Source organism: Macrobrachium rosenbergii, chromosome 25 (genome assembly GCF_040412425.1).
Source record: "Macrobrachium rosenbergii isolate ZJJX-2024 chromosome 25, ASM4041242v1, whole genome shotgun sequence".
Lineage (NCBI taxonomy): Eukaryota > Metazoa > Arthropoda > Malacostraca > Decapoda > Palaemonidae > Macrobrachium > Macrobrachium rosenbergii.
The window spans coordinates 9664865-9736953 of NC_089765.1; the positions used below are offsets into that span (position 1 = coordinate 9664865).

Genomic DNA, 72089 nt, shown 5'->3' on the forward strand with positions numbered 1-72089 from the left:
AGTCAAGGTAGATGCAGGTAAACAAAAATGAAAATCAAACAGACAAGAGACCTGAAAAGCAGAATCAAACAGACAAAACCGAGAATGATCAGAAAAGACAAAAGACAAGATTAAGCAGAAGTCAAGGTAGATGCAGGTAAACAAAAGAATGACAGTAAACAAACAGACAAGAATGACTAAAGCAGAATCAAACAGGTAAACAAAGAATGATCAAATCAAACAGAAAGAAGACCAGAAAAGACTAAAGCAGAAGTCAAGGTAAGATGCAGGTAAACAAAGAATGATCCAAATCAAACAGACAAGAGACAGAAAAAGACTAAAGCAGAAGTCAAGGGAAGATGCAAGTAAACAAAGAATGTCAAATCAAACAGACAAGAACTGAGATTAAGCAGAAAGGTACTAAACAAAAGAATGATCAAGAAATCAAACAGACAAAAGAGAATGCAAGTAAACAGAAGTCAAGGAAAGATGCCGAATGATCAAACAAACACACAAGAGACAGAAAAGACTAAAGCAGAAGTCAAAGGTAAGATGCAGGTAAACAAACAGACAAGAGACACAGACAAGATTAAGCAAATCAAACAGAAACAAAGAAGAGAAATCAAACAGACAGAGAAGAAAAGACTAAAGCAGAAGTCAAGGTAAAGATGCAAGTAAACAAAGAATGATCAAATCAAACACACAAGAGACAGAAAAGACTAAAGCAAGTCAAGGTAAGATACCGGAGTAAACAAAAGAATGATCAAATCAAACAGACAGAGACACAGGAAAAGCTAAAGCAGAAGTCAAGGTAAGATGCAGAGTAAACAAAGAATGATCAAATCAAACAGACAGAGACAGAAAAAGACTAAAGAAGAAGTCAAAGGTAAGATGCAGGTAAACAAAAGAATGATAAAATCAAACAGACAAAAGAAAGGCTAAAGAAAGTCAAGGTAAGATGCAGGTAAAGCAAATCAAACAGACCAAGTTAAAGCAGAAGTCAGGTGATGCAGGTAAACAAAGAATGATCCAAATCAAACAGACAAAGAGACAGAAAAGACTAAAGCAGAAGTCAGGTAGATGAGTAAACAAGCAAATCAAAACAGATAGAGACAGAAAGACTAAAGCGAAGTCAAGGTAAGATACCGTAAACAAGAATGATAAAATCAAACAGGCAAGAGACAGACAAGACAGGTAAGATGCAGAAACAAGATAGTCCAAACCAAGACCAAGTGGGCAAAGACTAAAGCAAGATCAAGGCGGGCAAACTGCTGACTAGATCCTCATACCAATCCTTGAAAGTGGGTGACTCTTCAGAAAAACAATTTCCTCCCTGCCTTTGCTTCATTACCTTTAACTGAGGAAGAAGGCGTATGGGAATCTGCTGAGCTGAACTACAAGAAGAATCATCACCAGAACAAAGACCAGGTTTTAAATCACGATGCTCCTCACCTGTAATTTCGAAACACCACTCACAGGTGTACTACAATTAAGACCTGTACCGTAGCCGCTTTAGCCTATTCCACCTGTATTCACATCTACCGAGAGTTATTTCACCAAAATGAATTAACGTTCACACATCTCCATATAGCCTGCTTCACACTGCACCTGAACCTCTCCCTCTCTCTCTCTCTCTCTCTCTCTCTCTCTCTCTCTCTCTCTCTCTCTCTCTCTCTGTCCGTGCGTAAAATAAAACTGTCTTGACAACACGATGAGATGTGTCAGCTAGTTTTTTTGTTATATTACAACCAACAAAATTAAATGTAATTATTAATAAAAAAAAATATCATCTGAAAACCAAGTATCCTCACACATACTGTAGAGCTGGACATTCTAATGAAGTGTATACTTCTCTGAAGTCATTTCATTCTATTCTCAGTGTTCTGCATATTATTTCAACTATACATATACATATATATATATATATATATATATATATATATATATATATATATATATATATATATATATATGTCGATAAAATGGTTAAATGACCGAAATAATATATAATATTCAGAACTCTGAAAATAGACTAATGTGAACTGATTTCAGTAAAGCCTTCAGTTCTTCAGAATGTCCAGCTTTATTTAGTGTTGGAGAACTTGGTTTCAGGTATATGTTTTTTATTTCATTATATATATATATATATATGATATTATATATATTTGACTGTAATGCAACAAAAAATATATATATGTGTGTGTGTGTGTGTATGTGTAATTGTAATAGCCATAACGCCCTCTTAACTTTCTCAGATTCTTCGCGCTATTTTGGATACGCTTGTCACTACAAAGCCTTAAGATCAAGTGCGAAATATGAAGAGTCTGATGTGGCAGGGAAACGAACTCGTTCTGATTAGGGGACCCGGGTTCGTTTCACACTCCCAGAATATCAGAGTTTCTTCATATTTCTTGCGCGGATCTTAATGCTGTAGTGTTAACATCAAAAAGCGCAAAAGAATTCGAAAGACAAAGAGCATTATGCTATTACAATTACATATGTATCTGGTAAAGAGTGACCAGTAAGACTCTGTACACACACACACACACACACACACACACACATATATATATATATATATATATATATATATATATATATATATATATATATATATATATATATATATATATATATATACACATCCATAGGCTAGATTATCAAGGTCTTGAACTTTGAATTTGTGGCGTGAGAATAAATTTCTCCTTGTGGTATCACATGGATGTTTTTTGGAACGAATTTACGGCACAGTTTTGGAACACAGCCAGAGGGAGGCCCTCAGATCTGATATCAGAAAGCCTCTCTCGAAGATTTGGCAGTGTAACAGCATTAGTTTTAGACAGCGATAAAAGTCACCCAGCGCCCGAGGGCCGCATTCTGTGGCGAAGACTCATTCCTGATGCTCAATTACAATTCTGTCACTTCGAAAATGATGGGAACCGACGGCCATGAGACTTCGTCAGGCAGTTGCCATGAAGTCCCAAGAGTGTTGCTGAGTTCTCGAAGGCAAGTTTTTGCAGTTCAAAACCCCTGTGAAAAATGCCTTCGCGAACGCAGAATCACCCGTTACCGAGCTCGGGCGTACCGACTTCGAACTCTCTCTCTCTGTTCCTCCGACAAAAAGCAATATCCATCTCCCGCTTAATTACTGACATTAAAGCATTTACACTGCTTCTACAATCAATATATATTTCGTTATAAGTTGGGAATCCCGCTTCTGAGCAATAATCTTAGACCTGTATCTCACTGTAGGCGAGTTTTATTCATGCTGGAAACATCACCACTAGCTTCTGTGCCATTAATCTGGGCGATCCATTCGAGCATACGTACAAGTGAGAAGAATTCAGCATAAACTATTCACTCAATAGCTAACCTCTCAAGGCTGCAAATGGCTATCCAAGAACCTGCTCTCCGAGGCCGGTCTGCGCCCACAGACCAGGCACATCACCAGTAGTACAACGCGAATTTGAAAAGCTTTTTACCACCAGGTAAACTAAAAATTACATTTAATTTGAATTAAACATTCTGGATATGGATGAGGGGCCCATTTAATTCAGTGTTGTGTGTGTGTGTGTGTGTATGTGAGCTTCTGTTTCAAAGTTTCCTCCTGTCAGTAATAAAGAGGTCATTTCAAACTTTCCAAGGGTGCTGACATGTAATTTTTTCCACACCTTCGCAGGCCTAAGGCCTAAATAAAATAAAGGATAAATTACAGCAATCCATGCAGTTTCTGATGATGTCATATCTTAAGTATAGTCAACTTCATAAATCTCCAATTACTCTTTAATCCTTTGATAACAGATGTCAAAGGTTCGGTTTAACAGAGTGAAACTTTCTCAAACTGTCTACTGAAGAGAAAGTAGTTTGCGGTGGAGTCAAACTAGGAAACGGAATAAGGACAGTTTTTCTTTGAAAACTCGCTTTCTGCTCGGTTAAGAAGTTCGAAAAGCCTTGTGTTTTATCTGTGAATGAAGAATTATTTTAGCAGGTAAAGTTGAGCAATCCTGTCCTAAGAATATCAGTGTAAAATGTAAAAGCAGTTGTTTCCCGAACTGTAGGACATCGTCATGTTGTAAAAATATATTTCCTGTTTCTTCAATTCCAAAATTGTATATTTTTCTTAATAAAATAGAACATGCAAATTCTTACCTCTCTCTCTCTCTCTCTCTCTCTCTCTCTCATGCATGAACCAAATGAAATGCTCATGTGTGAGTAAGAAGGTTAAAGGACAATACACGATACAAATTCAGCTCTTTTTTGCTCATACGCTCTCGTTTTAGTTTGGAAAAATCCCACAGAAAGCACCTTCAGCACTAGATACATAACCCAAAGCATTCGATCTGTGAAATGGCGGACTTTCAGGCAGTGACATTCACAGCGTTCAGAACGAATGCGTGAGATAAAGCGACGAAGAGGCCAATCGGAAAACGACTCGCTAATACTATCGTTTTCCCGTGCAGACGTGGCTTCGGCGGACGCGGACATACGGAAGAAGAAAAGAAGAAGAAGAAGAAGAAGAAGAGGAAGAAACGCATCTTGTTGGTTTCTTTCTCATTTCCATATAGGCAAACCTCTTACGGCCGAACATCGGCGCCCAAGGCAAGGTCTCATAACGATGTAAATTGAGTCTTTAGAACCTATACACTGAGTTCCAGGGGTTGCTTTTGCCTTTTACAGGTTTTACATAACCGCGACCTCATCGTCAATTGAGGAACTCTCGGTGTTCTCCAAATGATTAAGGTACAGTCAACTGCACGAAGTTCATTGTGATACACGAAGATGGTGGCGGCGGAATCTGCATTACAATGGATTTTGATCGCGCGCGCTGTCCAGTACTGTTTGCATGCTTCACGGTGCCTATAAGATCTTAGGCAAGCTGTATCGCCTGCCCGTCGGAATTTCGATAAGCAAGATAGAAACACCATGCTTTCTCTACAAAAGCATTTCCCGACCAATTTTAAAAGGTGCTCACCATCCGAGATAAAATGATCTCTTGTTGTAAGTATTTTCTTAACACCTGGTTTTCTCAGGCTAAATATCTTCTAATGGCCAATAACCAAACTCCATTCACGAAGAATTTCTGCCGGGTAAAAACTGAATGGGTCTTTAAAACTATATACTTTCAGGTGATTTTCCGTTTAATCTGGAGAATGATTCATGGTGAACTGAAAAAAAAATTGCCGAGTAAAAATTGATTGTCTTTAAAATCATATATTTTCGGGTGATTTTCCATTCAGTCTGGAGAATATTTCATCTTGAACTAAAAAAAAAAAATTGTCATCAGATTTTCAGCTCAAGATGAAATATTCCCCATCCCAAAAAAGCACCAAAAATCATCGGGTCCTGAATATCAGTGGCCTTTTTCCGTGATAGTGGTTATATCAACGCTCTCTCAATCGTATCAAATATCGCTATACAAATAACGATTCAGCGACGGAGCAAATGCTAGGCAATTTGCAATGCGCGTGTTTACGTAATGGTGTTTTTATAAAGAGATTTAATGAAAGGGTAGATACGAGCTAGACTTGAAGATTTCATATTTCCAATTCTTTTAAAACATAAGTAAATATTAAAATATACACACACACACACATATACATATATACATATATATATATATATATATATATATATATATATATATATATATATATATATATATATATATATAAAACTGAATCACGAAAATATGGAACGTGGTGAATATATAAATAAAGACAAAATCCTTCGTGGATTTTGTCTTTATTTATATATATAATATATATATGCACATATATATGCATATATATACGATAAATATATGTAGCCTATACATGTGTGTGTGCATAGAGTTGAAATCTGTTTCTCTGCATAGCGGCGAGATCGTCAAGACTAAATTTGCACTGAATCAGATATGTAATCTTCAAACAATGTCTCCGTATGTATTATGTGATGGAGACGTTTTTGTGTAGTTTCCCTAAGCACTTTTCCTATATTGCACTTTCGAGAATGGATGGTGACCATTATCTGCAGCATCCTGAAATTTCAGGCAAATAAACTAGCATCCAGACGATTGTTTTGAAAAATTATTTGTTAGTGAAATTTAATGTGTTCAAAAGCATGTCAATACAATTTTCTTAGAAGTATTACATAATCTGTTTGTTCGATATATTTCCAGTCGAGTTGACCGAGATTACGTAATGCTTATTCTCCGGGGGCGGGGGGAGGGTGTGTGGGCGCACGGGTATATGCCAGAACTGTCTGGAGTTGGAGGCGATTACATTATGCAGTAGCTCGTGGTTTGTGTAGCTAGACAAGACCAAAGGAGCAAGACACGACAACAGCAAACCAAGTCTCAAGTCTCCAGTCACCTCATGTAGAGAGAAAGAAAAATACAGTGCTTTCATTTCATCTTAAACATTTTGGTGCTAGCTTCAAGAGAGGAGCCATTCAAAGAGCCATCCCTGAAGGAAAGACCTTCATCTCACATCCTCAGCCCAAGATATATGCCAAATTCACTGATGACATCTCCCTCACCCTTTACACCAATGGAGAACCTGTTCTACAGAGAACCATGACGAGGAGCTTCACCATCCAGTGTACAAAGGACTGCCTCCACTCTCGGGGCATAAAGAACCAAGACTACTATAAAACGGTAGTCTACCAGAAAGCAACAAATGTGGTATGTTGACTAAACACCCCTGGTAAGTGCCCTAGTACCCAAAAAAGCCTTGTCAAAGTTGCTTGCATTCAGTGTGCAAAAAAAGACAGACTTCGCTCTTCCTTCCTCAAGACTACAGGATGCTTAATCAACACCTTTAGCAACCAGGTGGAAGTCTTGCAGCTTGGGAGAGGCACAAAGAACCTGATGTAACCTCAGATATCAACATAACTCGAGACTGAGAGTATGGACCATGGGCATCACACCATGGCCACCAAGAGGTGGCTACAAAACAAACACAAAGGACACAAAGCTTGCTGTTCTCACCGCCAACCTGGGACAGAGATACACCAGCCAACAGAAATTTGTCTTTCCAATGACATTACCGTTTCATAGTTTCAAGGCTACATTTTTCCTAAATTGTATGCAAATTGTAATGTGTACTTGACTCAATGTAAATTTAGTCTTGAAGACATCACTGATGGGTAAAGAACCACCGTTTCCTGTGCTTATTGATACAAGGCGGAAGAAAACAAATAAAATCTTTCCTTATTTCTGTGACCTCTTCCCCTTGCAGAAACTTTGGTTAGGAACTGGGAAACGTTAACAACAGTCCACACATTACCTAGCAAATTATTTCTCAGGGGTCTCCATAGAAGACTCCAAATTTTCAACGCTACGTACTTACAACCTACAATGGTCTGGGGGAAGGTGTCAGCTATCTTGTAATATTGGCAAATGGAATCTTGCTCCCTCTGGAGGGCAATCTGGTGACCTCATAACAGGGTAGGACCAGTCAGGAAATCCCTAGACGTAAGAACATCCCCCTTGAAGCTGCAAGGGCAAACACTTCCTGAATTCTTCACTGAAAATCAGAGCAGGGGAGAATACACTGATGTCAGGAAAGTTTAACTCCAAGGTGACATTTCAAAATACAAGCACCCTTCACACTGATGTTTCATTAAGATCGAACAGGAACAGAATAGAATATAGAATTTAGGCCAAGCGCTGGGACCTATGAGGTCATTCGGCGCTGAAAGGGAAATTGACAGTAAGGAGGTTTGAAAGGTGTAACAGGAGGAAAACCTCACAGCTGTACAATGATCAGACAAGGGCTTGGCAAATCAGCGTGACTGCCCTTACCAAGGAGAAAGATGGTAACAATCACTCAGACTTCTTGAGACTCTGACACCTTATCTAAAGCTGAATAACTAACATACAGGAAACAGCTGTTCAGGTGAAATAGCTTAGTAGATACACTTCTACGCCATTTCCATTCCAGTTCTTAGTTTTCAATATAAGTTAAGTTAAGTACACCTTAGTTTTACCAGACCACTGAGCTGATTAACAGCTCTCCTAGGGCTGGCCCGAAGAATTAGACTTATTATTTTACGTGGCTAAGAACCAACTGGTTACTTAGCAACGGGACCTACAACACAGCTTATTGTGGAATCCGAACCACATTATAGCGAGAAATGAATTTCTATCACTAGAAATAAATTCCTCTAATTCTTCATTAGCCGGCCGGAGACTCGAAATTTTCAATATAAACTGTCATGAAATGCCTTATATAGTGGATAATGCTACGTAAACTTTAACCTGAGTTTTTCAAGTCTTCGACAGTTCACATTTTCACCGTATTTTGGGCCAAAATAGAGAGAACTGTTTTCTCACTTTTCGGTGGCCTTGATTGTACGCTGTAGCGGCTGTACAGAAAACTCGATTGCGCCGAAGAAACTTCGGCCCGTTTTTTACTTGTTTACTAGTGTACTGATCTAAGCAACTTGTCTAACTCAATTCTTTTACTAGCTGCAACCCCTTTCATTCCTTTTTACTGTACTTCCATTCATATTCTCTGTCTATCATCTTGTTCTCCATCCTCTCCTAACAATTGTTATATAGTGCAACTGCGAGGTTTTCCTCCTGTTACACCTTTAAAGGTCAGCCCTATGAGAGCTGAAAGTCAGCTCAGTGGTCTGGTTAAACTACTTTAATAATAATAATAATAATAATAATAATAATAATACACCTTTAAAGCCTTTTTACTCTCAATTTCCCTTCCAGCGCTGAATGACCTCATAGGTGACAGCGCTTAGCCTTTTGGCCTAAATCCTACACTCCAATTCCACAATAAACCATTGCAACCCTCACTCCATTTGAAAGGGAAGGGAGGGGGGTAGGTGGTGACGTCATATTGTAGGTAGTTGCAGGCTAAACTTCAGGGTGTGGGTATGAAAACGGGAGCAGTGAAGAACGCAAATGGTAAAGATGCGCTGGACACTTAGAGAATATCAGGTTTCACTTTCGTGGGAATGTCTGTTCTCATCAATTTTCGATAAGATAGTTCAGGGAAAATTTTCCAGATTTGCCGCCTTAAAGTTACCATTACAGGAAGTCTAGTTAAAAGAAAAAATACTTGTCGTCTCGTCGATTAGCAACTAAACAACTAAACTAATTAAACAGTCATGCCATAAATCTGCCCGTTTTTGTTTGATGTAATATCCGTTTTCTTTGACGATGAAACGTTCTGCAGTTTTCATGAATCAGCCAGACGTCATGGAACCACTCCATTGAAGTCACAAGCCAGCGTCCTTGTCCAAACAAAACAAAAATCCAGGGCAGTTCGACATGAATAGACAACTGCTTTGTTGCGGCAGGTTCTTACAAAGTTTAAACAAAAAATCTTTGAGAAAACTAAAGTATTATCATTTTCAAGTACGAATATCCTGAACAAAACATGAGGAAACAGAACCGGAGTTGAGCTGTCCATTGATGTGCAGGTGAACAAGGACAGGTTGATCAGGAATGCCCTGAAAGTTTGTTAGCTGCATGTCAGTTCGTCTATCAAGCTTATTCTTCCACACACCCGATAGTTAACCAGCGGGTAAGGTCGCCCTGGGAACAGACCATCTCGCTTTTCAGGCATTGCGTAAATGAACCTTGTGAAGGTGGAAGAGCACTAGCAAATAAATAAAAGGGGCTTTAAAAGTGAATACTCGGTGAGTAGAGTGGCACACGTGAAAGTCCCAAAGATTTCATAACGAGAACTTGTGACAAATATTTACTTACGGTGAGAATTTCCATTTTTATTTAGAGAACGTGTTATTTCTTGGGTTCCTTTCTGATTCCATTTATTGGTCTGGATGTGACGATCTCTTCCAGATGAAGATCGCTCTTGTATAAGGCATTTGCAATGCATTATTTTACCAGTGTGGGGTGTTGTAGTGTCAAGCCAAAACTCTACAACACAGAATTATCAAACATAACCATATTTTACCCACACGTGACTGTTTTCCTATGGGTGAACTGTTTTCAAGTTACCGTTAAATAAAGCAAAATTATCTGGAATGAAATTACTGCCAGATATTTCTAACTTGCAAACCTTTCGTTTTACCGTAAGAGAAAATGAGTTTGAAACATTTTCACTCTCCTCAAGCTCGACTAATGTGACTGTCATCTGGGCAAATGGTTATGTTTCACCCGTTAGTTTAGATCCCTAGTCTTACGTCATGAAACAGTGGTCTAGATGGACCTGCTAGGCCTATATGGCTTCTGATTCGGATGCGTGAGTACTATCCGTACTAAGTATTTAGTAGAATACCATCAAATACAAAATTCTTTACAGAATGCATAAAATGCTGAAGAGGAATGTTATGGATAGTTTACTCCCGGTGGCTTGCTTGCACCTGTAACCGGCCTTGCGTGCACGATGCCTTTTTTGTGGCAAATTTATTCACTTGCTCAGCTTTTATTGTAAAGCGTAAGACTGGACTAGGTGAGAGGCGCTCACTGAAGTCGGGATGAAAAAAAAAAAGTGTACTGAAAGAGTGACTAGCTGTTTTTAAGAAATATCTGAGCAACCAGATTTCAAAAGTTTATAATCACGAGATAAGCTGCTTCCTCTGGGAAATTCTGAAGGTAAATACCCTTCCTTTTAGCTTTGTTTTGGAAAGTAAAAGTACAGTGGAAGTCCAACTTCCTGAGAACCGGTAGTTCATATGAAAATACAAGTTTACTCATATGGAATTGTCTCTCTCTCTCTCTCTCTCTCTCTCTCTCTCTCTCTCTCTCTCTCTTGCATACAGCAGATGATAATACTAAAACGGCCGTGAAATAACTTACTGAAACCTCACTGATCTAATTTTCAATTTATAGTTTCCCAGAGTCGCAGACCAATGGGTGACTGAACTAATGATCCTTGGAAGGTTCATGAGACAGGTAATTGAACCCTTAACTCCATCCAGACAACCATGGGACCACCTAAAACCATACACAATGGTACAGATGGACCATATTTCTGAGACGGAGGCAGGCAATTACAGTGTAGGAAGATAGCTGAGTACAGACCACAGTCTTGAGAGGCCGGGGGAGGAGGGGGTAATAGGGGAAAATGGGGAAAGGGGAAGGTTGGGGGTTGCTGAATGATAAGAGAAGCATCAACAACAACTGGAGCTTCATTCCGTCTTCAGGCGGGTGAAGCAAGAGGCATCATCGTCTGCCTCGCTTCAAATGGGAATGCACCTTATTGAAAAACGATCCGAAGCTAATGATGACTGGCTTAGCTATAATCAATATATAAATTCGGTCCTGAGACATATATAAGGCCTCTCACGGCTTAAGGGTATGCATGAAAAATTTTATTATAGAAAATAGCAGTTATCCGAGAGACCAATTTATGTTCCCCGATAACTCAAGCGGAGGGGTCTCGGTCGGCCCTCCTGACCGCTACTACTCCGCCCTGCGCGGGATGCATGTACGTACAAATGTATGCATACGAGCGTGCGCGTTCGCGCGGTGATGTATAAATGCATGTGATCTTCTTTCTACCTGGTTACGCCTGTTTACTTACTTATCTGGCATAGTGCCAGAATGTACTTAGACCGTCTGGTAAAACCATTTTAATGCGCCAGACGTTATTATCATTATTATTATACTGACTGCCTGATCTGATTCCGGTCTGTGCTTCAGAGCTTTCGATTTTTTTTTTTTTTTTTTTTCTAAGACTCTCTGAGGCTGATCTCACATCCATCATAAAAACTAGAAGCCTTCAGACGTTAGAATTTTATAGGACTCCTCATAATTGCGAAAGTAGTTCTGATTACATTTTACAGCAAATGAGCACACGTCTATACAGAACGGAGGACACTGACAGGAGTCTTCGTCGGAAAAATAACAGAGGACATAAAGGATGCGTTCCACCTTTATGTGAGAACGTCTGTAGCGATAAAGCATTCGATGCTTGGTCTCATTAAAATATACACACACACACACACACACACACATATATATATATATATATATATATATATATATATATATATATATATATATATATATATATATATATATATACAGTATATATATATATATATACAGTATATATATATATATATATATATATATATATATACATATAAAGCTCGTAGTTGTATACTGTATATAAAACTGGATTGTGTAGTTTGCATGTCTGCTCCCCAACACTCCCATTTGAAGTGCACACACACACATATATAGATTATATATATATATATATATATATATATATATATATATATATATATATATATATATATATATATATATATATATATACATGAGGACAAACATGCATGAACTACACATTCCCGTTTTATGAGCTGAATGAACTCATTAAATCACAAGGGAAGAATGATCGTGCTTATGGGAATACAAACCACCGCTATATATGTTTTCAAGACTCCCGCCACCAGCCATACACGGGCGTCAGTCATTAGAATCAAGTTGTGGTTCCTCTGTCCTGAATATTTGGATAGCAGAGAGGTTACTGCTTCAACCAAGTTCAACAGCAATCTTCCCTGCGCGTTTGGGCTGACGTAAATTTATAGATTAATTATTAGGTAAAGAGGTAATGTTGCTCGATCTCGCCGAGAACCTCAAGTAAGTAAATTTAGCTCCGAAGACATGAACCAACGCAGTCATCTGACATTCTTCTTGAAAAGCACAGCGCAAGATGAAAGCCACGACAGAACTGGCCAAGTATTCTAATGCCTCTGTTATTTGTATTTTCATTTTGCTTTGAACTATAGTAATGTGATTCAAAACAAGTCCCATAGATAAGACATCACTATACCCTTTATTCTAAGGAGATTTGACCATGCATTTCTTCCCTATACTTGGACCTGGATAACACCTCAGGTTACCTGTCTTCTTGTTAGAGTAGAATATAGAATTTAGGCCAGAGGCCAAGCGATGGGACCTATGAGTCATTCAGCGTTGAAAGGGAAATTGAGAGTAAAAAGGTTTGAAAGGTGTAACAGGAGGAAAACCTGGCAATTCGCTATGAAACAATTGTTAGAAGAGGGTGGAAAGTAAGATGGAAGAAAGAGAATATGAACGGAGGTACAGTAAAATGAATGAAAGGGGCTGCAGCTAGGCGCCGAAGGGACGCTGCAAAGAACCTTCCTTAAGTAATGCCTACAGTGCACCGTAACATGACAATCAGTCTCCACGAAGTTGTGCAGAGAATTCATGAAAATGACCCCGTCAGGGGGTAGTGCCGTCAGTGCACCTCACGTGGTGCACTGTGGGCATTACTCGAGGTTCTTTGCAGTGTCCCTTCGACCTCTAGCTGCAGCCCTCTCATTCCTTTTACTGTACCTCTGTTCACATTTTCCTTCTTCCACATGGCTTTCCACCCTCTTCTAACTTTGAGGTTTTCCTCCTGTTACACCTTTCAGACCTTCTTACTGTCAATTTCCCTTTCAACGCTGAATGACCTCATAGGTCCCAGCGCTTGGCCATTGGCCTAAATTCTATATTTCAATTTTCATTCCCATTCATGAAAATGATTCCGTCCAAAGATTATTTCTCCGGAAGACCTCATTTCAATAACACCCCATCCCGAGGGGGACGAACAGAAAGCCCTAAACTAGGCAAGGCTTTGGAAACCTTTGTTCAAGATTTACGGTAAGGAGACAGAGAGCCCAAAGGCCTGTGCAGACATTAGCGGATCCAGGGGGCGGGAGGGGGGGGGCACCTGGGCACGTGGCCCCCCCAACCCTCATGAAAAATAATGACAAAATAATAACATTGAAGATTTAGATGATAATAATAACATAAATGAGAAAAATAAAAATGGGTGAAAAATAAAAAATCTATGTATATATACGTGTATGTATATATATACACACATATATAGCTCAAATAATATACTCACACACACACACACACACACACACACACATATATATATATATATATATATATATATATATATATATATATATATATATATATATATATAATATATAATAATAAGTGAAAATTGAAGGCCCCTTGAAATTTTTTTTTTTTCCGACTAGTGTGTGCAGAAACCGAAGATTAGAGAGATTGAACCGGATTAACACTTTCTCTATCTTAAAAAATAAAATAAAATAAAAAGAAACAGCCTTATTTACACGAGACTTTGTGTCGTCAAGGTTAATTGGAGAAAGTTCTTCGCTTCACGTTGTATTTATTCTCCATTCTTCACTGGCGACGCCAGACAACTACGTCGGTTGCTCAATCATTCCTCATCCCTCGGGAACACATTCTGAGACGCGGGAAGAACGAGCGAAGATGCAATGCATTATTACCTTAATACAATTCTCCTTCTATTTTAATAATTTACTTACATTTTCATTTTTTTGTCTGTTTATTTGTTAATTTATCTGTTTTTCTAAAAACTGATCTCCTATTTCTGTATTTCCCATTACCTTCCGTTACTTCTTTCGAATGAACACCATAATATTCTTTGGAAGCTTGAATTTCAAGTCAGTGGCCCCTGTGGTGGGCTTGTTCCACATGAATAGGGTTTGTCTCCTGAATAATAATAATAATAATAATAATAATAATAATAATAATAATAATAATAATAATAATAATAATAATAATAATAATAATAATAATAATAATCTTTGGAGGCTTGAATTTCAAGTCAGTGGCTCCTGTGGTGAGCCTGTTCCATATGAATAGGGTTCATCTTCTGGATAATAATAATAATAATAATAATAATAATAATAATAATAATAATAATAATAATAATACTCTCATTAATGCAACTCAGGCAAATGACCAATCTAAAATTCTCAAGAATATCTCAAACCTTTTCAGAAAGATATTCCTCTTTCTTATTTGTAAATTCGTTTCATGCCTTTATTTTTGCATCGACATTCCTGTAAATCTGCTAATTAATATCCATAGCCTTTAATCTTTCACACAATGGTTTCATTTAAACAAACACGTTCATATATATCATATATATATTCAGAATATATATATATATATATATATATATATATATATATATATATATATATATATATATATATATATATATATATATTCTGCTTGCCCGCGTAATTTAATGCGTCCACTGTAGTCCTGGAGTTCTTGTCCTTCGCTGGTTCGAGCCCACGGGACGACGAACTTATTATCAACTAAAAAATTCCCCTTCGGTAACATATATGAAAATATATTATTTCGGAGGTAGAGCAAATGGATATTAAAGGACGTTTGTAGCTTACTGATTGTATTTGAATCACGGTGATGTGATAAAGTCATATATATATATATATATATATATATATATATATATATATATATATATATATGTATATATATATATATATATATATATATATATATATATATATTCAAAACTGTCTTGATTGACCATGCTGAGCATCAAGGGTAGGCACAACTGGAATTGGAATATAGAATTTAGGCTAAAGGCCAAGCCCTGGGACTTATAAGGCCATTCGGCACTGACACGGAAATTGAGAGTAAAAAGGTTAGAAAGGTGTAACAGGAGGAAAACCTCGCAGTTGCACTAGGAAACAACTGTTAGAAGAAGGTGGAAAGTAAAGATAATATAAACGGAGGTTGAGTAAAAAGAAAGAAAGTGGTTGCAGCTAGGGGCAGAGTGGATGATGCAAAGAACCTAAGGTATTGCCTACAGTGTACAGCGTGAGGTGCACTGAGGGAAGTACACCCCCTCCTACGGGAAAGGGTAAGCACAATGTCAGTAGGGTACTTAGCATGACTCAGATTATTGTGCCACAAGAAATTTACATCAATCATCTAAATATATTTTGTAATGTTTGACTGATTTTAAGATACTGAGGCTGTCAAGCCAAGTACTGGGGCAATAAAGGCCATTCAGCGCCTAAGGACAGTGAAAAGAGGGAGTTGGAGTGGCTGGACAGCAAGGTAAAGAGACCCAGAAAGTGAAGGAGAGGTGGAACTGGGAAAATCCCCTACAGTTGCACTAAGAGGTAAAACTTAGAGAGGCTGAATCGTAAGACTGAAGAAAGGAAGGTAATGGACTGAAGAAATGGAGGTACAGTAAAAGGCTAAAAAAAATGGGTGCAACTAGGGGCCGAAGGGACGCTGCAAAAACCCTTTAGTAATGCCTACAGTGCACCACGTGAGGTACACTGATGGCACTAGCCTCCTACGGGGCATTTTGAATTGTTCACTCTGATTTTATTTGCATTTTTGCAAGAAGTATTCTGCCACCTGCTAAATAACTCATACTAGCGCCATTTCACAGCGCCGTATCACTTCGTGATTCTAAATAAATATAAAAATAAATAAAAACAGCCAGTAACAAGGCTTAGAATGAACTAGACACGAAATCATACTCAAGATATGTTGAAAACTTAGTGAACCCATTCCTGACTTACTGACCTGGCTAGGTTTCAAAGACCAGGAAGTTTGCCTGAGCAAAATCTTTATTATTTAAAGACAGTGATTGCAAAAAAACTGTCTTTGAATATGTGTATCATTCAATTTTTTTCCATCGTTTATGAAATGAACTTTACTTTTCAAGCAACACTTCATACAGTCTACGATAACGGAACTATCATATCTTTATTAGTAATCTCTGATGTTCAAACATTGGCCAGTTAAGAGCAACTCAGTCGGATCTTTATACATCTTTATGGACTATTTCTTGTATTCTCCAACTTTATAAAGTAGAATACAGAATGTAGAATTTAGACCAAAGGCCAAGCGCTGGAACCTATGAGGTCGTTCAGCGCTGAAGGGGACATTGACAGTAAAAAGGTCTGAAAGGTTTAACAGGAGGAAAACTTCGCGGATGCATCATGAAACAATTGTTAGGAGAGGGTGAGAAAATCAGATGGAAGAAAGACAATATGAACGGAGGTACAGTTAAAGGAATGAAAGAGGTTGAGCAATTCAGCGCTTAAGACAGTGAAGAGGGGGAGTTGGAGTGGTTGGAAAGCAAAATAAAGGGGTCCAGAAAATGAAGGTATGAAGTACAAGGATCAATAGAAGGAACTGGGAGAAAACCTCACAGATCCACTACCAAGTAAGTTAGAGGTGATGGACAGCTAGGCTGAAGAAGGGAGGTAGAGTTAAAGGTTAAAAAGTGGATGCAGCTAAGGGCCGAAGGGGCGCTGCATACACCATTTATTAATGCCTACAGTGCACTGACGGCACTAGCCCCAAAAGTTGGTTTAAATTAACGTGTTGCAGAATTCTTTCCTTCTTACCCGATCAATTCTGAGTATATTTCTCTTAGTAAAAATCATTACTGAGATAAGCGGAAATCAGTATTTTTTTTTAATAAAAACTATAATTAAGTATAATTTTCCTTCGAGTCCGCCCCCCCACAAAAAACCACCACCCACACACATTGTCTTCTCCATACTCCCTTTCTGTTTTTTTTCCGTGGCAATACATAATCTCATACTTATGGATGGTTTTGAAGGTTTTTCTCTATTTCCTGTTACAGTCTGTATTCTTCAGTACCCACGGCTTCTACAAACCTTGTGTGAACTTGTTATAAAACGCATAAAAATTCCCATACTGAAAGAAAATTGTTTGGTCACCCCTAAAAAAGAAGTTTTCTCTATTCAAGCAAAGCTGCCTGTCATCCTCCGTCCTTCCATGCTCTTCTCTTGTTCGTCACTCTCCCTTTTGAGGAAATTCGGTCGGTATGTTCTTGAAAACGCTTAGGAATTCTATCAAAGAGAGTTCTTACAGTTCAGATTTTATCACGGTGTACGTAAACGCTGTGCATTAACCATTAGCTGGTAACCCCTGTCGAGGCCGCCTTGGTAACCCACCCGTTCATTCATTTCCCGCGATGCCTCGTACAAATCTCTCTTGCATTCCACTGTTGCGACATTTAATATATCAAGGGTCTAGGCTTAACGACGTTACTCTCTCTCCTACTAGCTTTCACGTACTCGATAAACGAACTGTTCTTAAATAGACAGTTTCTGGATTTTAATTCCTTTTAAATCCGCCTTCTCATCCAATTCACTTCTGGTTACGATGTTAATTACCCACGTTAATTATACCGGTTACTCATATAATCTGAGACTTGAATTTCTCATTAATATTCATATACTCCGACTTGCGCCCATTGCTTTTGAATGCCGATGACGTCACTCATGGTTCCTTTTTTTATGCTTTGCTTCTCATTACCGTTTCCCACTAATTGTGTTTTATTTTTACCTTCCGCGGTGCTGAAATCGAGTCTTGTCGTTCTCCGTGGAATGCAAACCATTTAGTTAGCGGCAGCCTACGTCATTCTGATGGAGCGAACCTACCGGCAACTTTATGAGTTGATAATAGGCATCTTTCAGTGATTCTCCCCCATAACTGTCATCAATTCTGAATGTCCAGATTTAGGAAATGCATGAGCGTAAATGATAAATGTAATATTAACATCACTGAAACAGTAACAGCTACCAGCTCTTGAATGTGCCGAGCGAACTCTTAACTGAGAGTGGTATTTGCTCAACTTGTGAGGGTAGCATCTTGTATGCATTGGAATTTTTTCCTCTTTTTTCTGCTAACAAATGTACGTTGCAGGTTCAGTCTTAGTGTTAAGTTAGTTGTCAGTATATGCATGTGAATTTTTGAAATGTATGTCTATATGTGTGTGTGTGTGCGCGCGGGCGCCTGAGATATTAAGAAAAGTATGAAGTGTGTTCATCTCTTGCTCCAAGTGACCCCAAGGGTAACCCACAATTTATTTTGGTACCCGACGGCGTTAAGATTCAAAGCACAGGGACCAGAAGAGATGGAAAGAGAGTGTCATGGCGACGGAAGCAAAACTGTTAAAAGAGGAACTGGAGAAGAAAAATGGTGAGAATGAAAGGCTGAGAAAGGTGAATGAAGACATAACACATGACAATGAGGGGAATGTAAGAGAGTAGAGAAGTGTCACTCGAACAGAGGTTAAGACAGAACGGATGAAAACATTGCCAAGTGACGAAGAAATTTAGGAGAAATATAAAATTATGGCCAAAGGCCAACCATTGAGACCTATTTCATTCAGCACTGAAAGGGAAATTAAGAGCAAAGGGTTTTTAAAGGTGTAACAGGAGGAAAACCTCGCAATTGCACTGTGAAACAATTGTTAGGATAAGTTGGAAAGTAAGATGGAAGAAAAGAGATTGGAAAGGACATACAGTATAAGGAATGAAAGGGACTGCAGCTAGGGGCCAAAGGGACGCTGCACCGAACCACATTATGCCTACAGTGCACCGTGTAAGGTGCACCGATGGCATTTTCCCCCTACGAGGAATTTTGGAGAGTGGAAGGTGCTGAAGGAGGGAGGTAGAAGAAGACCTCTACCCTTGTGATAGTGCACAAGAGTGTAAGCAATGGAAGTAATGAATAAGGGAATAAGAATCAGTTGAAGGAGCTATAGTAGCATGCTGTAGGAGAGAATAACTGAGTCAGGGGGATGAGGATTTTGGAGCAGCAGGGTTGACCGAGTCTAAATTAGTTTAGAATGATGATACCCCAATATACTGAAACCCCCTTCACTTCCCATCGCCTGTTGCATGAGGAACTGATAAAGTGTGAAAAGTTAGCAAAAGTGGGGGGTGACTGAGTTGAGTGAAAGTCCCTGTACCTGTGCAAAAGCCAGACAGAAGTTAACAAATGCTTATTCATTACAGAAAAGAGAATTTGGTGACTGAGAAAAACAGGTTTCCAGTGTGTGTCGAGTCAGTATGTGTATGTACAGCAGTATGCATGATATGAAAGTGTTTATTAAATAGGATTGGGTACATCAGTATTATCAGATGCCTATTTCCAAAGACAGCAGACCTATTACTGCGCTATCAGCTGCAACAAGACACTACCAGTTTGGAAATGTGTTTTGGATTAGCAAATGCACCTGCAGCCTTCCAAAGAGTTGTGAATGTTTTGTTGAGTGAATTTCAAAAATAGAATGTTTTGGTGTTATTGGATGATATTTTGTTAATCAGTGAACTGAATGGAGAGCATATGCAGTTAGCAAATTCAGTGTTAAGGAAGTTGGTATAAGCTGGAGTGAAAGTGAAGGCATCAAAATGTAAGTGGTTTGCAGGGGAGGTAGAATTATTGGGCCATAAGGTGAGTGAGCCTGGTCTGAGAAAGAAATTTGTAAAGAGTGTAGGAGTTTCCAAAACCAAAAACAGTGCGCGAGCTGAGAGAATTTTTCATTATGATAAATTTTGGGAGGAGGTTTATGTTTATACAGGACTGGTCAGGAATAGCCAAACCATCACCTGAATGGACAGGTCGTAAAAAAAGTAGTTTTGAAATGAGATGAAAAGACTGGTGAATACAACTGAGAGATTGAGAGAGAGGGCAGTTTAGGATGATGAAATGGCAAATCCAGATTTTAGTCCAAATGCTATAATGCTTGAAATGTAAACAGAAAGAAAGTAGGTGGCTGCTTATGTTTCTAAGGTTTTTGGTGTGACAACGAAAGTATGTCACGACTGAAAGGAAACAAGCTGCAAAAAGGTTTTGTTTGAAATCTTCAAAAATATTTTTGTCCGGAGTGAAGTTGCAATGAAGGCAGATCACCAGCCATTGGTACATCTGCAGTTAATTAGAAACATTGAAGGTGGGCTTCCAAGGATGATTGAAGATTTGAGTGATTAATTTGATTAAGTGGCACAATATGTGCATGGTACAAGGAATAAGATTGCTGATCTGATGTCATGACTGCTTGGAGGTAAGACTGTAAGGGTGGTGAAAAATGAAGATCTTATGCTTCTGCTGAAAGGATTAATGACTGGTAAGGAATGTAACTGAGCTGTTGTGTTATATGGGCTGATAGGTTTGCTGATGTTGTATGGGCTGATAGGTTTGCTGAATGATGTGCTAGCAGTAGTTATTCCAAAGAGTGTGAATGACTTAAGGAAGAAAGTGATGGATGAAGTTTGTAAGAGACCAGGATTGATGAACTGGACAGATGTCGTAAGGAACTTAAGCTATGTGGCATTACCCCAGACATTACCTGGGGTAATGCCTTTTCAGGAAATTTTGGCAGCTGTGGGTCAGGTGTAAGATTGGGGTACATGTGCATTATATACTGTAGAATGGAAAAAACCTGTGGTGTAACATGATGACAATGTGAGAGAAAGAGAACATGTGTTACATTAGCTGTGCTTGAGTGACATTCATCACAACTGGATTGTTGTGAAAAATTCCCTGGCCCTGTTGGCAGAGGTGGAACTGATGCAGGAAGTCGCAGAACACCAGTTTCCATGTTTTTACAGCCACCTCTTCCTTACGAAGAAGGCAACTGGGGGCTTGAGACAAGTGACTGATCTCTTCCAGTTGAATGAGTATGTGTAACAGACTTGCTTCAGGACAGCAGCAGCATGTTCAATGCTGGAATCCATAAGGCTGGACAACTTCATGCTTCTGACAGACCTGAAGGATGAGTACTTTCAAGTGCCAATTCATAAGGACTCTTGGAAGTTCCTCCACTTTGTCTACAATGGGACTGTATTCTAATTCAAGTGTTATGCTTCTGACTGGCAAAGGCCCCTCAGGTGTTCATCCAGGTGTTTACCGTGGTGTTAGCTTGAGGCCACTTAATAAGTATTCACTTACTGCAGTATCTGGACAATTGGCTCGTCCTGGCATTCTCAAAGGCAACAAAGATTGCCTTCTCACCTTGTGCCACAAGTTGGAGATATTGGTCAATTGGGAGAAGCTGGATCTCATACCCAAGCAGTAAGCAAAGTGTCTTAGCATGCTCACTGATTTGGCAGTGGGGAGAGCCTTCCCACCGGACGCTCAAGTGAGCAAGCTCAGAGAGGTTATGGTGCAATTCCTGGCCAAGCAGAAACATCCAGCTTGGCTTTGGCAGACAGTACTCGGCTAGTTGTCGTCCTTAGAGAAGGTCATGCCTCATGGGTGAAGCCACCGACTCTCACTTCAGTGGTAACTGAAGTTCCAGCGGTAAGCACATCGAGATGTTCCTTCTCAGCTTATGCCTTTGAGTAAAATTGTCAGAGAGGATCTGGCAAGATGGGAGAATGATGTCTTGGATTCTGTGTCAGTTAGCATTTCAGATACATGAGTGGGTGGTTCACCAAGCCATTGAGTTATCAGCCAGATATATTCCAAGCAGAAGGAATGTCCTGGTGGATCAACTCAGACATCAGGGTCAGGTGGTAAAGTAGAAGAGAAGCAGAGATGCATGTCCTGGTGGATCAACTCAGTCATCAGGGTCAGGTGGTAAAGTAGAAGAGAAGCAGAGATGCATGTCCTGGTGGATCAACTCAGTCATCAGGGTCAGGTGGTAGAGTGGTAGTGTAGCAAAGTGGCTGTTTGAGCCATGGGGGTTCCCCATGCTCGAACTCTTCCTGTCTTTTGTTTCCCAGTTCCAGACCCTTGGGCAGTGATGGTGGACACCTCTCAACAGCCTGCAACAACCTGGCATCTTTTCTAGGAGGCCACGCTGAAATAAACCAATGTTCTTCAATCTTGGACGGTGCCGTACACTTTGTACTGGGGTCTTTCTTGGATTGGAGTTCCCATGTTGGAGGGTACATCCAAGCACACTTTTCAATTCCTTCTTCTTCATTCTACACACAGTGTGCAGGGCAGGCTTAGTAGAAGGGCCAATGATGCCTGGTGGTTTAATAAGAGGATGCCTTACCCTTATCATTTTCTCTTTCTTCATCTTTACCCATGAATTCATTTTCAAAACCACCAATACTATCCTTCCTTCAATGTCTGGCAAACCTACAGTTGTATTTGTCCTTGCTGCTTGTGCTGGCTCCTCCCAGTTGACCAGTTTAATTCTGGCAATAATTTTGTCTTTTTATGGGAATACATTTTTCAACACTGATTTTACATGTATATATATTGTTCCTGTTATTGTCTTTGTTAAGTTTGAAAATACTCTTTTATGCTTGAGTTACATGTTGATTGGCAGATCTTGTGGCAACACAGGGCCCTTTGTGATGGGTGGCATAATGTTGGTGAGGGGATTCTGGTAGATCCTCTGGTTGATGGAGCAGTTGACCAGGTATGGCCATTTTTGCCATGTAATTGTTTCCTGCCAAATTGGACCATCAGGCTGGGGTCCTCTTTTTTCCCTGGTGAGAATGAAGCATTCTCCGGAGCACTTGCCATTGCCATTCTAGGATCTGCAGTAGATGTGGACGGACCAACACCCATAGGAGTGGAGTGAAATAGACGTTTCCTAGGTGACAGCCTAAATGAAGGTCGTTTCCTCTTCTTTTCTGGAACATGCTCTTGCATTTCATCATCACTGTCACTTTCTGACAATTCAGCTTGTGTAGGTACATATTCAACCATATTATCACAGTCATACTTTGTTTCAATTTCTAACGCGCCTTCGTCTTCACTAATCATGGATTTCCCATCAGAACTGTCACTGTCAGTCTCTCTTGTAGACGCCATTTTGTTATTTAGTCTCATTTGTTTATGTCTGTATTTATATTATTTATTTATTGATTGTGTACCTGAAATTATTTATATTACCTGGGAAGAAAAACAAATATTAGCACTAATCTAATTCACATATTGTATAAAGACATTCATTAACTTTTCATGTTTTCACTACTTCTTTTTTATATATTTATTGTTTTTATGAGCATTGCATCACTCTTTGCTGTATGCTGTATCCTTATTCCTTGTCCTTGCCCAAAAAGGTATAACCTGAAACATTTTTCTATAGGAGCAAATGCAGAGGGTTACTGTAGGCATAGCAGGCATTTCTATAGTAGGCATTTGGGAGGGAATATGTCCTAACCAGACTCACCCTTACCTAACCTACCCTTGGACGCAGTGTCCTAACCTGGCCCCGGGGTGACTGGATGCCCCAAAGTAATTCGTGACCCCCTACTCTATAGTCTACCCAAACTGGCCTATCACTGTATCCTAGTCTAGCCTAGCCTGTGGGGTATAAAGGGTGCCCTACAGGATAACTTGCAACATTGTCTAGTAAAACTTCAGTTGCGCGGGGCGATTCCCGCCAGTCGTCGACCAGGAAAGGTCCTCGTACATAAACAGACAACTTTTCCTATAATGCCAGGTCCTGACCTGACCAGATCTTACCCACCTAACCTAACTTAGGGCAACGTGTCCTGACCTAGGATCAGTCCATCATCGCATAAAACAGTGTGCCATAATTCTAAGAATTTAGTTCCTAAATCATACAATCATATCTTCTTTGAAACGCTCAGGTATGTTATTAACAGGAAGAATATGGCTGATCCATCACACCCCTGCCTTACGTCATTTTTAGTTTTCTGTAAAAGAAAACTATTGAGATGGCTATATGTCTGTCTGTCCGCACTTTTTTTCTGCAATCAGATCTTAAAAACTACTGAGGCTAGAGGGCTGCAAATTGGTGTTGGTCATTCACCCTCTAATCGTCATACATGCCAAACTGCAGCCCTCTAGCCTCACTAAGTTTTATTTTATTTAAGGTTAGCCTTGGATCATGCGTCTGGGACTGCTAGAGATGCCAGCCACCGACGCACCTCCACTTGACTGCATCTAGGGAGCAACTGAGCAGTGAGCACTGCTCGGTCGTGGCTGAGAGTTTCATACTGCAGCACATCGAGTCATACAGCATTATACACTGTACAGAAAACTCGATTGCTCCGAAGAAACCTCAGCGCATTTTTTACTTGTTACATTAAATTCCTCTTGTTCTATATTACTGAGCTGCTGTTGCTGTGTTATTTGCAGTACAAATCTTCACAACTGCATTTATAACCTCTGCATGTAATATCTATATATCACCATGACCTCAAGGCTTTCTGGAAATCTATGTCTCGTATATAATAGTCTAGTACATACACATTACCAATTCATCTTTCTTTCTGCATTACAACTGATGATACATTTTAAATAAGAATGTTTCAATACAGTAAGGTTACATTCCAACGTAAAAATAAATTAATCAACGACCCACAGTTCACAAAAAGGTAGCAAGATCGAGAACCTTGGCTTAGTAAAGTACAAGGTGCACATCGGCCTAGGCTTCCATCTCAGTCAATTTAAGGTGTCTTTTTCCTCAAAGACATCTTAAATGGGATGCCACTTAACTTAACCCTGCCCCAACCTAACATTAACCAAACGAGAAAGCATGCAAAGAACACAGTCGAGGTCCTTGAACACACTATTAGTCTTACCTTGCTCAAAGTCCACTTTTTACTGACAATGGGGGAAAAATGCAAATTCTATTTCCGCATCCTGGATTTGTTGCCCACTGTGGACGTCACGAAAAACGTACGCGAAAACAAGTCTGCTCAGGACGTGCCGATCTGTCGAAAGAAGAAAATGTATATAGGAAGGGTACTTAAACAAGCACAAAGGATAAACAGAACGAGCAGTTTCAAAACGGAAAAAAGTGAAAACTTCGAACATTTCTTACTCGACTGCCCAGCATATAATGAGATTAGACATAGATACAGGTCTGTGCAGCAGCCATGTCAGGAAAATAAAGAGGAATTGATGGCTAATATACTTTTATTTACAGATCTGATGACGAAGGGGGGGGAATGAAAATCGGAAAGAAATGATAAAAGATTTAAGTCATTACAGACAAAAAAAACTTCACATACACAAACAAAACGAGTAAATAAAACGAGTAGGTGAGCCGTTTTAAAGGCATGTCCAGCCTAATACTACTACTATTACTAACAAACAAGACAAGAAAAGATTCGTACCAACTTCGTTTCACTTATTTCATCATCATCATCAGGTGAACCTCAATTTACTCAACTGAAAGTCATGAAGTCACTCATTTTTCTTCATATTAACCTAAAATCCTCTGCTTAGAATTCCTAAAGTAGTTGTCCATGATAATTAGGCGAAGCGTAGCCTGCCTTAATGCATGTTAGGCAGCCTAGACTGAAACAATTTTGAATTGATACGTAAAACTGCAAATACCCAGCCTGGCTCTTGGGCATGAATGTAAAAACAAACAATAGACTGTAAATCTCTCCTTCGGTCACCGGCGGAAATCAGGCTGCTGCATTACTAGCCTGCAATTTGACCAGACTGCTGACGTTATTGATGGTCTGACTAGACTAGCTTGGCTGCTAGAGAGTCTCGGAGGCTAGCGTGGATGGTAAGGGGGCTAGAACTAAGGGTAAGGTCAATGTCCAGAACAACTCCATGGCATGAGATATAAGAAAAATAGGGTCACACTATAATTTTCACAATATAAAATAATAAAACTTTGTCTCTGAACACTTTTGAGGAGATTCACCAAATCCGAGATATTAATGATTATCTAATCAGCATCCTCGAAATCTTACTGGAGTTAGTTCGAAAATGAGGTTTTTTATCAATGTTCTCAGAAAAACTAGTTCCCTGTCAATGATTTTTGATTTTTGACTTGTGAGGCTAGAATAATGACCTGTCCCCAACCTCCATAGCTAATATGGCAGTTGTGGGTGTTTCCTCATCACAAGAAGTGGTCTAAAACGCTTTCAAATATGAAAATATTACATTTTACTTTTTTAATTTTGGTACTTTTATGCATGCGGAGTTCTTCTGGGCATTCACCAAGGGTAATTCATATATTTAGCTCAGCACTTTTAGGGTTCTGATACTTGCCCGGTGCATCCGTTTGTTGTCGGCCAAATGGGAAATGTCCCCTCATAAGTGTTTAGTACTGGCCTGAGGGCACATACATTAACAAGTTATTGCACTTGCCGACAGGGTATGAACTTCCAAACAGGGGCGTATATACCACGTTTCTGTCTTGAAGATTATGTGTGGAAACCCCCTTGTTGTGGACTTCAGGGGTTAATTTCACTGAGCGCTAAAATTAAAGGTAAATTCATACTAGTAAATTCAAAAACTGGAGAAAGTCAAGTCAGTGCCGTTTGCGCTCGAGCCACTATGTAGTTCTGCCGAACTAAGTATTAGCTCTGCTGGGGTATATATAACCTTGAAATTGACTTTTCTATAGTGTTCTGGTTGCTTATTAACCTGCAATAAACCTCAGAACTGATTATATTTTGGTAGATCTAAGCCGGCTGTCCGCGATGAGCTAGACTGTGGCAGTTGACGTTTTTCTGTTGAACTTTACCTGCTGAACAAGAATTTAAAGTAATATTTTGTCGCTCAGGTGTAATTAAGCTGTAAATTATCTTAGAACTGTAGCTGACAGCAAAGGGGACCCATTAAATCGGGGTTTGGGGGTGAAGTAAAACACTTTCGAGAATAGCTAAAAATAAGGAGATCCGTTGGGAATCGGTTTGGGTAGGGTAAAACTTGGGAAAAGGTTTGGGCAAATTTATTGTTGTATTTCCTGTTATATATATGTCATTTGGAACATGAAAACAAGCTTAAAAACAAGGGCTGAATAACGGCTAAAACTGGTGCCGCTCCAAAGGCACTTTCATGTATTACTACTACTGCTGATTCCAGGCCCTATCACGCATAATGAGAGTCTTACAGGGAGCTCGGATGCCTCCAAGTTCTTCAACTGAGAAAGTAGTATTATAAGCCACGTGTTCCGGTGAGCTAGGACTGTGGCAATTGACGTTTTCTATGTTATTTTTGCTTTTACAAAATTTAAAGTAATAATCTTTTTACATTTTCTGTAACCCTGTTGCTTTGCGTGCGCCAGAGTGCAACATTACCACCTGCCAGAACATACGAGCTTCAAGAATATTTCAAAATGTGGATAAGGCGCGACCGCCCACCATCCGTTTTACGTTTCACCACCTAAAGCTTTCTCAAGCTAGACTATGGCAGTTGACATTTTTCTATATTATTTTTTGCCCGACAAGAGTTTAAGGTAATATTTTGCGGTCAGCTGTAGCTAAACCGTAATTTACCTTGAACTGTATAGGTCAGCAGGGTACCAGTTGGTACCATCATGTAGCCTTCGAAGGTCAATTACAATTTAGTTGCAATGACCGACAAAAATATTACTTTAAATTCTTGTAAAGCAAGTAAAATAACATAGGGAAACGTCAATTGCCATAGCCTAGCTCACCGTGGACAGCCATCTAAGAATTACGTATATTTTTGCTATTGTGTATGTGCAGTGTTATAGGGGAACTTTTGGTAAAAAGTGGAGTTTCCTTCACTGGGGGGTTCTGGGGGGCAGAGCCCCCAACTAAGTAACAATGCATACTAGGTTAGTATGGTTCCTTTTATAATAGATTCCCTTAGCCAATCCTTTGTTGAACATATGGCTCCCCAGTGTCTCATATTCGCGGAACCGTTCCATACAGTCCATGCAGGGCTAATACTTAGAAATACTGGTAAAGGTTAGCATATGCTAACCTATCCTACTTTTAAACTTGCTTTTAGCACATAGGCTTCTGCGTAATAGGCCTTCCCAAACCTAACCCTTGTAGCCAGTTGAGAAGATCGGGCAAAGGTTTCGCTGATGAAAAAACTAGGTAAAATTTTATAAGTTGCCAACAAGACTCCAGCCAGCCATTTTTGCATGAAAAACCATCTCGGGTTTTTCATGCAAAAAATGGTCAGGAAATGATAGGGCACTAAAAGAACCGAAAAATACCAACCTAAAGTAACCAAGGGGTGTTTACTGGTTATAGTTTTGCCGTATTAGCTACGGAGAGGGGGCCTGGTATTGTTTTACCTTATAAGCCGTAATTTGATTAATTTTTTTATCATTTGCACATAGTGTGTATGGGGTTCAAAATAACGAGAATGAAGAGCTCTTTTCAGAAATGTAGGTTACAATTTCATATCTTGTATTACACCAGGCCTCACCTTCCTAACCTGACTTACGGTGCCATGCCCTGACCTGGCCGGGGGGGCTTCACCCTCCTTTAGATCCCCCAAGTAACACTGAATCTTGTAAACATGGACCAGCTAAGCCTCCAGTAATTTATTACACCACCTTGTCTAGCCGAGCAATAGGCCTACCCTGTGCCTGCGTGAATAACCAGGGTTTTTGGGCCTAGAATACTAAAAATAAAAGGAATAGTCAACAGGTTTGCATGCTAGCCTAACTTAACCTAACTTTGATGTAATCTAAGGTTCTGTGTCCCACCTGACCCCTCCCAATCCCACTTAACCTAATCTAGGGTGCCTTAAGCCATAGATTGGTATACTTTGGTGTGCCTTAACCTAGCAAAACCTAACGTGAGTTATTGATTAAGACAGGCTGTTGGGATGCATCCTAATCTAGCCAAACCTTTCCTAACCACCTAACTGACTAAGGGTTCCTAGAACATAGATTGTAGACCAATGTCAGATTTATTTTTTCTTTGCCTCTAAATGAAAACTACAGCATAATTAAAGTTGTTCAGCATGTTGGAAGCCACCAGGAAAAGCACTCAGTAATGAGTCAGTTTGGGTACAATTGAAGACTAGTACTGTATTGTGGCCTGGTTCCTGCCATTCATTGACCAGAATATTTACTGCCTTTTGTTCATGTTTATGTCATTTGTTTATTGTTATGTTTATGATAGTTAATATTTTGTTTATTTTTTACATTCATCCCCAAGGGATGGTGCTAAAAACAGCCCCCATTTTGCACATAAACTGGCAGTTACTGAGCCAGAGGGATGTGGTATTAGTCCTCAGTTTTACCTGTTTCTTGACTGCGAGTTTTATGGTGGAAAGTAAATTTTTTCAAAGTCCCAAGTTAATGTGAATGGTATCACACAACACCTCTCTAGTGTAGTTCTTGAGATGGCCATATTGTGGTGCCCGTGTGAAATTTAAACCCAGTCAAATGTTTGCATGGTTGACTTAGGTCATTCTCTAGGCCTACTGGTTTTTTTAAATCTAATCAATTGGAACAAATCATTATGATATGATTCATATGCTTAGGGTCTTACTACTCTGTTCAGCCATTTTATCAGACTGGGAGGAGGAGGTTACAGGATTCATGATATCCCCTGCTTGCTAGGCAACCAGAAGCACAGCAATTCCACAGTGGTTCACAACTCCAATCATCTGTGGGGACTGACCATCTTCCTAAGGAGTAAATCTCCTATATGAAAGGTTATGGTGTGTATTTCCCAAGGAACAAATGGCAAATTTCAAAGTAATTTATATTTTCCAAGTTATACAAACCAGAGCCTATTAAATACTTTAATCCCACCTCATCTGCCTAGCTTAGTCCCTGCAGCCAAAGGAAAAGTGAGTATGATGATTGCTGAGTATCTCTGGTTTGTACACCTAGGAAAAATATAATTTATTTTTAAAATTTTGGTATGTTGTGGAAAGGCTGTTCAAAATCTAGGAGCACCAAAGGTCAACCTGATTGCCACATAGATAAACAGGAAGCTCTAGATCCTTGGATGGTGATGGAAGACACCTCCCAAGGCCCTTGGAACACTCTAGATGTGTAAGGCTTTTTGCTGTTCAGCTTGATTTGCCGGATGATCAACAAAAGATTGCTGATCATGTCGGGTCTCAGGATGACCCTGGTGGTGCTTTGTTGGCTGCATTCTGAGTAGTTTCCCAGTCTTGGTTGAGGACCGAGAGAGATTCCCTTAAGGGCCACTCATCTTTTTCAACCACACGTTTTGTGACATTATCAGGCAGTTCAATCCCACTAGCTATACACGTGGAGGTTATCCAGCAGCCTTGGGAGAGAGAAACTTTTCTCGCAGGACTGTGTGGAACTGGTTAGAACCACTGTTTCCCTGCGAACATGCACCAAGGAAGGTGGGCTATCTTCTAAAATTGGTGTCATAGAAAGGGTCTATCTCCAGTTGGAACTTCTGTTCAGCAAATCATGAGTGTACCATCAGCAGGCTGAACTCCTCTCTGTCTCTGTGGTAAAAGGTTATCACTCAGCCATGACCTGGGTGTATAAACTGAAGGGTATGGGTCTCTCTTCTTTGGTAGTATTATTCATGCTCTTGTGGAGATATTTTTTTCCTCAGGAACTTTGTCCTCCTGAGTGGGATGTGACTGTCATTTTCTATACAAATGCTTGGGGGAGGCCTTTGACCAGGAGCTCTTGCTCAAAACTGCCATCCTGCTAGCCTTAGCCTTGTTGAAGCTTATAGGGGAGTTACATGGCCTGTCATATCTAGTCTGGCACTTGAAGGGTTGGGAACCTCTCTTGTTCTTATTCATTCTTGAGTTTGTGATGACAACTAAGAATCTGTCAGTCTAAAGAGAGATATGAATTTCTTGATCCCTTCCTTTTGAGGTAGGTGTGAGCCTTAAGGCACTGTTTTAAGGGTCTATCCTCTTAGGCCAGAGTGTTGGTGACTTCGGTATTACAGGCTTGCATAAAATTGAGATGTCTAGGAACTCCCTTTTTTTTCTGGCTTCATGAAGTGATCAAATGAGTTGGACTCCATAAGGGGGCATGACAATCATTAAGTTTGGACAGGAGCTTATGAAGTCAGGGCTTGGGTTCATTCCTAGCATTTTGGAAGAAATTTTCAGTATTAAAGGTAATGAGGGCAGGGGTCTGGAAACAGACCACATTCACCTCATTCTACGTGAGAGACGTCACCCACAGGTCCTTGGACCCCCCTCATTGGGAACTGTGGTGGCTGCTCAGTGGTTATGTATCATCCAAGCTCTGTTCAGATAGAAAAGCACAGTATTCTTGTCTGAGAACTTGGTTGAGCAAAAATCTGGGATGAATGATCTTTTCCTTTTATCATTCCTTCCTTCTTATGTGGAGCAGCACCTCGGGTTGAGTATGTGGTGGATCACACCACAATAGTACAAGTAAGCTACACAATTGAGCTTCAAATTTAAGATGAAACACTCTCCCCTTACAAGAGGGGGAGCTATAATTTGAACCCATTAATTTTATTAGCCAATTTAGGTGCCTTCCGACTCAGTCATCACTAAGGGGGTAACACTTGGTTCTCTAAGAATCTCCTTAATTGAATTAGATTTCAGATAATTCTTCGGGCTTAGAGCCTTATTTTGTCGTCCCTGTGCCAAACTGATAGAAGGTTATGGGAGTCATCACTCCCACTTTGTTCCTGATGCTGCAGGAAAGAGTGCTTGATGATGGCAGGTGAATGAGGGTATTCCCATTCACCCTTCTCAGCTAACTGCCTTGTTACTAAAAGTCAACGGTGGTAAGGAGGGTATTCCAACCCTTTAACCACCAGTTAACTACCTTGTTACCAAGTTTCAACGATGGCAGGTGAGTGAGGGTATTCCCCCATTCACCCCCTTAACCACCAGTTAACTACCTTGTTACCAAGTCTCAACGATGGCAGGTGAGTGAGGGTGGGCTGCCCATTCACCCTTTAACCACTGATTCTTTACCTTGTTATCAAGTTTCAATGAGGGTGAATGAGGTATTCCCCATTCACCCTTAACCACCAGCAATTAACTACCTTGAGCACAAGTCTCAAACGCACTGATTGTAGAGTGCATTGAGGAAAATAGCTAAAAGGCTTTAGTGTTTATATCGTGGAAAAATACAAATTAATTTAATAACATATTTTTCACCGGTAAAAGCACTTGGACCCTGACGCATAATGTACTCATTACTGGAAAGAGGACTACTTTTGGGATAAGTCAGGCAGTTGTAAATTAATGTGTGTGTGTGTGTGATGAAACAAAACTGGCACTATAAAAACTAGGAATAACTGCACAGTGTCAGCTTGAACTAGAACTTAGCACCCAAAAACTGAAAATTCTAAAAGTCATAACAATCAGAGTGAATCATAAGTACATGAAAGAAATACCAACAGCAACACCCAGCAGAGCTGAGGTAAATGAATAGCAGCTAGTCAAAGAAGAATGGGTGAACTAAGTCAGAAATGCAGCAACCAGATGTTTAAGGACTTTCAGTGGGTAAAAGACAGCACTCGCATAAAAATTAGTATGTTTAAGAAATTAGAGAAAGTATGCACAAAACCATCACCAAAACTAAGAGGGCCTTTGTTATTTATATATGAGAATAGTTGACAATTATTTAGATGATGATTGTATCCAAGACAGAATCTGAAAGCAACACAAACAAAGTGCTGACAGACGCTGGGAATGACTTTATTACCACCAAAGGCACTGTTGGTCCTAGATGCATACTAGGCCTAATGGAAATGTTATTTTAGAAATTGTCTGTTGGAGGACTCATTGCGCAGGACACTCATTTGTATGCGGATAAGTTCTGTGTTAAAACAAGCAATGGTTGGACCTCTATCAATTTATGTGCAGTATTCAAAGTTACCTTTGCTCTGCTGATAAAACTGAATATTATAATGTTATGTTTTCTGTGCATATGGATATTTTGCATCATTACTCTTTGAACTAATGCATAACTTGTATTCCAGAGGATAAGTAGGACACTTCAAGATGAGTCTTATGTCAAAAGATGAAAATGGTCCTGGGTTTGTTGGAATCAGGTTTTGTCAAGAGTGTAACAATATGTTGTACCCCAGAGAAGACAAAGTAAGTAAAATGTGATATTTTAATAAATATTCACCTATATGTGTTAGTCTTACACACTATCATTCGTTATTTTTTGTTATCCGGTATTACATTGAATGGCCATCAGTGCAAAATTGATATAAAAAGTCAGCTGTTATATTGATTAGAAAATTAATTTACTTCAAATTTGTTCCAAGATGAAAAAGAATGGTTGATCAGTACTGTATTTTGTAAGGGCAAGGAATTTTAAACAAATTACGTACTGTTGAATTATGTACTCTTGAAAATGATAGCTGTTTCTACTGCATTTAATTGGAATAGTTTCTTCTATTAGTCTTATAATCTTCTCATCAGTGTGTAGCTGGTGTGTATCAAGTTTCTTGAGGTCATGTAAAAATTTCCTGTTGTAGTTTTGTTTACTCTGTTTCACATGCACTCTGGCAGCCTTCTACTAAGAGTTACAAAAAAATTGAATGAATCAAGATATTGTTATATAAAGGCTGCAGGTGGTTTGCCGTACCCCCAACTGGTATTATACACTGCTCAGGTAGCATGACAACATCCACTGCTCTCTCTCTCTCTCTCTCTCTCTGTGTTTTGTGGTGGGTTGCGAGCTATCTGATTTCTTTTAATTCTTATGGTAGAGGGGAAAAAGTTCAGTTTCTTGTACCGTGTTAATATTGGATTTGTTCTAGTATGTGAAGTGCCTTGAGAAGTTGTAGGCATTGGCAGTTTGGTGCTTGGTCTAGAATTTTTGTACTCTTTAATAGCTATTCTCTTTCAGGTCTCCCTCTTCACATAGGCACTTGAAGAATGATTTGTAGCCACATAAGATAGTTTATTATCCTAGGGAGAAAAGATAGCAGGTTCCTTGTTGCTTTTGGAGCCGCGCCAGCTAAAGGTGCCTTCTGGCAGGCGTTCATGGCTGTTGCAGGGGTCTCGTTCGCCTTCAAGATCTGAATTTCAGCAGGTTTTGTCATTCCCCTTATAGTGACCCGTGACTTTCTCAGGCCTTTTTGAGGCATTTTCAGTCTGTCTTTAAGCTAGCTTTTGGCTTATTTACCAGAGAGGTTAGATGATCATTTGCCCAGAGGGGACTCAGTTCTTTTTCTCCTTTGAAGCAAGTTTTTGCTTCAAAGTTTAAATCTCTCTGAGATTTTCAAAGGTCCTTCATCACAATGTTCTGCTGCCACTGCTCCCATATCTTTTGTGTTGTCTGGAGGGGGATTCCCATGTTCCTGAGTAGGAACCTGATGGGGAAGAAGTGTAGGTTACGCCTGCTCTTCAGAAACTTCTTCGCCTCTGATGGGGAAGAAGTGTAGGTTACGCCTGCTCTTCAGAAACTTTTTCGCCTCTGTGTAACTAAGTTTCCTGATTTTTTTGAGGCTCTGGTAACCCAAGACTTCGAGTCATTTAGGGCAACCAGGTTAGAGCCAAGGGTGGAACCTCTGCCATCCCCTAGCTAGCCAAGGTGGTGCTTAATAGGTGGGACTTTGTGGCAAAATTACTTCAGAAGAAAGCCTTTTATTCAGTTCTTTATGAGGATAAGGTGAGCCTTATGATATGGAACTACTGGATCTGTTTGCCTCTCTGAAGGATTACCTCTCCTTGATCCCAAGAAGAAGAAGGCAGTCTCTCCCGGGAAAGACGTTGTAACCCTTTGTAGCATTCCAATTTTAGGCCAAGTTGACATGTCATGTTAGGATAATCATGTCATTTACTGAAATGGTAGTGGCACTTCATTCATAGAAGCAGCAATTTGATAATGACCTTAGAAGCAGCAATTAGGTAATGACATCAGACTTTTGGGGTGTATAGGCATGGCTGTATCCACTGCTTTCAGAGAGTCTGTTGAATCTTTTACAAATTCCATAGCTAAGCAGCAATAACAACTTTGCTCCTTTCTAACCACTTCAGTGTATTTGACTCAGAAGGCTGATTGTAATTGGAAAGCATTCCTTATCTGCATTATTGGAGTCTTCAGCTTTGGGCACTATAGTGCAAGAAGTAGAGAAATCATAAACCAGGTTTTTGTTACGTTGCTCTCAGATGTTTAGGAAGCAGCAACCTCCTATTCTCTTGGCTCAAAGCCTTAAGAATTTATTTAGGCCAGGAAGTGAGGTGTACACTGCCTAAGTTAGCCATTTTTGACATCCAAAGAGAATGTTAAATGTCACAGAAAAAATCCACCTATCGCTAAAAAGTGAGGATTCAAGCTCTCGGGCTCCTGTAGGAGGGAGCTGACCTTCCATTATTTGATTTGGCAGGACCTGGAGGTGTATCCTTGGGTGGTGAAGGTGCTGAGGGGAAAGTTATGAACTTTCTTTTGTGCCCCAGCCTGTTATAGTGGCTGCTCCAGTAGACTTTCCCTCTTGCCTACACAGTGAGGAAAAGCATTCCTACAGCAATAAGTGGACTTCCTGTTGATGAATGGGTTCTTCCTGGGGTTTTTCTTGTATCAAAGGCCTTGGGAGGATGGAGACCAGCCTTGGATGTCTCTAGGTTGAATCTTTTCATAGGTCTCATTCTGTTCATCATGGAGACAAGATCAATTCTAGCAGCTGTACAGAAAGATTAGATGGTATCTTTAAATATGATGGAAGCATACTTACATATACATACTGACTCATCCCAGCTCAGGGAAAAATCTATGCTTTGTCTTCTAAGAAAGACGAGGATGAAACCCTTCCAATTTCATTCATCTGAAGGAGACTGGAACACGAAGGCCCAAGTGCTCAGAGTTGGAGGAAAATCGGAGTTGGTGAAGACGCTGTCCTTGTCTTTTACTAAGAGTTTCTCTGAACTCAAGAGCCCAGACCCCATGTTGTATAGAGGGTTTATAGGGTCTGATGCCATTCCAGAGGGATACCCTGTACTGTACCTCTATAAATAATTTGATTAAGTTTTTGATGTACCTCTGCTATACCAAATGTTTGTCAGTCCCAGCAGTTGAGGAGTATTGTTCCAATGTTAGAGGCACACTGGTTTGGATATCTCCTCTTACCAAAAGATTAAAGAAGCTATATGCACCTTCCAGATTCCTAAGTCTGTGGGATGGAATTTGGAGGTAATACCATATTTCCTAAACATGTCCCTATTTGAGCCTTTGAATATAGCCCCACCTAAGCATTTGACAAATAAGACCTATTCTTATTGGCTTCAGCCTTGGCAAAATGGATCAGTGAGCTTCAGGCCTTCTGTAACGTGGGCTTTACATCCCAAGGAGCAGTCCTTTCCTTTTTGCCCGTCTTCAGGACAGAGCATGATTTCAAGTTTCAAGCTCTGCCTTGTTCTTTTCAAGATCCCAGTCTGTCCTTGGTACAGGTGCCAGATGGGGAAGACTCTTCCCTTTGCCTAGTCAGAGTGCTCTTGCGTTACGTGCAAAGGACTAGGGATCTCAGATGTAACATCAAAAATATTTATTTGTAGCCCCAGGGGGCCAGATGTCTCGGTGGCTAAGAACGCTTTGGGTTTCTTTCTTAAGAACTTGGTTAAGGAAGTGCACATCAATCTAGACTTACTTTGTACCCCTATTGAAGGTCAAGTTCAAGGACGAGAGCAGTGGCAACCTCTAAATTTTAGTTTTGCTTTAAAGCGTCTCTCTGGAGAAGGTATTAAATGCAGCACAGTGGAGATGTAACTCAGTATTGCCTTGCACTATTTGCAGGAGGTAAAAATTCAGTGTGAAGATTGCAGAGTTCTTTCACCCTTTCTTTCAGCAGGGAACTCATTTCCTGAATGATCAGAGTATATTAGTTCTACTCTAGTTTCCCTATTTAGTTAGGAATTTGCCGAGTTTTGAGGAGTATGAAGGTGCCTAGTTTTGGATTAGGCAAGGGCCTTGTTCTTTCCATGCTGTTGTTCTACAGGCCTTGTCTCACTGTCATCAAACTGAGAGTTGTTTCCTTTGCAAGGAACGTCCACCAATTGTCAGAGGTACTTGTGACCTAATAAATTAATCCTCAGCTGGCAGCATTACCTGCAGATGGGTTCTAATTAATAGGTAAGTAGTGCCTCATTCTAGACGGAATTTATTTTGTTCTCTTGAGGGTTTAATTTGTAGATCCTCAAACACTTACCACCTCCATTTTCAATGTGGGAATTTCAAAAATATAAATTTTTATACTGTATTTATTTTTTAAATGCTTACCTCTCTTAGGATGAATTGCCCCCAAACCTCATGACTCATGTGGACAAAAACAAAATTAAGAACAGAAGCATTAACCATTGTTCACCTTGAAAAGAAGGGGTCAGTAGATGGCATAACTAGACAATCTAAGTAAAAATGTTTGTTTTATAGCACTCTGTCGTCCTTCCACTGGTGCAGGACTTCTTAACTATCATAATAGAGGTAAGTATTTAAAAAAAAAAACTTCATTCTAAAATTTCTGTTTTACCCTATGAAAAGGCAGTAAAATTTTGAGGCTTGGTGTTTCACTGAACTCACAAGGTCTAGTCAATTTGCTGGCCAGATTTTGAAAGTTAAGAAGTCTAAACCTATTGAAGGTTATTAATAGTCTAAATTGGAGTGCAGGTAAGAAGTCATTATTTAGGTTGTACAGTTCACTGTGTAGATCCATCTTGAATATTGCTGTCCATTGCATCCTGCATGCAAAACTACAGTACATTGGAATATACCCCAGTCCATTTAGATTCTTGCCCTTTGAAAGCATTTATGTGGATACGTATAAATTACAGTACCACTTAACTTGCAAAGAGAGAAGTTAGGCCTGTGGAATTTGTGCAGAATTAAATCCACTCCCAGTAACCCTTCATTTGAAGTTTTAAAAGAACTGGTGACACAAAGAGATTCAGTGAACCAAGGTCACCTTTTCAGATTAGATTAAATGTTTAAGTTAATAACATCTCCTAGGAGTCAAAAGATCCATGGAGTTAATTAACCATCCCTATATCCCACCTTGGATCATAACTCAGACATAATGAGAGAAGTGTTCGATGTGCTGCAATTTATAAGGATGAATCATATGTTGCTAAGTTACCTGACTGTGCCTCTGCATTTAACATAGATGTGACAGCATTAGTTAAGGCATTCAAACTCATTTTGATTAGTAAAGAAAAATGCTTTGTTATATCCTGTGACTTAATAGTGAATTAGATTCTTGGAAAGTATTCAGTAGTGTCACCTTAGGCTAAAAAGCTCAAGAGTGACCTTTTTCGCATTTCTTGTTGACACAATAGTACCTAATTTTTTATAGGTTCCATCTCATATGCAAGTCATGGCAAGGAAGCAGACGGGAGCAAAATGATTGCTCTGCATTAAGAAGTGTCCTCCACTCATATGAAGAGTTCAGTTAGGTCATAAATTTTAAGGAAGTGGCAAGAGAGTTGGCTGTCCCTTTGCTTTCCAATAATGAGCTATAAAAAGCATTACGAGTAATATCAGAATACTAATTTACTTATCAGTCGATTCCAGCAATATATCTGCAAAGTGAATCACTTCTAACACAAGTATAATACAGTGCTGTACAGTTTAGCCTAACAAAACTTAGCCAGTTGCAATTGTTATACCTTCTCATGCCTACAGGATATGTAAAATATACATAACTCATACATACAATGTAAGAAAAGACCACACACTTTTTGTGTTTGTTTTTTAACATAATATATTTCACAATAATATACCCTTCCCCCCCCTTCTGGACAATATTTTTATTGACATGTAATGTGGTACAGTATTGTACGTAATACATTAATGTTATGTTACATGTATATTTCAGTCTGTGCACTTGTGCATGTGTATACATACCTGAGCTTCATGTTACCAAACACTACAGTGCCCTCTCTTTCTAATAAAGTATTTTTTATGGACATTTAGTGCAGTACAGTATTATATATATTTAATTATATATATTTATCTTTGGGTTTTTATTAATTACATTACCACTTGTTCACTTAGCAGCTTGAAAATAATAGAGTGAGGTAAACAAAATAACCATTGTTACAGCTTGAAGAAGTCGGCTGAATAATAATCTCAGGGGTAGGTTCACCAAAGGTGGTTATAAGAAAGATAGTACAGTCTTGGACATAGTGTAGATATGGGAAGTTAAACTAGAGATTACAGTCGAGCCCCCGGTATTCACGATGGATGCGTACCACTACCCCCCGCGAATAGCTGAAATCCACGAATACGTAAAGCCCCCTCTAAAAATGCTTATAACTGCCTATTTTGATAATTCAAAACACCAAAAAGCCCTCAAAAAGTGCTCATACTTGAATATTTTAGTAGTTTTATCACAAAAAGTGTATTTAGTCACGAAAATTATATGAAAATATGGTAATTTGTGAATGTTTCTATGAAAAATACTGCAAATAGGTTAATTTTCTGCGAATAATGAGTACTGTATACAGTATATGTTCCTTAGAGAGATGAGCGAATCTGGAACTGCAAATAAGCGGGGGTCGACTGCACTGCATCTAAAAATAATTGTCAACTCTGTTGATCGTATGACTTCATAAGTGGTGTTCTGCTCCAGATCTCAATATTTTACTCTGTTATTACAGGAAAACAAGATTTTGTTGTATGCCTGCAGAAACTGTGACTACAAGATGCCAACCAATAACAATTGTATTTATGTTAACAAGCTGATGCATGAAATTGATGAGCTACGACACATCAACCCAGAAGTCATACAGGTAATGTATTTTTAAAGAAGTCAAAAGATTGAACTAGCTATTTCATTTATGTCTTCCATATTTTATATTGTAAATTTCAGACTGTAAATTTCAGTTGTAGAATATTAGATTGAATGTCAATTTGGACTTGTGTCTAGTTTGCCTAGTAAAATAGTGTCCTGACATTGTGTTGTTCAGGTACAAATTGCACTCTGGACTTTGCTCTTGGCACAAGATCCATTGTTATTTAATTCTTTATATAGGTACAGGATTGTACTGTACATTGATGTGTCATCAGTTTGTGCATGTTATTTGTTAATCTCTGCTGGCCAAAACTTTACCACTGGTTAGTCAGTAACACTTTACTAGGAATTCAGCATAGGAATGGGAATGGCAAACATTAGGCTTGACCATGTTCTTTTCTGAGATAGAATGAAAGGGAAGACCCCTACTGCACAGGGAAAACCAGACCAGATCATTTTACTGTAAATCTGTAAATTATACAGAGTATGGTAGATTTTGCAAGGAAAACAACACCAATATAAATTCAGTGGCTTCTAACTTCTCTTTTTAAATGGTGATGGACAGTAACTCTTCCTATAACTGCAATAATAGGCCCAAGTGAGGTGCAGATATGTCCAAGATGCAGTTATAGGCTACCCCTAAATCCTAGCCTAACCCTGAATAACATTTGAATATGTACACCATCTCAAAAAAAGCTGACAGAATTCAGACATAAGAAGTAAGCATTATTGCTGCATAAAGATGTGTATTAAACACAAAACACTAAAAAAACATGATGCTTTAGCAGAGTCTCACACAAGACTCCACACAATAGGCTACTGTAGCCTACTCAAACTAGCATTCATGACCAAGTAGCTGTATCATCACACAAACAGTCTATAGGTAATGTGTAAAATGTGTTTGTTTACATGTGTTTACATCTGCCTGCTGAATTCAGGTTTTGTACTTAAAATCAACAAGCATATATACAGTCGATATCGACTTATCCCCATAGGGGGTAGCCCTGTCAGTGCACCATAGGCATTACTTCAGGTTCTTTGCAGCATGCCTTCAGCCCCTAGCTGCAACCCCTTTCGTTTCTTGTACTGTACCTCCTTTCACATTCTCTTTCTCCATCTTACTTTCCACCCTCTAACAATTTATTTCCTCTTCAGCACTGAATGACTTCATACGTCCCACCGCTTGGCCTGAATTCTATGTTCAATTCAATTCAGTATCAACTTATACCTCTCTTGGTGGCTCATTGGTTAAATTCACTGTTTATTGTTTTTAAACCAGGCAGCAGTTCACATCCCACTGGTAACGAAACAGCGCTTCGTTACAAATGGGATGTGAGCTGTGATCTCTCTGTTTTTCTGCTAGCCTTAGCCTTAGCAAAGCAAGTTGGCAAGTTGCATGGGCTCTTTTTATCTTGTCTGACCCTTAGAGGGTTGGAAGTCTCGTTTTCACTCATATGGTAAAAGCTCAGAACCCATCAATCTCTGAAGAGATTAAAGTGTATTGATTCCCCTTCTTTGGGACCTGTTTGACAGTGATCCGGATGAGATGCTTTGCATCCAGTGCAATTTTCAAAATTGAAGTTGACCTCCCAGGTAAGCTTTTTTTTTTTTTGAGGGGGATAATGAAGAGTCCAATTAAGAGTCCAAGAACATCTTTTCTTTCTGATATCATGGAGTGATGAAGCAGTGGTATGGTCGTCTTGTGAGGAGGATTATCGTCCAGTCTGGGTGAAAGCTCATAAGTTGGATGTTGCCCTGGCCAAAGCCTTTTAGAGAAACTTCTTGATTTCTTAGGTAATGAGAGGTGTCTTACATTGCCAGACTACCTTTACCACATTTTACCTTAAAAAATGTCACCCACAAGTCCTTGGAAACCTTAGAACTGTGGTGATTGCTCACCAGGTTTTGTGGCCATCCAAGCTTTTCTTGGACAGAAAAGCATCTTGCTTAGGTACTCTGAGGGCATTAGGCTGAAGGTTGATAGGGTGGGTGGCCAGCATCTCTCATTTCCTTCTTTTTTCCCTTCCTTTGCAAGGAAGCAGGCAGGCTGAGAATGTGCTGGAACGGGCCACGATGCGAGAGTACTTTACAATCAAGATCTTGTTTTATAGAGAGAGCTTTGGCTCTAAAACATGTAGGTAAAGAACTTTAGGTTCGTATGTCAAGAAAAATTCAGTTACTTATAAAATTTTATATTTTGTTCATACACAAACACAAACCTCTGTTCTTTACTTAGGAGCTTACTCATTGGTGGCTGGAAATCTGGGTACAGTACTCTCTGAACTGACTGGTAGGTTCACCCGACCTGAGAGTGTCATCTTCCTGGTCTGCTCAAGAGCAAAGGAAGGGTGACCTGCACATCTAGCTTGCCACCCATATGGGATGTTGCAGGTGCTAGACTTCTGAACTATTGAGTAATAGATTTACCAAACAATTATGTAATTCATCTGAAAGAACCTTAAGAGAAAAGAAAATAAAAAAAAAAAAAACCTCAATCGATGGACTGTTCTATTTTATATCCTCCTCTTTCCCTTCATAAGAGAGAGGGCTAGCATCCATTTGTAACCAACAAAAAACTGGTGCTCAACCAAATAACTAGCCTGCACTCTTGTCAGTTTAGCTCATACACGGCTTGGCACCCTAACTATGTTTTACAAGAGAGGAAGGAAGATGGAGAGAAACTAAACACTCCCTTCCTCTCTTGCCAACAGAATATCTTGGACAAGATGTTAATTGTTTCTTTTGGTAGTTGGGCTAGATACCAAACTACCTCTGGCCCAAGGCAAGTGTGTCCAAGGGCTAGTGGGGATTGTCCAGCAGAGAAAAGAATGTGCATGTGATCTGACATGACCACACTGCTGCACGCAATACCTAGTGAATCATCAGGTTCCTTCGGAGCGCCAATGATTGGGCGATGCCCCTGCCCTTGCGAGCTGTAGCCTGATCTGCACACTTGTCCTCCTCATTAGATGCATCCCAGACTATCCAAGACTGGAAGATGCAAAATATACCGGAAGATGCATTAGCAATTCTCTGCTAGACATCAGAGGTGCCTCACACTGAGGGACCTGGGGCAACCCGAACGAACTGTAAGGTCTGTAAGGTAAAGTAAGGTAAGATATACACCTGCTTGATCTTGTCATGGAGCCAGGAAGACAATAGTGTTCTTGGACACCTCTTTCTTGGCTGTCGGTACTAATGAAGAGTCATTGACACTTAAGCCTGAAACGTCAAGTTCAGCAGCATTTCACGCAGAGGGGATCATGGACTTGAACCTGACATGACTAACAATTCAGCATCTCATTATGAAATCCAGGACAATTTTGAATGAGTCAGATCCCCATCCTTCTGAGTGCTTTTACAGCAAAGGTAGATGAGAAAAACCTCTACCCGCTAGTGAGTAGCTCTGACTTCAGAGGTACTCCATCTGTGACACCAACCACAGGGGATGGCCCATTCCCTGATAGACAACTGCTGAGGATATGAAAATATCCCAACATCTTCTTCAAAGTCCTGCAAGAAAAACCTCTCATTTGGATGAGACGTTGGATAGCCTCCAGGCACAAAGTGCCAGCGCTCAATTGGCCACTGATAACTTTACAACCTTTCTACATGTGGTGGACACCAAGGCTGTGCCATAGAGGAATATCTTTTGGGACCTTGGACAACAGAGCTAGCAGGTCTGGATGTTACTCTGCATGTGGTCTCTTGGGAACCACCATAGTCAGCTTGAGATTTAAGGTGTTGAAGTTGAATACCAACTTAATAGGAAGAAAGACAGAAAAGCTCATGCCTCAAAGTTGTCCTATGAGTACTGAAAACCATCCTCATCCATGCTAACTACAGGTCCAGTTATTGGGGGAGCAAACCCAGGAGCTTTCTGGTGTGCTGAATGGCAAAAATTTCTGTGCTCGGAACCTCCAAACTTTGGAACATCTTTTCCTGCCACACAGGTGCGCATTGTGGCGCACCGCTTTGAGCACCTGAATTATCAAGCGGCATAGGGCAAGTGAAACCAATACCCTTGCTTGTTGATGCATGCCATCCCCAAAATGTCTCTCCTCAACATTACAGAGTGGCCCATCACATGATCTTGGAATTCCTAAAGGGTTAAAAATGCTACCTTGCATTCCAAGATGTTGATGTGCAGGCATCTAACATTCTGGTCCACAACCCTAACCAACAACTCTCGAGGTGTGCCCCACCCCTCATTGGATGCATCTGCAAATAGAAGCACCTCTGGGGGAGAGTGCTTAGTGGCACTTCCACTGTAAGGTTTCTGTTGCCTAGCCACCAAGCTATATCTCTGGAAGACCAGAATTCCTTGAGGCTTCATGCTGCGAGTGCAGAAGTTGCCCTTGAAGGACTGGAATTTCCAAGGATGACATGTGACCTAGAACGAAATGCTGAGCAGGTTGTTCCAAACATGACAGGAACTTGTGGCTTACCTCAAGTTTGCTGAAGCTAGACTCCAAAGGAAATGCTGCTGCAATTTACATCAGCATAACTAGGTACTTTACCCTCTGCTTGGGAATTAGAACTGATCTTTTAGTTTGTCATTACAAAACTAGAGAATACAGTCTCTGTCCTGCAGTAAATATGGCAATGAGCTTGCCAGGACTTACAGTGAACCCCTGCTATATCGCGGTTCAGCATTTGCAGCTTCAGTTAATCATGGATTTTTCTGTGGAACGTATCTCCAAATATATTGCAGAAAATTCAGTAATTCACAGATTTTTTCACAAAGCAATATTCACTAATTAGTGTACTGTATTTTCATATTATTTTCATGGCTAAATACATTTTTTATGATAAAAAAATAATTTACTAATTTTCAGGTATTAATGTAAACAGCAAAATTGCCTTTTTTTTAATGCATATTTAAATATTTAGGAACAGTACTTAACTCTACTTGTGAATTCCCAATGTTTCCCCTATGTACTGTTTGAACGATTGAAATAGGCAGTTATAAGCATTTTTAAGAGGGGTTTTCCAACTTATCACGGATTTTCAGTATTCGTGCGCGTGCGGGGGGGGGGGGGTTGACTGTATGGTCAACACAGCACAAAAACACATATCCGCACAAATGTGCCCAAGCTGACACTATCATGAACACCTCAATGAGAGCAGAGGTACTTCTGTGAGGATCGATGGATCGGTATTTGAAAATATCCACCTTACAGGTCCACCGAAAGTGTGAGGTTGCTCTCTCGACTTCTGTTACGGTATTCTTCAGCATCGCATTCACCTCCTTATGAGAGCAAGGTTCTTCTTTGAGCTGGGAACCTGTGTGAAAATGGACTGGTACAAGAGCAAGGGGTGTCAGGAAGTACGCACCTTCCCATAGGACGTCTACTCCCCATGTTGCTCAGTGGCTCAACAGGCAACCCCTTAATAACAGCAGCTGGTGGAGGAGAACACTGCCCTAGCATCCCTCTCCCTTCTTTCCCTCCTAAAAATGGATGGGGGTTGACAAGCAAGACAAAACTCCCTTCTCGTAAGGACAGTGGTAGTCCTAGGCCTGGGAGCCCAGTAGGGCACTGCCTGCCAGAGAAATGTATTGTTATCCAACAGCACCTTCTCCACTGCAGCCCCTACCTTCATAAAAGAGCAAGGTGGCACCCAGAACCAGTATGTTCCTCAGTGCAAACATGCCTCAGAATGTGAGACACTTTTCCAAGACCAAGTTGGCTTACAAACTTAGATAGGTGAAAATCCCACCTCCAGACAGGATTAGCCCTTGAATGTAGCATCTTCCTCCAGGGTATTCCACCCTGTAGAAGGTGTCACATTGGCTAGGGCAAAGGGACAAGGGTCCTGCCAGAAAACTGCCTGGAACACTACAATGGCAGTGGAGGCAGACTCCCTTTGCTTGGAGACAGTCTAGCAAGTGCCAAGATGAAAACTTTAAGAGAGTCCACCTGTAGTATTGTTATGGCACTGTCCGAAGGAACATCCATTCCTCCAATAAGTCAGGGTGGAGGAAGTAACTTACGTGGCTGGTTAGACTTTAATGGATTCTCTTGTCCAGACACCAGCAAATTCACCTGGTCCAATGTGCCGTTAGCGAGTTGCAATCAGAGCAAACCAATCGAGGGCCTTGGCTCTCATGATGGTAAATGCACCTGCAGATTGTGCAAAGTTGCCTTTCTCAAGGTCATTCTGCTCATGAATGAGCTTGATGACCTCTTGAAAAATGCCTCTGCACCTTGGCTATCCAATTCCTGGGGCACAGGAAACTGGTCTCCCCGGGGTGCTTGAACATTCCGAGATGCTCCCCCTGCAGGAGAAGGAGGCCCATCAGAGCCTACCAAATGACAGTGGATGGCAGAACCACGTGGGTTTCCATCGAACGCCTACAGCCAGCATACCTTCCAGACAACAAGCATCTCCACATGCCAAACACACGCATACAAGACACAGCAGATGTCACACATGATTTGTACATATATTTACATTCATATTATTGCTATGTTAGCGTTCATATTATTGTTATGTTAAATGCATTATTCTTAGCGCCAGTATTAAGGCTTGTTTACACTAGGCTTCACAGCGCGCTTCGTAAGTCACCTCTGCCAGCATATGCCCGCCCACCTTGGTGATGCATAGCACATTTTACCTCCACACTATGTGAGTGCTGTGACCAGCAGCAGTATCTTCCTGGCAGCCACGATGGAAAATTAAGTGATAACTTAAAAGGAAATAATGATCATCAAAAATTGTGTTTAATTTATAACAAAAATATTTATAAAAAAATTTTTATCTCAACATATGAACTCATTAAAATATTAGATAAATAATGGAAAATACACAAAACAGCAATACTCCATATTTATATTGATGAATCATTACACTAGACGACAACTTCTAAATTATGCTTACCTCTATCTATTCCAATGATGAAGTTGACTCTCGAATACTGTTATCTTGCAAGAATGAAGCAGATCAAAGTACCAAAGCTTAGGAACATAAATCATTCGTTCAAGCTCCTGATTTTTTTTATTCCTGTTCAGTTTTTTGTTCGCGCTTGTACTGGCCACGTAGCACGTGGATTTTCTTTTTTATATATTCCTCTGTTATTTTGTCGTTAATCAAAATAATCTCTTCCCTTAGTTTCTTCATTGCGGTGTCACATACATCTCTATCTTTTTATGCTTTTAGTTTGACATTCCATAAACATGGATAATGCTGTCAAGACTATCAAAAAACGAATTCTCATTTCCATTCCATGGCGATATAGTAAAACATTACTCGATGACAGCCGAGAAGTTACAAGTGAGTAGTCATTGGCGGAGTGAGTCTTGCTTCTGCCATCAAACTTGGCTTGAAGGGTTGGGTGGGCGCTGATGAGCAGTTGGTGATGAGTTTTACTTATGAGCAGTTGAGTGGGCGAGAGTTTAAATGCAACAAGAAATAGGAGGAGTTGGTGATGAGTTTTACATTTCTCACTGTAATGTGGTTCGCCACAATAAGTGTAGGTCCCGTTGCTAAGTAACCAATTGGTTCTTAAACGTCTAATCCTTTAGCGAGAGCTGTCAGCATTCCAGCTGTATGTATCATAATTTCATTTGTGTCTTGAATAAAATTGTTTTATGTACATCTTTCCATCCTCCAACAAACACAGTTGGCTGTACTTTACTCTCTGTTTTGTTCGCCTCATGTCTGGCACTACATTTCTGCTCGCAAGGGTTATTGACCTGTCTGTTTGTTGTTTGAATAAATCAGTAAGTTTGTAGACGCCGCCTCTTACTCATGCCTTCGCTACATTGTAAAAAAAAATTTATTTGCTTGTAACAAAGCAAATCTTGTATGAATTTTTTTTTTTATTTTATCTCTTTGCAAGGCTGCATATTCTGTCTTAAAGCTTGCTTGCAAGCTAGTTTATGGTCTCTAAATTATTCTATAAGTTCTCAAAGTAAACTCAATTTACTTTCAAAAAGGAACTTTGAAATTAATACAAGATCCTGAAGTCTTGCACAAATAAGTTTTAAGTGAGAAGCTAGAAAATCACTATTTATTAACAGTGTACCTAATTAAATGTGAATATTCTCTTCAGGATCCAACATTGCCTCGAACAGATGACCATCCATGCCCTCGCTGCAACTCCAGAGAAGCAGTATTCTTCCAGGCTCAAACCAGGAGAGCTGAAGATGAAATGAGACTGTATTATGTTTGTTGTAATGCGGAGTGTACCCACCGCTGGACTGAATGAATTAATGAATTACGTTCCTGTCAAGATTTGACTGATTGCTTTATCCCCTTTGGATTATTATTGTAAGGAAATGACAATTTTTACTTTAATGCCATATTGCTTTATCCCCTTTGGATTCTAAGAGGGGAAATGACAATTATTACTTTATCAAGATTTTTTATGCCATATTGCTGCATCCCCTTTGGATTCTAATAAAGGAAATGATAGTTTCTTAGCTTTTAAATATTGCCTTCCTAGAAAAATATAACATATGGTTGGAAACATTTAATTTCCAATTACTGTACATGTATTTTTCTTGCTAGATAACCCAGAGCCACCTTTTACACAGGAGTATTCCTCAACACCAACTGGAATTGGTCTTTTGACATGGTAATGAGATACTGTATAGTAGTTACTACTGGTATGATGCGATGGGGGGAAAAGGTCTTGTCCTCCTCAAAGGGGGATGGGGGGAAGACCCCACTCACCTGTCATCACCAAGTACTTTCTTCTTTGGCATCAAGGACTGACTGGGGTGGCTTTGGGGGGGATTATAATAAAATGCTCTGGTTTGTATACAATGAAAAATACAAAAATTGCTGCAAAAAACTTTATTTATTCCTACAGAAATACAAACCATCCTTAGGTAGGTCATTTCTCTGAAATGACTCAACTTGAATCTACCTGGAAATGTCAAGATTGTGACAAGGAGTATATTGCATCCGGAAGACAAAGCGATGGGGTTCTGAGCCCGAGCGAGATGGGATTGTGGTCTTGCTTGTAAAGGAAAACCCCTACAGAACCCATGGTGACAAGTCAAAAGGTAGCTAAATCTGGTTGATTCAACTGATGGATTCGGAACACAGTTCTACCACCACCCACCCCTATCGCCCTTGTTTAAAGGGTGAGTGTCAAACCTTAGCAGCCACAGAGCCAAAGCAGTAAGACTAGAGGCTTGATTATGTAGCCTTGGGTAAGTACTCAATCTGTTGAACAGCCACCACAGGTCCCAAGGTGTCCTGGGATTTAAAGGCAACATCCCTTACACAAACACCTGCCATCATTTCCTGTGTTACTGAAAAGTTACTTTGAAAAGCCAGGGATGGTTCCATGTCTATAATTTCATTAGCCCTCGCCCAAACTCTACAAATATCAACTTACCACAGGAGTCATAAGTCCACTGATTACTGTATGGCCAGGGTAAAATAAAAAAAGGATGTTCCTTCTTGTGCTTGTCATTAGTAACAAAAAGGCACTTGATGCACTGGCCTAAGAGTTTGGGTCATTCCTAAATATTACCTCAACGATCGCTCTGAAACAAAAGCATCTTGTCCAGGACATCACCAAAAAATTGCCAGAGGGAGGGAAGCTCGAAGCTCTCATATCTCACATCAAAAAGTGGCAATGAGAGAAACCAACCAAATACCACAGGCAGTGTAACTTATGAACATATTTCACCATAACTCCTGAGGAGGACAAGACCTCTCATAACTTCACATGAGCATGGATTAACTCTACCAATGCAGAGGGAGTTCCGGGAATAGAGTGCCCTGAAGGCATGGATCCTGCCCGGGTCCATAGGCTGGAAGAGAGTGGTGGTGGTGTTGGTAGGGAGGAACTCAAGCTGGACTCCCTCATAATAAAGATCCAGAGGGTTGAGGTAATCCTTGACTTGAGGGAACTGAACTCAATACAGAATTTAGGCCATAGGTCAAGCACAGGGATCTATGTCATTCAGCTCTGAAACAGAAATTGACAGTAAAAGGTTTGAAAGGGGTAACAGGAGGCAAACCTCGCAGTGGCACTATGAATCAGCTGTTAGAAGGTGGAAAGTAAGATGGAAGGAGGAGAATATAAGAGGAGGTACGGTAAAAGTAACGAAAGGGGTTGCAGCTAGGGGTCGAAGGTACACTGCAAACTTGAGGGATGTAGCTCTGAATGAACCAGTTAGATGTAAGGATTTTGGTGAGCCAGGCCTTGGGGTTTGCAGCCTTGTAAATGAGGCCTGGTTTTCAACATGTGGCCAGCAGCACTGCCATACATGATGAGGGTAACCCTATCCTTCTGAGCCATAAAGCCAGGGGCTCTAGCTTCGTCCTTCATGAGGTATGTCTGTGAAGGCATTTTTTTTCCAAAACAAGCCAGTCTCATCCATATTGAACACCTGTTCTGGATGGTAGCCCTTGTCCCTGGTCTCGGGATATTTCGTGGCCGCTTCTGTCTGCCAATGCCATTTCCCCGTGCAGGGGAATAGACTTCAGGTGGATCCGTTTCTGGAAACAGTAGAACCACCCCTTGCTGGCCCAAAAAACCTTCAGGAGTTGATGATGGTCCTGCTTCTTTCTCTTCTTCTTCGGCGGGGTTGTCAAGACTATGAAGTCTGCTTCCCGTATATCGCCGCCTTCCAAAACAGTCGAAAATTGCTGGTAGAGTTTTCGTGTCTTCTCATGGATGATGTTGCTGTCGAGGGGGGATGTTCTTCCTATGGCAGTCAGTTATCCACAATGCCAAGGCGGACTCCATCTTCACGATGCTCTTTTCACAAACAGTGGTAACTGTCTTGGCATTACCACGGTCTTCCTTATATCCGCCTCTTTCTTCTCGATGTACTGCACAGTACTCTCTTTCACTCCACAATGGTGATCTACTGCGGTGTAAGTTTTCCCATCCTTCAACATTTCCAGAAGCCCTCCCCTTCCCTCGGAATGTCATGACATTCTTCTGCTGCTTGGGCACTTTGCCAGAAGCCTTAGCAGGAGCAGGGCATTTAGGAGGCATCTGAGGACACAATTAAAAAAATATGCAAAGACACGCAAAGTACACAGATACGCAGCAACAGGCTCGAACAGCAGAGGTCTTCGCGATGAACTGGCAGAGGTGTGGGCTCCCACAACCGATCTCCACAAGACAAAATCTTGGGGATTACAGCCAGTCAGCACCTAGGACAACGGTTGGCGCTCCAGAATTGGTTTCTTCGCAAACACCAGCCAATAGCGTGTCAAGTAACCTTGTGCCTTTGTATTTCAGCTTCCCAAGCTGGATTTTCCTTCCCCAGAGCTTTGTAATTGGAATTTGCGCTTCATTTGGCAAATGTTTGAGAAAACAAAATACATTTTATTGATATTTTGCTGTTTACATTAATGTGTGAAAATTGGTGAATCACTTTATCATAAAACATGTATTTAGTGACAAAAATATAAAAATAATTAGTGAATATTTTAAATATGCTCTATGAAAAAAATCTCATCCTAAAACACTTGAATTTAATTACTTCCAAATCATCTTACAACATTACTGTACCCTTAAAAATAAGTGGCTTCCAGCTACACGTGAACACTCCTACAACTGTTACTGTACTCTTACCAAGGCAAAAACTAATCAAGTTACCCCTATATTGAGGCACGCACATTTTCTTTCATGCAGTAGTATTCAAGCCTTACTGTTTTCTTTTAACATATACTGTAGACAGGAGTAACATTTTCTTTCCTGTGAGCTTTGCGATAGGAATTTGCAGTTTGCTTGGAAGCTTGAATTTCAAGCAAATGGTCCCTGTGGGCTTGTTCCATAGGAATACTGTAGGTTTCACTTAGTGAATAATAATAATAATAATAATAATAATAATAATAATAATAATAATAATAATATTAAGAAAAAATCCGCAAATACGCGAACTTTCCGCAAATTATTTGGAGTTATGTTCCACAGAAAAAATTTGTGAATGGGTGAATCTACGAATATTCTGGGGCCAACTGTAATGTCTGTTGTTGAGCAAATTAAATTTAAATTCCATACATTATACGAAGCTAGCGTAAACACTGTAAAATGATGGACCCCACCTGTGCTGATATAAAAGGGAAATAAGGATGCCACTACAGCAGTAATTACAAATACCAGATCAAAAGTAACAATTCCAGTCAGTGACTATTTACCATTTATAAACCTCTTCATGTATAATAAATGGCAGAATTTATGGTATTCATAACACTTGGAAGTACTGTAGATCAAACCTATGGTTGAATTATGGCATTCTTTGGGTGAAAATATAATCAGACAGTTGTAATTTCAACTTAATTGACCCTTGGATGCTTACTGAATAGTCCACACGAGCTAATTCCTGTACGTTTTCTTTTTGGTGAAAGAGGAGTTCTCTGGTTCTGGTGATTTTATTGCACTTCTAATTCGCCTATACTTGCAAATAGCTGACGTCTTCAAATGCATGGCCAACATGCAATGACCATTACTGACTTGCTAGTGTCATTCAAGTACTAAGCCTGAGTTTTGTTCTAGAGCATTTGCTCTCCTTATTTTATTCTTACCAGCAATAAGCCACTACGAGGTAGTCCAGAAGGCTCTATGGGTTAGAAAAGCTAGAAAGTTGAGCAAAAATTTTCTAACAGTATCATTTGTTTACATTTGTAGTTGTTTAAACTTATTACCATGATAACTGAGTGAAAGTGTATGGTAAAGTTGCTTTGCAGCTTGCAGGTGTAGGAAAGTATAAAAATTACAAGTTCCTACCAAATCTGTATCACTATCGCACCTCTCTATTTAGCTTGACCGTGGAAAACCATTTATAGCTCTAATATGTATATTGTTCATTCTTCAGCTACAAATCCTGATTATATAGTTAAAAAAAAACAAAAATTTCATACATTTTGGATGCATTTATGGTATACAGTAGACTGTATATAATAAAAAAAAAAGTTCTTTGTTCTATACAGAATAGTTATGCTTATGATTATACATCACGTCACATTACTTGTTGGTAAGGGGGAGAGGTTGGAATTACAACTTCGTGCACTTTTCAGGGCAACCTCCAGGTTCTTTAAGGTACCCCTTTGGGATCTAGTTGCATTACAATGCAATCTTTTCCTTTGATCTTTTTCGGCCTATTTGTTCATTATGCCTTCACCTTATCACATTTTTAATTATTCAAAACCTAATTGTTTAGGAGAACCTTATGATTGGTCTTGTAAAGAAAATTTCTAACTGTAATAATAAATTTTCACAAAAAATTTTATTATTCGGACACTTACGTACTGTTCAAGTTAGCTTATATCTCCACGTCGATAGGGTTAGAACTCAAACAAAAGATTGAATGGTTGCCTGGATGACTGTCTAGTTACACCTGTTCTCCACCAGGTGTGTTTCAAATGTTTCAACTCTTGTCAGAATTTTCACAGCCTTACTGTTGTGGAGGCCAGGTCTACTTAACAGCAGGTGAGTAGCCAAATAATAAATTTTATTATGAAAATTTATATTATTTGGGATGTATCTTACCTCCTGTTAAAGGTATCTGATTCCCACACTGACAAGAGAATGGTGGGACCTGATCTGAAATTCTTCCTGGATCTTACTGCCACCAGAAGTTGGACTCCATTCAGAGAGCAAGGCTCTCATACGTGTGCAGTGAAGAGCAGCCTTGCGAGAAAAACCGCTTAAACTCAGCCAGAACGAAACAGAAGCAGTGTGAGGGGGACCCCTGTGCCTGGGTGCACAAGCCCTATAAAACGACAGTCACTAAAAACAAATACCTTTATGATATAAAGGTATGCTCCTATACAATATATGTACCTTCATGCTCCCCTAAAATATTAAAAACTGGGATTTAAAACAAAGAGACCTAAGGATTGCTCTTTCTTCGGTTAAGGGAAAGGCTACCCACTACTAGTAGTGGACTAAGGGCTTTATTGTACTGTATTCAAACATGATTCTGCATACTTAAGGCAGTGAGCAGGCAAAACCAAATCGCACTTCCACTGTGCCGCATTAATCCCTTCCTCAAGCAACAAATTGTGATAACACTAAATGAAGTTGCAACAGCTCTCACATTATGAATGTTTATTTTCCTAAAGGTAAAAGATATGGAACTAGTTCTCATGCTCTAGCCTAATCAAGTACGTCACAGAGAACCTCGTGTTCTTTGACAAAGATGTTCTAGGTTTCTAAAACCACAAAACAAAAGGTTAACTTTGCCTCTTCCAGGATTAACCTTTGACAAAGACATTCTAGGTTTTCTAAAACCACAAAAGAAAAAGTTAAATTGCCCCCTCCATGCTTAACCACTGAAAAAGACGGCTAGGTTTTCTAAAACCACAAAACAAAAGGTTAGCTTTGCCTCCTGCAGGCTAATCTTTGACAAAAACATCCATGTTTTCTAAAACCACAAAACAAAAGGCCAACTTTGCCTCCTCCAGGATTAACCTTTAACAAAGAAGTTCTCGGTTTCTAAAATCACAAAACAAAAGGATTCCAGGCTTAACCTATTTAAGTAAGTTTTAACTGCCCCAACAGGACAGAGAAGTGTTTCCTCTTCTTCCCCACCAAAGAGGTTAAGTTGGAATTCTTAAAGTTCTCTGAAAATCTTAGCCTAACATCATTCTCAGCTCTAAGGCAAAAAGATAAAACAGCATCCCTTTACTACAGCCTTAAGGAGTACTTGCAATAAAGAAAATGGGAAGTGTTGGGAGACAGGGGGGAAGCGGAGTTATGACGACTCTCCAGCTCATCTGAAAGCGAGTCAACATACTTGATAGCGTTCCCAAACGACATATCCTTAGAAAGCTGCGTAGCTAGAATAATATCTAGCTTGGAAACAACAGAAGATACTGTAACCAAGGTAGATTTGGAAAGAGAAACATCAATCGAGATTTGCCGATAGCCGAAGAAAAAGCACATAAAGAATGAGCAAGTGCATTTCAACAGAGAAAGAGGAACAGGCTAGCAGACAAGGATTTAGAATGAGCAAAAGATGAAGATATTGGTTAAACAATCAACCGAGTCGACGTATCGGAATAAGTAAAACTCGCTACAAACATTATTTTTAATAACTCTGTCTACAGTATACCTACGTACTAATTACAGTAAACCCCCCTTATTTGTGGTCTCACTATTTGTGGATTTCTCTGTGGAATGTATCTACCCATTACTCTCGGAAAATTCACCCATTTGCTTTCTTTTTCACCGAGAAATATTCACTAATTACTGTATTTTCATACCATTTTCATGACTAAATGCACTTTTTGATAAAACTATTAAAATACTCAGGTATAAGCATTTTTACAAGTTTTTTTGTGTTTAAACTATCAGAATAGGCAGTTCTAAGTGTTTTTAGAGGGGTTTTAAGTATTTGCAGATTTTAGCTACTCGCAAGGGGGATGCGGTACGCATCCTCCGCAAAAACGGGGGGTTTACTGTAGTCCTATTGGTGTTAACCACCTCATACTAGGTGCCAATGATGGCAGGGGTCAGGCATAGTATGTAGCGCCAAGATAAACGCTATCAAACAATCTTTTGGCTTTCGACACGACACGCAGATTTTTTGAGTATGAAAATGGAGAGAGGCAGGATAGCGCAGCACAGAACCACAATCCCCGAGAACTGATCCGGTTCCCTGGCAGCAGACACTTACTACTGTCACAAGGCAGTCCTAGGTTCTGCCATGGACAGGGGCACAGCACTGACACCTTACCTCTTATAAGGGAATCCTAAAATTGATCGCACACACTGGACCTGGACTGGTTTCCAACCACCCTGACAACCTTATACACACCTGAAAAAAACAGGTGTACAGACAGTCATCCAGGCAGCCATTCAATCTTTTGTTTGAATGCCGACTTGCCTATCGGCATGGAGATACAAGCTAACTTTAGCAGTAGGTAAGATTCATCCTAAATTATAGGGCATATCTTTCTCCCATGTTATTACAGAAAAACATTATTCCAATAAAATGTGGAATTTTTTCTATTTAACTTTCTATACACCATTTTTCTTACTTTTTTCATTCAGAGGTTTGTGTGAAAGGCACCTAATGTATATATATGTAACAAAGGTTCAGAGTAAAAAACGAAAAAGAGTATAGGCTACCCTACATGAATGAGAGATCTGGTCCTTCAAGGAGGGATGACTATTTAATCATAAAGCTTTGCCAACCAAGGGAAGTCGCTGAGCCATGCAAAATTAGACTGCAATTGCTGCAGAGTAAATTTGGGATGTGGCGGCTTGATCACTGTTACAAGGGTCTAAGAGGAAGGACACTTTCCTGAAGCCCATCAGAAGTGACCAAATGGTAACTATCAGAGAGGGCAAGGATACTACCTATGGTGGTGAAAAAGAGGATCGAGAGAAGGTACACTGACTAGATGACTCCCTACACATGCAGTCCCCAGTTTACGAATGGGGTTCAGGTTTTACGCCGCCGTAAACCGAAAATCATTGTAAACCGAAAATCATCGAAATTGTCAAAAAATCCCAAGAAAACCTTACTTTAATGCTTTGGGTATTAAACAGAGTAAACTCATTTGAGTTTTCATCAAAAAGCCCAAAACTTTATTATTCCGCCGTTTTGGGAGCCATATTCTTCCCGTCGATCGTATGTATTTACGTCGAACCCCGAACATGCGTCCAGAACCAGGAAATAATTTCTGATAAATATATTTGAAAAGCCGCCATAACTCGAACGCGGTGTTTCCAACCCTGCCAGAACTAGGGACTGCCTGTATTTAGTTCTACCGACATGAAAAACAAAAACCGGTGAGCAAATACCTTAAATGTGCTTTTTATAACTCTGGGTGAAAAAAATGATAAATCTCTGAAAAGTTATTTTACAGAAAATTTAGCCCCATACATTTTTCAAGCCTTCAAGGCATCAAAGAATTAATGGACGAGAAGTGAGAAAACAGGCTGAAACAGTTTGGAGTCAATGATCTTGGATTATATTACTTGAATGATTTCCACTGACTTTCTCTCAAGATCAACTTTAACAGATGGGGACAAAACTGATGCAAGACTGGGAGATAAAAGAAAAGAAAATGGATGGTAGAATTGATAAACAGAAGCATGAATCAGAGAAGCAGAACTGAGATAGGAGAGTGGAAGAGCAGTTAAGAAAAGAGGCAAATATGGTATCAATAAATAAAAAGGTAGAAGAAAGAAAACAGAACAAATTAAGCTACAAACAGGACCTCGGCTAGCGGACCCTTGTACCACACACACTGTAAAGTGCCTTTGGGCTGCTATCAGCAACAGCAACAGAATCTAAGCTCTTTTGTCCACGTTAGGAAATAAGACAACTCCTTGGCAAATTCATTACAGCATTGTGCAGGAGTACGATCTAGGGCACATGCTCTACCAGTCTTTTTGGAAGCAGGAACCAGATGGAGTTTAGGAGTACTGAAGAAGTCACAGGATCAGAGAAACACAGGAGACCAGGATCATTATAATACGTAACTGAGAAATGAAAGCTGAAGACAATGGCCTTCCCACAAGAAGATCAACTTGACCTATCATGACACATCTGAGGAAAGCCGAACTTCTATGTATGGAAATCTGACTGAAGGATCACATAATTTTTAGGTAAATTTTTAGGATACTTGTTTTCACATTAATACATTTTACTTTGAAGAAAAGGAGTGCAGCATTCCCAGAAAATACAAAAGAGAGGCCCTGGTAGCAACAAAGAGAGACCTCAGAATAACTAACGATCCAGCTAACACGACCAAATTGCTGAAGAATTGGTGGTCATATAATTAAAAGGGGGGAGAATTTTATCTTGTTACCACAAAGAAGGTACTGCAAAGTATAAACTGTGAATACCAAAAAAAGCCTGCATGTGTCAACCAACCACAAATTCTCCAGGTTCTATTGGTGAAACTGTACAAAAGGAGCTGATGAGGTGAGTTTTCAAAGGACTCTTAAGAATAAGATATTCTATAGTACAACAAAGCAGCAGTTTAAGGACGGTTAAGAAAAACCGCTGGATTCATGGTTGTGGTACTTAAACACTGACAATAATGTACTTATTCTACAATGCAGTAGCAGAGGTGAGAGATGGATCCAGTTGTGTGGTGTGTTGAAACCTTCCTTATAGAGAACTTCTGCACATGGTTGAGAAGATAGCAAAGACTTATGACAAGATGAATAAAAAAAAATAAGGATAAAGCAGTCTGCAGTAATCACTGAAAATTAGCAAAGAAAGCAACTAATTCAAGTTAGAATAACCCTATGCAAAGGTCATCTTGAATTTCATGATTGATATGCCTGGCTATAAGTGTGTTTTGTTACAAGAAGCAGAACTCCACCTATAAAATAAAAACTTGAGTATAAAGGTAAGAGAGACCTTGGAAGGGGGAGGTAGAGAACCTGTCAGGGATAAGGACATATCATCATCACATACATTTTTAGGTCAGATTTTCTCTTTATATGGATAAAAGGGCAAAGTTTTCTAAAAATTACTTTTGTTTATATACTCAAAGACCAAAGGGGCTTAGAAACCAAATGTTGCACTACACAAGGTAGACTGGAGGTAAGCAATGCAGAGGGTATATTAAAGGTCTAACTAAAAACGCTAATAAATCATAAAGTAACTCCAATGTTGGGTAGACTTCTAGGTGAAGCTAATTATGAAACAAGCACAACTCACCATCAGCAGATTTCAGTCGTTTCTGGGGAATTTTGCCATCCAACAACTCAAAGTATTAAGGATGTTTACTATATAAGCTCTTATCACAGGACAAGGTAGAGAAACGTAAATATGGTGAAATATGTGGTATGTTGTCAGATGTGAGGCAAAGGAGATTAGCTTGTGGAAAAAAAAAAAATATTAAGTGAAATATTTGTATTTTTCATAGATCTACAAACCAGAGCCTTTATTTTGAAGTATCTTTCAGCACGAGCTGGAAACAGTTAAAACTTGGTAACAAGTTGGTTAACCATGTAGTTAACAGGTGGACATTGGGGATGAGAGAAGGATTATCCCTCATTCACCAACAGTCGCACTCACTTTCCCTTCAGCCACAGGAACTGAGAGAGGCAGGCGAGGTGGGATTAAATACAAAAGGCTCTGGTCTGTATACCTAGGCAAAATGCAATCAGTTATTCAAAATTATTACTTGTTCCTAAGGGAATGCAAACCATCACCTTTTATAAAGGAGATTTACTCCTTAGATGGGAGGTCAGTCTCCTTCAACTGACTGAGGTTGAGAAACACCAAGGAACTGCCAAGATAAAGGTTGCCTTCCAAAGGAGGGAGGTCATGATTCCTGAAACCCTACCAGTCTGGCAAAATAGCTGACCAGAGCAGTAGGGCCCTAGGCCCGAGGGCCCCTTCTAAAGCGAGAAGGGCTTACTCAAGTAAAGAACGATTTGAAGGACCATTGCATCTCTTGCAGAAGACCCCACAGAAAGCAGTTTGGTCCTCGTAAAACCCAGAATTCAAAGCTGGACTAAACTCTACCTAGTCCCCTCTCACTTCTTAAAACAGAAAGGACAAGGGAGATGTCTCCCAGTCACTGAGCAGGAGAGGATGCCCAAGTTCAATCAGCAGTACCCAGGCGACTCCAGATTATACTTCAGCCCAGATGTTGCCATTGAAAGAGGGTATAAGGACAGAGCAGAATCCAGTCATTCTGCTTTCACCTTCAGACTTACACCAAGCTTAGATACTTCGGACAAGATACTGACCTTGTGACTACAGAAGTTGGACAGCCATAATATGTCCTGAAGCAAAACTGTTTAGGACTTGTAAGTGCCATCCCTTGAACAGAACTGTAAGTCTGAAAAGTTCAACTGAACAGTGAGAGACACACTAAGGTCTCTCCCCTGAGAGAAAACCAACCTCCTCTTCAGAGAAGTTCATGGTCTGAAGAACCCGTCAGAAGCCACGTGAAAGAATTCCTGGACAACTCTTTCCAGTGCTAAAGGTATTAATGAAAGAAGGAAACACTCCAACTCTGGAACTGGACAACTTCAAAGAGTAATAAAAAGCACAGGCTGACAAAGCAGTATCTCATGTGGATCTCCACTTCAGCTAAGGAGGGAAGACTTGAGGAAACTCACTCTCGGCAAAGGAGACGAGACTTGAGCTATCATTCCTACCAAGGAATGATGGAATGAGAACAATTCATGCCCTACCAAAAGCCAAATGCAATACGGCATGCCAAAGAGACTTCCCAATTATACACGAGACCAAGAAAGAACAGTCTAAGAGTAACGACTGTCCAACAGCAGAATAAAAGTCTTGAAAGACACTTTTGAATTCATAAAATGCCAAGAACGAAATTAATTCAGAATTGAAGTTCTCCACAGAGGGAGACTGTACAACACTTGAAGTACAGAAAACTCCACTGAAGGGAAGAGGTCTACATCAATCATAAAAACCTGAAAAGGAAAACCATAGCCTTAGGGACTTGACTTACCCAAGTCTGCAATCTGCTGAGTATAAACGTGAAGCAAAGAGATTCTTCTCTGTGATCACAATTGTAGAAGATGTTCTTCCCCAGAACAATCATGAAAAACCATGAAAGGTTTACTATTAAATGCCTTGCTACCCTATAAAAAAAAAAATACACATACACTAGTTTTCTCAAGAGCTGCTGGAGAATTCCAGTGTAAGTTGCAGAAAGTGTACCACTTAACAGCAAATGCATACAACAGGCTGACTAGGAAAGAGGGCTGGGGCGCTCTTTCGGTGCTTTGACCAGAGAAACAGCAGATCGAAGCCCTCAACGCCCCCACCCCAGCGCAACAAGGGAATTGCCAAAGCAAGCCACAGTAGGAAATGAGAAACACTATCACTCCTCTAGAAGTTAAGGAAAGAAAACAACCAACACATTAAGTGTTTTACAGGTAATGGAACTCAACTTCATCACCTCTCCAACATCAAAAATGAAAAGAGAAAACCAAAGTTCTTAGTAATCCTAGTCTCTCCCAGCAGGTATGGGAACTCAATTACTCAAAACTTCTTTGCTATTCAGGAGAGCAGGCACCAAAACACCCCTACACCCAAACAATGACAGGCGAGTTTGAACTGCAATGACATTCCACTGTAAGGGAAGCATAATGCAAACAACCGAACAGTAGCAAACCATCCCTTGAGCACATGCATTGCTAAAGGCAGCAAAGCATAAGATATCTCTCACCTTCACTTGAATCATAAGTACTGATAGTGGTGTAATTGCTAATCTACTACAGAGACACTTTCACCCATTCCGAACACATGCAAGGTTAAACAAGCTGCAAACTTGGCAAGAACATTGCAGTGCAGACAGGATGGGTGAAGACTTTGAGTCTAAATGAACTGTGCACTACGGTGCTGACCTATCAGGGGAAAGCCAATCAATGCTAGTGATCAGGTGGCCCCACCCTCCTCCAGGGGGAGACAGCATAGAAGCCTATCAAGACTTCTTACACATGGGTTAGACTTCCCTTTCCCAATGCCTGCCTGTGTGGGGAAAGAAACAGGGTCAAGATGGAGGTGTGTGACGAAGTAGAAGACGAAGATGAAAAACAGCACCAACAGCTCTCCTACGGTTCCCTACGCCGTCTTGGCTCTCCTTACGCTGCAAGGCTGGTTGAGTCAGGAACTAAAGACCAACAGTAACTGCCTCAGGAGATCATGAGGGCCTTCTTCCTCTGCCAGGTCAAATAATTTAGGATGGCCACAACACAAAATAACTAATCCTTGGTAGACCAAAACTTCTGCGAGAACTTCCATAATGACTAAGCCTTATGGGCACCAAATTAATCTGAGAAGTAAAGCTATCACCAGAGACATAACCTCCAACAATGGTGGTCACGTCTCGGTTATGAGGGAATAAGTTTTGATTCTATAAGAATAAAGTGCAGGAAGCCACAGGAAAGTACAGTAATTAAAACGGGAGAATTGCAACGAAAAAATACTCATCCAAAATCCTAGTTCGCAATCACCAGTCAGAACAGCATAGGGCAACACACCTGTTATATACTGTGGCCGAAAGAAAAATGAGTGTGGGATACTCCCCTACCCACCTACCATCTCCACCTGTTATCCACCTTGTTATCAAGTTTCAACTGGTTTGTGGCTTGTGCTGAAAGATACTCCTATATGCAAGGGGATGTATGCACTCCCTCAAGAACAAATATGCCAGTAAAGGTTTAGGCAAGGCAATAAGTCTGAAGCTAGAGCAGGATTCAGCATCAGATTGAACTTGATTGCCGAAAAAAAAATGTTCAAAGCTCGTAATTTTCATAACATACAGAAATTCAAGTATTCAGCAACCAGTAAAGCTTGTTCAAAGCTCATTCCTTCCTCATAATCAAACCTTTGTCCCATGTACCCAATCTTTTTCTTTCTTTTTCCTTTGATTAAACAGCTATAAGATACAAAAACACTTTGGAAATACTGTGATGAAATAAAATACCCAACTAATAACACTAAAAATTTGATTTCCATTTGTCAAATACACCACGATGACTAATCAGTTCATCTTTCCTCACACTCTTAACATACTCCACTACACACACTTACTATTACAAAGCAATTCATATTTACAGTACTGTACAATGGATAATAAAAAGGGAAAGAGCAATGACAGGAAAGCCAAAGACATTAAACTTGCTTAAAATGACATTATGACAGGAACAGAGAATCTGTCATGAACACGATTAAACGGCACATAAGTAGCGCCAACAAAAACTAATTCTAAATGTTATTAAAGATCTCTAAATTGTAGTCATAGGAATGCTAACATACAAAATACACATAGATATACCCTTAAAATAATTTAATTACACAATATTCCTCAGAGTACAAAGCAAAAACAGAAATTGGTACTCATGAAAACTGGATGCAAACAGTCTTACTTTACTGTGTACATCAGCGTCTCGAGTTATAATGTGGTTGGTATTCGCCCCCGCGACCATAACGATCACTGTTATAGCTGTGGCTTCTACCACCATTCCTACTCTTATCATCGAACTTCCTACGACTATCAGAGGGGTTTTGCCTGTCCTGGTGTCTACTGTGATGACTCTCGTACCTGTCATATGGTTGTTGCCTATAATCACGATGACTCGGCTTATAGTGGCCCTCTTGATTTTGCCGATATCTATTATCATGGCTGGTATCATAATCACGATCATACCTATCTTCATTGTATTTACAAGGTGAAGATCCCAGTCGACTTTTGTCAAAACGCCCTTGTTGATCCTGAAGAGCAGCTAACATGTGGGAGTTCTGCGCAGTGACTTCATCAGCATGCATTTTCATCGCTTGCATAGTTTTGTTGTCGAAGGACCTTGATCCTCTATTTCTGTTTTTATTATAATGGTTGTAGCCATGACTTGAGGAAGAGTCTTGGCCTGAATTGGAATACCCACGATTATAGTTAATAGAACCATAATTGTCATTTCTGGGTTGCATCCTTGCATTGAGAGAAGGATTTTGAGACAAAGGCACCATTCCTCTGTTATTTAGCAAGGCCATTTGTTGATGAGCTAATGCTAATATATGTGGAGGAATATTAGCAGGAACATTAAGTGGTGGCGGTGGCGGTCCCAATAAACTACACGCTTCTCTCGTCTGAGACATCCCTTGCTCTTCGCTAGAATTATCTTTCTGAAATTGATCAAGAGTGTGTACTCCACGCGGATCACCAGAAGCTAGTCCCTGTGCTTGAAGACTCTGAATATATCTGCTCTGAACTCTAAGGCTACGGCCGCAGAGTTTTATGCTGTTCATCAATGCTATAGCATAAGCAACAGAACACTCATGCTTATAACCTACAAAGGCAAAGTTTTTTTTCTTGCCGCTTGCTTTGTCTTTAGGCTGCTTGACATACTCAACAGGGCCTGCCTGCAAATAAAAAGACATTGAATTACGGTAAGATTCAAAAGGACCATACAATTAAGCAAGAAATAATATGCGTAATTGAGATATGTACAAAAATTAAAATATTTCATACAAAATCTTTAGTCTCCCAATACACCAACATTCATTGTATGTGAAGCACTCCCTCGATTAACCGGGTGCATATTATTTGGACCTTGACATTATCCAGACACAACTGGACCCCAGGGACCAAGGATACTGCCAACCATCAGAGGTAGGGTTTTTCAAATTAAAGAAAAATATATACACAGGCAGTCCCCGTTAACGGGCAAAATTAACAGCTTATCCGGTTTTACGGGGCTTGTCTAGTGACGAAAATCGGCAATTTTCGGCGCCGAAAATCGCAGATTTCGCTATCAGCCGCAGATACCGGGTATTGACACCAATACATAGCTAACAGAGGTGCCGATAACCGGTAACGGCGCTGGCGCCGATAACTCCCAAAATCGCCAAATTCGCTTGAGTTTCAGTTACGCAACTTTGGTTATCATCACACCGCCAGAAACGGAATCACGATAAACGGGGACCACTGTACAGAACCCCGGTCTCAACTGTACAGAACTCGACATAATCGGATTTCAACACGAAATGCTATACCTTTAAGGCCGAGCTTCAAAACAACAAACCGAATCCGAATCTTATGAATCATATGATGTTTTAGAAAAGTTTCCGGCTGCTGCCGCTAGTTGGCGCGGTTGGTATGCTTATTCCCATGCTTATTTAAAAGTATTTAAAGCACACATGTTGTTAAAAGGTTGAAAAACAAGCCACAGATTATCACATTAAATTAATGATGTTGTATTATAAGTCGAATCACTGTATACTGTTATCATAAATTAAGAAAATTTCTCGTGAAATTATTGTTGACTTAGTTAGGTAGATAAACAAACCAAATGCCATCCTGGTGGTGTATCGTAAGGCTAATTACATGTAAACATTCAATATTTATGGTAAATTTCATACAGTCTACTGAATAGTATACAAATTCACTGTAAAACATCTTTCAGTAAATATACAACCACCAGGATGGCGCTGTGGTTTGTTTTACACTGCCAAAGCTGTTTGTTCTGACGTAATTTAGAAATTTTCCTAATTTTATAACAGACATACAGTAATTGGCTTATAAATACTGGTATTATTAATTTAATGCGATAATTCGCTTGTTTTTCAACGTTACCATTATTAACAACAGTTTTACAAAATTACCGCTAGTACATTCTGTAGTGCCTCTAGGCTACCTAGCCTAGCCCATGGCATTTGGTCTATCATCGGTACAAGGCCACATTGGTCATAGATCAATAATTTTTGATACAGCATGCATTTAAAATGTAAAAAAGTGCTTGATATGGTAAGTTATTCAACTCTGAACTTATTTAATTGTAATTTGTGTAAAGTTTTGTATAAAAAGGCAAGGTTGGGGTAATGACTGCGGTCAGAATGTGGATTAACTTTTCAGTTATTTCTATGGAGAAATTAACCGAATTCAACAAAATCGAATCTTGACACTTCTTCTGGAACGAATTAGCATCGAGGACCGGGGTTCTACTGTATATGTATATAGTTTATATAATTTTTTTAAACATTTTCAAAACCCTATCTCTGATAGTTGGCAAGACTGTGCAACCTAAGGAAATTTTGGTAACACTGCTGTGGGAGGCCAGAAAAAGCGTCCACGGTGGGGGGCGGGGGTCGAATGGCAAGGCACCATGGGAGGGGAGTGGCAGCAAGGCTGCTGACAGGAAGACTCACCCAAAGAAAGGGCTGTCTTGGAAGGTAGGTTGCCAAGGAAGGAGTTTCCCTGGCTGGGAATGCAGTTTGGGATGGACCGAAAGGGGTACGCAAGCACTTGACATCATTAACGCTTTTTTTTGTTTTATGTTTTTCCATTTTTGCTTTTTCCACATTTTTATTAAGGATAGCACCATAGTGTAATGTGTACAAATACACTCTAAGCACAACAAGACAGAGAGAGAGAGAGAGAGAGAGAGAGAGAGAGAGAGAGAGAGATATATATAGAGATATAGATAGAGAGAGAGAGAGAGGGTGCTTTAAAAACCTGTCCACACTTTCTTTTTTTTTTATGCCATTCTCATTTTTAATTTTTACTGTATTTTATCTTTTTTTTTTTTATTTGTGTGCTTTGGCATCATTTTCAATGCATAGAAGAGGAAAACCAATCAAATTTGTATTAATGGGTTTTGTTGAGTTTCTGGTATGTGGTCTGGAGATATTTTATTTTAATTTTCATGGGAAATGGGTGGCTTACCTATCTCAATACCTTAAGTCTGGATCAGGTTAAATAGAAGGAGAAGTTAAGTTGGGGGGGATCAAGGAAGGGTGAAGTCCTGCAGGTAAGATCCTGGTACCCTAGACTAGGTTTAGTTAAGGTACACACCTTCCACTGTCATTGCTATAATTTCATGCTATAATTTTTTGGTAACTCACAAATCCACCTGGCAAATCCCAGTTTCCTGATGGTGTCATCCTGAACTGTCCGATGTAACGGGAATTATGTGACGCTCACTTAACCTTTACTGTTGGCTGTGCAGGGATATCTCATTTTTATGTATATATGCACACAAAATCCTATGCATTTTCTGGTAGTATGTAGAATGACATATGTGACCTCAGTCATGCTGCACCTTCCTCCTGTAATTCAAAAGTTGGCTGTACTGTGGCACCCTGCATGCTTGATTACCTGGTCAGGGAAATTTTAAATACTGACAATCATACACCTGGTCAACCTGGATCAGGCCCTAGGCTATATTTAAAGCCAATAAATATTAATTTTCAGTATACCTGTGTTATCTATGCCTACACCCATCCTTTTTAATTCATATTCCAAGGTGACTTTCTTGTTCCAAAAGTATTTTATTTCCTGTGAAGGATTTGGCAACATTCCCAGCCTCAAGTTAGAGCACTTGATGCTTAGTGGACGGATTGAGCTTCAGTGTGAAGTAAAACAGGTTTGTGGAGGTGGACGGATTGAGCTTCAGTGTGAGGTACACCACGCATCACTGTTATGGTAATTATGATTCAAACAAAGGTGCCAATACTTCTATATGCTATAAATTCACTAATGGCAACATTTATACAGACTTGAGAGCAGGCTGCATCAGCAATGCCTGTGACTTCAAGGGGAAGGTACTGCATCTTCTCTCACATGAGTCTTTTGTAAATTTGCTTTAAACATAATGGTAAGGTTGTTGTTGTTTTTTGTTTTTGTCTTTTACAATAGTATGTCGGTTGTAAATGTAATTTTACAAAGAGAAAATTGCAAAGAAATATTGAAAAGCATGTAAAAGAAAAAAAGTTACTGAATCTTCCTTCTCGTAAATTTACATGAATATTTTACAACAAATATGCAAAAAATTTGTTACTGCTTTATTTCTTATCTGTTTTGATATTGTGTGAGCAGTAATAATAATTTTACAAAATCCAAAAACTTTTTATTAGAAAAACATAAGTTGGTAAAATTTACGACTGTCTTGTAAATGGGCCCTACAAGGGTTGTAATAGTCATTTTCAACTTCGTAGAAGGAATTTTTTTAGAATTTATTTATACAGGAATGTAGTGTCATTCTTCTTCCATTGATGTGATTTTTATTTTTTATTTTAAACCTCAAAGTTTCCCCGGTCTGGGGTGCTGCACATTGATGAATTATGCCGTCCCTTAAGGGTTAATGAAATTTTCTGATGGTGTTGTGAACTGGCCTATATTGACCCTCAATTGGCCCTCATACTCCAAGTGAAAGCAGGCACCTGGTTGATGGTAAATCTCTCCTTAATTATTACAATCCAAAGTGTTTTTTGCATAATGTTTAAGCTTGTGAAAAAAAATATCTTTAAGAAAGGCCATTTTAGATACCTACCAATAAACGGATAATGATTTGATTTATCTCTTCGAATAACTGACCCCAGCTAGGAAATTATTAGAGGGGAGTTTTGCTGACTTTAGTTCCATACCAAGGTAGAAACTGGTATAATTTCGGCAGCAAAGTTGTGCTCTGAAATTCTGATAACTGATAACACGATTGGTGGTCTTGGCCATGTGGCTGAAATGGATGATACAAACTTGGCAAGAGAAAGTTTAATAAAGGTTGTCAGGTAGATGGATGCTGGGTGTTCTGAGGTGTTCTCAAAAGGAGTGTGCTACCAAAACATGGTACCCAGAAAAAGCTGTATGACAGTTACATCTCTTGGAACTGTGTTAGGGAGCAGTGTCTGGGAAGGTCAGACCGCAAATTTTGGACATTCTTGGAGCACATAGGTCCCAGTCACCTGAAGAATAACAAGAAAGCCTCTTCCAGACTACCTATGAAGAAATTAAAAATACTGACTGAATAAAATACGTAAAATATTGCCTTTAGCACGCTTTCAATGCCTGGAGAAGGGGGGTTTGGTATGAGTAAAGCCCCTCAGCTAGGTAAAGCCACATCACAGCTCTGTAGTTTGTGGTTAAGTTAAGGGGATGTTGATTAAGGAGAATCCCTGATGGAATAAGCATTGTGGGATAGTTTTGTTTTATAAGCACCTAGGCTCCACATTTTCTGACAAATGGTACTGGTCATAATCTTGTATCCTAAAACAGTACTGACTGATTTTATTAATAAAAAGGTAAATTTTACTTTAAACCATTACAGACAGTCCGCAGTGTACGACGTGTTCTGCTTTACGCCACGTCAGAAACTAAAATTGTTGTGGAAACCAAAAATAGTCGAAAATCGTCAAAAACCTAAGAAAACCTTACTTTTTAATGCTTTGGGTATTGGAAAACAATGTAAACTGCATTTTAATTGAGTTTTCATAAAAACTACGAATTTGGATTATTCTGCCGCTTTGGAGCCAAGTATTTCTTCTGTCGGATCACGCACACGTGTCATAACCCGAACATGCGTCAGAACCGGAAATAATTTCGATGAATATATTTGAAAAGCCGTCAGAACTCGACGTCGCCAGTTGACCCGTCGTAAACCGGGAACTGCCTGTATTACATTTTGGACCTAAAAACTAGATTTTCCTATGTATTAATATGAGCTCTGAACATTCTGATGTTCACACCATCAGCAATGACCTAACCAACCACACCTATCCTAACCTAACCTAGGGTACCAGGTCCTCCCACTAGAGCATGACATCAGTTTGAAAACATTCAAGTAACTTAATCTGGATCAGAACTATCAATGGAACTAAGGTCCTTGAAGGCTATTTCACTTGCTTGAGTTTTTCTCACTCCAACGGCCCTACAGTACTTCTACTGGGGCCCCAGAACTGTAAGACACAGCAGGCCAGGGTCCTGGTGAAACTGAAGACTACTTACCACAGCTTTCCTCTGTGTTTTGGGGCGAGTGCAGAATGACGGGAACAGGTAGGTTCTGCAGACGAAAACAACCCTAGCCTTTCCTAGCATGATACGTCCTGACCTAGCCAACCCTTTCTTTCCTAACACAACTTGGGGGGTAATTCTAAGCCGTAGTTCCGCGGTGAGCTCGACTGTGGCAATTGACGTTTTCCTATGTTATGTCACTTGCTTTACAAGAATTTAAAGTAATATTTTGTCGGCCGGCTGTAACTAAACTGTAATTGACCTTTGAAGACTACACAACGGAGTAGATCTAAGCTGACATTCCGCGGCAAGCCCCCACCCGACTCCATAGCTAATGCGGCATAATTGTAACCAGTAAACACCCCTAAAAATACCAACCAAATATACCCTAGGGGTGTTTACTGGTTACTACTTTGCCGTATTAGCTACGGAGGTGGGTGGGGGGGGTGGGGGGGCTTGCTGCGGAATGCCGGGTTATATCTACCGCGTCGTGTAGTCTTCAAAGGTCAATTACAGTTTAGTTAGACCTGGCGGACAAAATATTAATTCAAATTCTTGTAAAACAGTAAAATATAGGAAAACGTCAGTTGCCATAATCTAGCTCAACTACGGCTTAGAATTACCACTTAAAAGCTATGCCCTTACTGGCCTGAGGGGCCTCCTCCTGAACTAAACCCTCCCCAAACAGTAACACTAAACATGACTCAATGGGCTAAGCTTCCGTTTGTAGGTCTTGTCAGAGGCTGATACCGTCGTTGGCCAAACTCACCTCCGACTGCGTAGGCCTATAGCCTAAACTGCCTTTTGTTTATTTTTTTAAATATGTTTGTGCCTTTTGTTTGTGCTTGTGCCATTTACAGTGCATCAACAGTCTCTCGTTTGTTTGTACGACCATCTCACTGAACATGGAACCCATTTTGCCAAAACCAGGGGGGAGGGAGTAGCCTAGTCTTCAATTTCACCTTGAAAATAGCCTTCGTCGTAAACCTACAGTAACCAAGCCTTACAGAGTAGGATGTCGACCTCGCGTACTCTACGCTATCCTTCATCCGACGTAGGAGGGGGACACTCGCGCGTAGGATACGGAGAGAGTCCTTCTTATCTGAGGTATTTCGGATCTCACCTGTAAGAATAATTCGTACAACAGGTCCTCGGAAACTCGGTCGTCGATGTTCCCCACCCACACGACCGTGGAATCCTCTTCACTCATGGCTGCAGGACAATTTGTTAATTGATAAGTCTCAATTTCTCCTCCTGACGAAGTCAACAACGGCAGACACGTTCCACGCGTCAGGCTGAGGCGATTCACCCTTCGCAGCCACGGTCTCCCTTGAGGGTATTGGTTCTCATTTCACCTAGAGGCGATCGCTCCTTTTTTGGGATGAAATATGGACCTATGGGCCGTTCTCAAAGGATTTGCGTTAGATCTGCTTCGAATGAAAATGTCCTGTGGCTCTGCATTAGGCATTAGTTTATTTCATTCCACCTAGAGACAATCGCTCCTTTGGGTGGAATATGGACCTATGGACCGTTCTCAAGGATTTGCGTTAGATCTGCTTCGAATAAAAATGTCCTGTGTCTCTGCATCAGTTTATTTCATTTCACCCAGAGACAATCGCTCCTCTAGGATGAAATATGGACCTATGGACCGTTCTCAAGGATTTGCGTTAGATCTGCTTCGAATAAAAATGTCCTGTGGCTCTGCATTAGTTTATTTCATTTCACCTAGAGACAATCGCTCCCTTTTTTGGGTGAAATATGGACCTATGGACCGTTCTCAAGGATTTGCGTTAGATCTGCTACGAATAAAAATGTCCTGTGGCTCTGCATTAGTTTCCAGAGCAAACACTAATATATCTATGGTGCATCACTGTACTGTGACGACCGTTGATTGTAAGTAAAAGTCCACGGTTAGATCTGCGACTAAAATATTCTGTGGCTCTGCATTAGCTTCCAAAGCAAATGTCAATATATCTATAGTGCATCATTGTGTTGTGACCGTTAATAATAAAAGTCCGCAATTACGTATGAGTGCAAAACTTTATTTTTTCAAAATACAAAAATGATAATAATGACTAAAAATGGGAGCTTTCGACCGTTGACATTATATTCCTCTTCGGCCAACTGTAGGCTGAAAAAGATAGAAATCTCCCATTCTTAATCATTTCGTATTTAGTAAAATACAGTTTTGCTCATAAAGCTGCATCATTATGGCTTATTACTTAATAAACATTAGAATGAGATTTTACTGGACCGTAGAAGTATTCGCTATATCATAGATACTGTTTTCCTTTGTGAATAAAGGTAAAGTACAATACAACAGGTTCCTGAAAGAGAAACAGCAATCAGCACAGGAAGAACTGTCATTTCAGCAGACATTTACCGCCCAAGGTCATAGCTTTCATTTTGGTTGAATAATGCCTGAATAGGTAAGGACGTAAAGTTTTTATATTTTTTCCTGAAGGTCAGTACCTCACAATTTGATGGAATAAGCTCGGAACAGACAGAGACGTTATGATTTTTAAATTTTTCATAAGGAAAAAGTATAGAAGTCCATGACTCCAAGGCATGGAAAATGCTTCTATATTTGAACCTTACACAGAAAGGAATTCTGACACATATACTAAAAAAAATGTTCATTGAGTCTGAAAAAGGGAAGTCGACAGCTTTTGCAAAAATCACTGCGAGGAGCCTTGATCCGTTAATGAGGCTTAATGGAAGTAAAGAGGCGTTCTATTACGGCAAGACTAACGCAGAGTATTGCATGCATAATCATTTCTATATATATATATATATATATATATATATATATATATATATATATATATATATATATATATATATATATATATACATATATATAAAGTTATTTATTTGCAGGGCCTGTAATTAGTGGCGCATTTTGCTCACTTCTATTATAGCCTTTACGATGATATCTGCTGGGTAGAGTAACTGGGTCAGCTGCTGACGAATTGCCTCACACTTTTTCTAGTCTAGACGTGGAAACC

General features: G+C 39.8%; 2 protein-coding genes across 4 annotated transcripts in view; one reads left to right on the forward strand and one right to left on the reverse strand.

Moving 5' to 3' along the window:
* The first annotated feature begins 25536 nt into the window (after positions 1-25536).
* Positions 25537-48339, forward strand: RpII15 (RNA polymerase II subunit RpII15). 2 transcript variants are annotated; one of them, XR_010857103.1, is made up of 5 exons: positions 25537-25658; positions 33166-33283; positions 39785-39916; positions 47975-48196; positions 48256-48339. XR_010857103.1 is itself a non-coding variant. In XM_067126812.1 (4 exons), exons 2-4 carry the CDS (start codon positions 33188-33190, stop codon positions 48128-48130), a joined length of 384 nt encoding a protein of 127 aa, XP_066982913.1. In that variant the 5' UTR covers positions 25537-25658; positions 33166-33187; the 3' UTR covers positions 48131-48339. The 2 variants fall into 2 exon arrangements, 1 of the variants encoding a protein (XP_066982913.1); XM_067126812.1 differs by having other exon boundaries at positions 47975-48339.
* Positions 48340-58709: 10370 nt separating this feature from the next.
* LOC136852307 (RNA-binding protein 7-like) overlaps positions 58710-72089 on the reverse strand; it is a 273240-nt gene continuing 259860 nt past the window's right edge. The window contains exons 1-2 of one of the 2 annotated variants that reach the window (XM_067126813.1): positions 70205-70398; positions 58710-63719 (exon numbers count right to left, since the gene is read on the reverse strand). In XM_067126813.1, coding sequence (XP_066982914.1) covers positions 62742-63719; positions 70205-70291 — 1065 coding nt within the window. In that variant the 5' untranslated portion in view covers positions 70292-70398 and the 3' untranslated portion in view covers positions 58710-62741. Of the gene's footprint in view, positions 63720-70204; positions 70399-72089 lie in introns of those variants that run through there. The other variant, XM_067126814.1, reaches the window with a different exon arrangement.

Excerpts from the sequence above, each read along its gene's own strand:
- RpII15 (XM_067126812.1), top strand. The coding sequence starts at position 33,188 with ATGAGTCTTATGTCAAAAGATGAAAATGGTCCTGGGTTTGTTGGAATC. Across the intron at positions 33,284-39,784 it reads TGTACCCCAGAGAAGACAAA|GAAAACAAGATTTTGTTGTA; the intron begins GTAAGTAAAATG and ends CTGTTATTACAG. Across the intron at positions 39,917-47,974 it reads TCAACCCAGAAGTCATACAG|GATCCAACATTGCCTCGAAC; the intron begins GTAATGTATTTT and ends TATTCTCTTCAG.